Source organism: Lactuca saligna, chromosome 4 (genome assembly GCF_052625555.1).
Source record: "Lactuca saligna cultivar CGN05327 chromosome 4, ASM5262555v1, whole genome shotgun sequence".
NCBI classification, from domain to species: Eukaryota; Viridiplantae; Streptophyta; class Magnoliopsida; order Asterales; family Asteraceae; genus Lactuca; species Lactuca saligna.
The window spans coordinates 1,358,943-1,431,031 of NC_136420.1; the positions used below are offsets into that span (position 1 = coordinate 1,358,943).

Genomic DNA, 72,089 nt, shown 5'->3' on the forward strand with positions numbered 1-72,089 from the left:
GAGCCTAAGGAATCCCTCAAAGGCACCGAGGCAAGGTCTTTCCGATGCGCGCTAAGACAAGGTCTGAACATTGTCCCACTTCTCTCATCGGGTTCCTCTATGTTCATCATGGGGTTGTTAGGGGAAAAGACATTGAGGCTCCTTATGCTTTCCTTTCAATTCGAATGTCAAAATCAGGTAAGGTAGCTTATGTCATAGGAACATCAGGTCGGGAAACACTAAGATGCTCTTAATGAACTCCTTGAAGCTTTAAACACCCAAAATGGATGAAGCATTGTAACATCCTGAAATATCAAGAGTAGAGTTGAAGGGCTAAAAGAGTAAATTGGTAAAGAGTGACTCGGCGAGTCCATGTGCGGACTCGGCGAGTAAAGTCGCGACTTGGTCGCGTGTTAAGTGGCCGACTCGGCGAGTCAGTGTAATGGACTCGGCGAGTAGGCACTGAGTGGAGAAAACCCTAATTCTCGGGGTTGAGCCTTATATAAAGATCATTATGCTTTCCTCCCAGCCTCTTTATCACCCCTTGAGCCCCAGAAAACCCTAAATCGCGGAGAAGCACCATTGTTGAGTGGATTGGAGCTTGGAGAAGTAATTGTTGAAGGAATTTTGGGAGATTGAAGGCTTGGATCAAGGGGCTTTGCTTGGATTCGAAATACATTGCAGTTGGGGCATCACTTAGAGGTAATATCTCGTTATTGAGCTGTTGTTATGTTGTTTCTTCATTTTGGGGTTTGTGAGAATTTGTCTATGGATGAAATGGGAAGTCTAGAGGTTAGATCTAAGGTTGCTACCTCAGATCTGGAAGGGAGAAGAATCAGAGAGCATGAAAGTCCCTGTGTTGGAGTGTTTAGTGAAGCTTACATGTCCCAAACCCTAGCCCAATGTGCAAACGGCTTAGATCTCTTTGGATTCACGTAAAGTTTGCCACTTTACGTGATGGATGAGTGGTAGGAGACTAGATCTATGTTTTGGAGCAGTTGCACGGCCTGGAATGCTTCTGAATGGATTCAGAGCGGTGATACTCGGCGAGTCACATGGGTGTATTTGACGAGTTGCTTGAAGATGAGCTGGGACTCGATGAGTTGGAAGAACAACTCGGCGAGTAGGTTGATGATAGCCTTAGACTCGGCGAGTCTGTTCTTGGACTCGGCGAGTCTGTTCTTGGACTCGGCGAGTCTTGTCGAAGGGTCCCGATATTCACTGGTTGAGTCGAGAATCGGTGAGTCGTGTGGGAGTGGACTCAGAGTTGTTGGACTCGGCGAGTCTCGGGGTGACTCGGCGAGTTAGGTGGCGGATCGAGTGAAGTTCTGATTATGGGAACTCGACGAGCACAGGGTTGACTCGGCGAGTAGGGTCAGTCAGGGGTTGACTTAGACTGAGGACTTTGATTTTGACCAAGGGTTGGCCGTTGACTTTTAGGGTTTGGTTAGCGATGTGGCCTTTGGGCCAAGAGAGGGGTAAAATAGTCTTTTACCCTTAAGAGGGTGTCATGAGAGGATTGATTCTAGTCTCGAGAGTTATATTCATGAGAGTATTTGCCTTACGTGTTAGGCGGTGGCGAATTCGAGATTTAAGTGTGGGGATATCTGCTTTCTGCCTGCCAGGTGAGTCTTCTCACTATACTTTACCTCGAGTAGGTAACCACAGTTATGTGATCAGAGTATTTGTATGCTATATGTACGTGATGTGTTGTACTGCATTACTTCTATGTGATTTATGCTGTGCATGCTTATAGAGTTGGAACCGGAAGGTTCCCAGAGTTAGAACCTGAGGGTTCACAGAGTTTGGGTGCACGGACCCATAGAGTTATAGCCTCGAGTGGCTAATATGTGTTATGTGTGGTATTTTGGGGAACTCACTAAGCTTATGCTTACAGTGTTTTGTGTGATGTTTTCAGGTTTCTTTCAGTATCACGGGACGACACCGGCTTGATTGTACACACCAGAGAAAGAGTCATATTTTGGAGGATCCTGGTTTTCTATGCAAATAAAAATGGAGTTATGTTTTGTAATTCAACTATGAATGAGATTTTGAATAAGTGCTTCTAAGAATAAAATGATTATTTTAAATGAAAAATTTGTCTTGAAATTTACGGTGTTACAAGTTGGTATCAGAGCCTTGGTTTGAGGGATTCGGATGCGCCTTCGGGTAAATCTAGACTCAAACTGAGGAAGTAAGAAAAGATTTTAAGGAAATAATTTCTAAAAATGAATAAGAGTTCAAAGAGAAAGCAAGAAAGAGGCAAAGAGCAGTGTGTACAATCAGCCAGAGCCCGAACGGTGATTTCCCAAAATACCCTTATTTTTTTTTTGTGTTATGAGATATTTATGATGGACTTTATGAGATATTATTGCATGCTAGAGACAGGCTAGGTATTTCATATGTTAGGACTAGAGTGGCCTGATTTGTGATTCCTTAGTCTAGGACTCGTTGTTATATGTGTTATGCTTTTGAGTATGTGATGAGTGAGAGTATCCAGTTAGAACCCATGAGGGGTAGAGTTACAGAGTTCGGTGGTACTTTCAAGGATGAGCCGAGAAGGTGGAGTTATCACAGAGAGGGAGTCCTATGTATTCTTCGATGCTTGAATGCTGCTTGCTTTGTGCTTTGTGGAACTCTCGATGATGGGAGTCAGCTACCAAGTGAATATGATGATATTCAGGAGGTAGATGGCTGGCATCATTAGGAGCTTTTCAGCAGCTGATAGCAAAGAAGGGGGAGGACAACGGAAGAGCCTAGGGAGTAACCCTAGCCAGATGAGTGCGCTTGCAGAGTAGAGAATTTCGCTGGGGAGCGAGCACGCGCGATGGGATTAGTGAAAGGGCAGGTCGAGCAGCTACTTAGAAGCTCTGGGATGGTCCGTGTGGAAAGTATGGGTAGATTTGGCAGGTAGTATGGGCCCGTACTACTGAAAGCAGAGGACCCATACTTGATACAGGGAGTATTCTGAAGGTTCTAAGGAGCGGATTGAGGAGTGATGTTATGGTTCGGGTACCATACATCAGAGCAGATTGAGGAGTGATGTTATGGTTCGGGTACCATACATCGGAGCGGATTGAGGAGTGATGTTATGGTTCGGGTACCATACATCAGAGCAGATTGAGGAGTGATGTTATGGTTTGAGTACCATACATCGGAGCGGATTGAGGAGTGATGTTATTGACCGGGTACCATACATCAGAGCGGATTGGGGAGTGATGTTATGGTTAGGGTACCATACACCGGGGCATATTGAGAAGAGATGTCATGGAATGAGTACCATGGTTCATAGTGAATGATGTTTGTGGTTCTCCGGTTATTCGGTCATGAGTAAGTTCGAAGAGGCGCCCCTTGAGAGGGAGATCGAGAGCCCCTCAGAGTATTTTAGTAAGGAGTCAGTGAGAAGGGAGAATTTCGATCTGAGTTGAGCGATCAGTCGATAAAGGAGATGTCACCTCCTATGAGCTGGGAGGTACTGATTATGTACGTGTGAAAATATGAGAAGCATGATGTTTTGGTTTTGGGTTTAAGGGAAAACCCTGCAGGTCGTCATTGATGATGATTTCCCACCAGAGTATCAGGTAGCATGTGTGCCGTGAGGCAGTGATTTATCATGAGCAGATAGTCAGTTGGGACTGAGATAGTTGAGGGCCACGCTACACCTATTTGAGTATAGTCGGGTGTACGGTAGTGGTATCAGTGGGGAGTTTAGTCGAGTTTAGCGGTGCAGAGAGTTTTCTATCCATGGGGTGTTGAATATGGGAGTGGGTCCCTGTTCTTGGGATGATCCTGGTGTCGGAGTGTTGGTTGATGAGTTGAGGTGAGGGGTACGATGATTTTATGGTTCAGTCTATGAGCCAGGGATATTATTGAGTAGTTGAGTTGTTTGGTACTAGATTGGTACGAGATTTGGAATGACTAGAGGCAGACGTGACGAGAAGTTCTTGAGGAGTTCACCAGAGGTTCAGAGTATATGAGGTCGATTCATTTCCTTAAGGGGGATTATCAAGAGTGGTGTAGCACTTTCCGGGGGCAGGTGCGCTTTTGTTGGAGAAAATAGTCATGGTTGGTTGTGTGCTATTTGGTGATGGTTCGAACCCTAAGTGGGGGAGAACCGGGTGTCGTATGTAAGAAAGCAGAGAATTGTCAAGAGCAGTTATAAGTGGAGTATAGAGATATGCGGTAAGAAATCATGAGACCAGAGATGTCGGTGACCGAGGAAAGGGGTCAGAGTGAGTTAATGCAAGAAGTACTTGTTTGAGAAGGATGAATGTCTCCACGACATGTGTTTATTGGTCAGGAATCTGGCATTGGTTAGTGTTGGGGCAAGTAGATAGAGAATGTTTAGGCAGCCAACTCCCGGGTCAGTATGCGCATCTTTGTTTGCATTTTGAGCGGCGGGAAAAAGGGTTTCGTAGAATTATCAGCGTATTTCGTAACGTTAGCGTTTCTTCGTATTGCAATTGAGAAATTGGATACACCAAAGTTGCAACTTGGGAAAAATGAAGATCTAGTTATGGGGTTCAGAGGGAATGTATTATTGCATCTATATGGTGCTTGGGGCAGGAGATCAGTGGTTGTGGCAGGATCTTGTGATGTTCGGTGGGGGTGTTCCGAGGTACCCGGGTATTGAAATCTTTATTTTGAAGTTATTCGTGAATCTTGAGTTGAGACGACTTGTGGTATATCAGGTATCTATGGATCTAGTGAGAGCCCTTCGAGTATGGGCATCTAGGGAGATTATTTGAGAGAATGGATCTTCGCAAGGGTGGGCATCTGTTATGTCGATTGCCTCCAGAGTCTGTGATGAATATTCAAGACGAGTATGGGTAGCCGCCTATGATAGTCTGTGGAGCACGAGCTAGTGGGGTCAGAGGGTGTTGTGATACTTCGGGGAGCCGTAGTACTCACTAGTCAGAGGGTGTTGTGATACTGCAGCGAGCCGTAGTACTCACTAGTCAGAGGATGTTGTGATACTGCGGGGAGCCGTAGTACTCACTAGTCAAAGGGTGTTGTGATACTGCGGGGAGCCGTAGTACTCACTAGTCAGAGGGTGTTGTGATACTGCAGGGAGCCGTAGTACTCACTAGTCAGAGGGTGTTGTGATACTGCGGGGAGCCGTAGTACTCACTAGTCAGAGGGTGTTGTGATACTGCGGGGAGCCGTAGTACTCACTAGTCAAAGGGTGTTGTGATACCGCGGGGAGCCGTCGTACTCACTAGATAGCAAGGTAGTGTGATGATGGAATGTTCTCCGATCAGTGTATGATGTGGAAGAGTTTTGGGCTTGAGTAGCCCTAGTATTGAGTTTTTGGAGCCTGGATGTTGGACCGGGGGCGAGACTGGGGTCCCCGTCTCTGTCGAGAAATGTGGTGAGATGCGCAAGGGATATGCGCAGCAGAAACCAGAGATCAGAATGGAGACGATCCTCGGTTGGATTGTATTTTCTCGCATAAGGAAAAGAGAATTCCGTGACTTGCGTGTCACGGGGCCGGGATAGTGGTCACGGGGAGGAAGTTAGTGGGATATTTGGATCATGATATGGGTGACCTTTGGAGGCTCAGTTGTGGAGTCAAAAGCTGACCTGGTGCTCAATCTCGAATAGGGATATGGGATGAGCTAGAGCTTATCATGATGATGTCTGAGGACACCTCAGAGGGAGCGAACGATTCAGACGCTCAAATACATGCTTCGGGCATGTGTATTAGATTTCGGAGGGAGTTGCGGCACGTAATTATCCTTGGTTGAGTTATCTTATATCAATAGCCATCATTAGTGCATTGGTATGCCGCCCTTTGAGCTATTGTATGGGAGGAGGTGTCAGACCCTCATTTGCTGGGGAAAGTGTTGATTCGCGGAAGTGGAAGTAGTAGTGAGAATGGATGATTTGGAGTATGGTGGTCGAACACTGTGTCTGTGACAGTGGTATGGAATGACATCATGATGGGATGTCTGATGAGGACGCGGAAGGGATTCCGCGGGTGTAGAGCCAAGAGTCTCAGGATGGATGCAGGGATGGATTCTGGGACTCCCAGCTTGATTCTGATCAAGGACTGTGTGCGTAGTGGTGGTTTCTCCTGGGGATGTTGGATATGTCGTCAGTGTGACGGGTTTTCCTAACCCGAGAGTGCGAAGGTTGGTGCGATATGGGTGTGTGATTGCAAGAAGAGGACTCATGGGAGTTACCCTGGGATTGAAGAGTGGGTCTTTCCGTCGTCACGGATTGGATAGAATGGGATTCGGATCGGGGATCTGATGGTTCATGGCTTCTAACCCTTATGGGTCGAGTGATTGTTGAGATTTGGGACAGTGATGTTTCATGGGTAATTCTCGGATCGTTGAGTGTGGTTATCAGAGGGTACATCCGGTGCTCGGTTCGAGACAGCGGTCAGGACACCGTAAGGAAAAGGAAAGTGTGTTCGAGTTTCGATGAGTATGCCTTGTGAGACCTGGTCCGATTAAGGCCAGGTGGCACGTTGTGGGAGTATTTCTGGAGTTGAGTTGCTGTAGGCTTCGAGGACGAAGCCTAATTTAAGTGGGGGAGAATTGTAACATCCCGAAATATCAAGAGTAGAGTTGAAGGGCTAAAAGAGTAAATTGGGAAAGAGTGACTCGGCGAGTCCATGTGCGGACTCGGCGAGTAGAGTCGCGACTTGGTCGCGTGTTAAGTGGCCGACTCGGCAAGTCAGTGTAATGGACTCGGCGAGTAGGCGCTGAGTGGAGAAAACTCTAATTCTTGGGGTTGAGCCTTATATAAAGATCATTATGCTTTCCTCCTAGCCTCTTTATCACCCCTTGAGCCCTAGAAAACCCTAAATCACGGAGAAGCACCATTGTTGAGTGGATTGGAGCTTGGAGAAGTAATTGTTGAAGGAATTTTAGGAGATTGAAGGCTTGGAGCAAGGGGCTTTGCTTGGATTCAAATTACATTGCAGTTGGGGCATCACTTAGAGGTAATATCTCGTTATTGAGCTGTTGTTATGTTGTTTCTTCATTTTGGGGTTTGTGAGAATTTGTCTATGGATGAAATGGGAAGTCTAGAGGTTAGATCTGAGGTTGCTACCTCAGATCTGGAAGGGAGAAGAATCAGAGAGCATGAAAGTCCCTGTGTTGGAGTGTTTAGTGAAGCTTACATGTCCTAAACCCTAGCCCAATGTGCAAACGGCTTAGATCTCTTTGGATTCACGTAAAGTTTGCCACTTTACGTGATGGATGAGTGGTAGGAGACTAGATCTATGTTTTGGAGCAGTTGCATGGCCTGGAATGCTTCTGAATGGATTCAGAGCAGTGGTACTTGGCGAGTCACATGGGTGTACTCGACAAGTTGCTTGAAGATGAGTTGGGACTCAGCGAGTTGGAAGAACAACTCGGCGAGTAGGTTGATGATAGCCTTAGACTCGGCGAGTCTGTTCTTGGACTCGGCGAGTCTTGTCGAAGGGTCCCGATATTCTCTGGTTGAGTCGAGAATCGGTGAGTCGAGGGATGTCTCGGTGAGTCGTGTGCGAGTGGACTCAGAGTTGTTGGACTCGGCGAGTCTCGGGGTGACTCGGCAAGTTAGGTCGCGGATCGAGTGAAGTTCTGATTATGGGAACTCGACGAGTCACAAGGTTGACTCGACGAGTAGGGTCAGTCAGGGGTTGACTTAGACTGAGGACTTTGATTTTGACTAAGGGTTGGCCGTTGACTTTTAGGGTTTGGTCAGCGATGTGGCCTTTGGGCCAAGAGAGGGGTAAAATAGTCTTTTACCCTTAAGAGGGTGTCATGAGAGGATTGATTCTAGTCTCGAGAGTTATATTCATGAGAGTATTTGCCTTACGTGTTAGGCGGTGGCGAATTCGAGATTTAAGTGTGGGGATATCTGCTTTCTGCCTGCCAGGTGAGTCTTCTCACTATACTTTACCTCGAGTAGGTAACCACAGTTATGTGATCAGAGTATTTGTATGCTATATGTACGTGATGTGTTGTACTGCATTACTTCTATGTGATTTATGCTGTGCATGCTTATAGAGTTGGAACCGGAAGGTTTCCAGAGTTAGAACCTAAAGGTTCACAGAGTTTGGGTGCATGGACCCATAGAGTTATAGCCTCGAGTGGCTAATATGTGTTATGTGTGGTATTTTGGGGAACTCACTAAGCTTCGTGCTTACAGTGTTTTGTGTGATGTTTTCAGGTTTCTTTCAGTATCACGGGACGACACCGGCTTGATTGTACACACCAGAGAAAGAGTCATATTTTGGAGGATCCTGGTTTTCTATGCAAATAAAAATGGAGTTATGTTTTGTAAATGTACTATGAATGAGATTTTGAATAAGTGCTTCTAAGAATAAAATGATTATTTTAAATGAAAAATTTATCTTGAAATTTACGGTGTTACAAGCATAGTTTGTATTTTTGTGAGCCATGTAAAGTGTATATTCTTCATAAATTCAAAATAATATTGTTAACCATATGTGAGCCGTTACAACCATACTTGATGTGACTGAATGCCTGTCATGACGTTGTTCAGGCGTCAGTTTCGATAAGATATTTGTCACCCTAGACTGGCTCGTCTAGCTGTAGCGGACAACTCAGGTATGGCGGGGTCAACCCCGTATAGATCTATATACAATTACCTCGCTCTCCCTCTAGGAGACTCTGGTTGTAACTAAAGGAGTTACGATGTACGCTAGGTAGGTACGGTGAAGGAGCGTCTCACAAGAGCCTTAACAGAATCTACGCGAGTTTATCGAGTAACGCACATGATGTTTTTAGTGTAAACTTATGACTACAGTTTTATGACATCCGTTTTACAGCTTTATGACATACAGCTTACCCCTTGTATTTTTAAAAGCTTATAGTGGAAAAATTATGACACGTGGATATCTCTTTCGTAAAACTCTGTTTTGCATACCGGTTTTATGAGATTATTTATAACGATATTTATAAATAATTACTAATGGTTTGTCAACTTGTAATATGTGTTGTAAATATAACATAATACTCTAGGTTTTAAACCTTTGAAATTGAAACATCATATTACGATTATTTTACTAATAAAAATTATTTTTAATAAAATATTCAAGTTTTATGGTAGATTTGTAACACACCAAAATTTGTTGAGTGTTTAGAATTACAAAAATATTCAATTTTTGTTGTGACTAGAACATGTCACAATTTCCACAAGATTTCATAAAATCCTTGATATTTGTAATATTTCAATATTTGCACAAGTATTAGTGGTAAAAATATATATGTCCAAAAATGTAACCATTTGGAGTGTAACTCTCATATTTTCACCATCTCTCAAGTGTTTAAAACCAAGCATGTTATAAGATCTTCTTGGATATTATTATTATTATTATTATTATTATTATTATTATTATTATTATTATTATTATTATTATTATTTTCTTTTTAAACACACACGAAAACCCATTTTTCACTTAGTAACTTATTTCGTCATCAACATATAACCACGATATGTGAAGTTGTACAAAAACAACATTATTTACCATGTGAGATTTGAAAAATCTCGAGTTTCATGGGGTTTTAGCATGAAGTAATCCAAATTTCAACATACATAGACATATAAATATACATGTGCATGCAAATATCCAATGATTTAAACAAGAATTGACTTGTACCCCCTCCCCCCCCCCCTAAAAAAAGGATGAAAACTCAAAAATAGTGGGGTATGAAGCTCACCTTGGTTGTTTTTGTGGATGATTTGAAATGATGTGAAGAGTTTGTGAGCCTAAACACTAAGATACTCTTGATGAACTCCTTGAAGCTTTAAACACCCTAAAAAGGTTAACACACAAATTTTATGTGTGAAGAGGATGAAATTTACATATTAAGATGTAAAAACACTAGGAGTTGTTGAAACTACTTACAAAAAATCTAAGGACCACTTAGATGTTGAAGAACCTAACTTGTTCTTGAAGGAATGTTGAAACTTGAAGCTGGAAGTGAAAAGGATATTGGAAAAAAAATGGATGAAATTTGATGGTGAGTAAATGGAACGTGTTCTTTGGACGTGATTACATGGAATGAGTGAGCATGGATATTTGATGGTTATTTGAATGTTGCATGGTTTGTACTGGGTTTAATGGTGTAAAGCTGAATTCTTTTCCCCAAGTAAATCTTCGTCGTACAACGAATCAAAAAAATATATCACTGGAACTACTTTAATTTGGATGAACACCCTTGAATTTCTTTTGCTTGACCGAATTCATCCCCATCCTTAAGGGGAATTCGATCCTTAGTGGGCCTACCATGAAGTTTTATGGTCCATTTTCTTAACTAATAAGATGTGTTCGGTCATGGGGTTCCCATGGCTAGAAACCTTAATGTAAACACTATTTAATTCATGTTTTAAGTATATTTGATTTATCTTGACCCTTGACTATGTGTTGCGAATTTGTCTCTCAGTGTTTGCTGATAGGTGTATTCAAAATGTGTTCATCTTTGCTTTACCACAATCTATTTCAACCAAGTTACATAAATGAAGTGTTTGTATGAATACAATCTCGACTTAAATTTTGCTAGTTGTGACATAAACTCCTAGATCTGGTCCAAATGAATGTCTTAATGGATAGAGTCTCTGACTTTATCCTTTTGCATGGCCAAGATGAACACACAACCAAACTCTAAGTCCGAGATGTCACCTTTTGCTCATGAACTCATGCATGAATGGATTAGAATGCCCAAACTCTCATTTTTATGACTCTATAACCTTAAAACATCCGAAGGAGGCATTCTAATGGTCTGTAGTAACCCGTCCTCACAAGGGGCTAAGATTATGGGACAAAAAGCATAACAACCCACAAATTAATTGATCTAACAAAAGAAACATCTAGATGCAAGCTTTATACCTTCTAAAGATTGGTGATGAAGTGAAAAGTTTGGATATACAAAGCTTAGTGCTCACACTTGCTTCTCGAATGGAATCCTTCTTCAAGAATACACACAAAAATCATACTAATGTTCCCAAACTCACAATTAGTGGATAGGGTTTCAAAGGAATGATATGAGGTGATGAACGTTGGTTATGGGAAGGTTTCCAAGAAGCAAGAGCCTTTCAATAAGGCTCAAAACCATAGGATTAGGGTCTTGGTCAGCGGCTAGTAAGTTATGCCAAGTGTAGCTTGTTAAAAACGTGATTAACATTCAGCAAGCTACGCCCTGCGTAGGGCAAAACCCAAACTTCCAATTCAACTTCAAACAACCATAGCTTATTCTTTTCAACTTTGTTTCGGTGTTCTTTATATATACGGAAAGGTATCAAAGAGACTCATAATTCTATCTAGTTACTTTTGGCTTAACACATGTTCAATTAAAATCATAATTTATGCAAGAAGCCCGACATATAAATTTTCCCATTTTACCCATGGTTCCAACACACGAATCAAGGGCTTAGATCTCATAACCAATATTATCAACCTTCAATAATGTCTAAACTTTACTTCCTCAAATCCCCAAAACCATTACATTATCGAATTACAGTCTAGACCTCAATTAATAAACATTTAGAAACATGGTGTTACAATATTTATGTAAAACCGATTTAAACCCTAAAATAATATTTCACATATCAAACAAAAATGATCATTAAATCATATATTAGTAGACGAAGATGCCTTGTCATGTTTAACTACATAAAAATAAAAAATAGAATTGAATATTTAATGTGACAATTCAAAGCAAAATTAGGTTATAAATGTGATTATAGTATAGTTTTTGTACCTTGTTTTTCAAATCGACAAATTTCAACTGTTTTTTTTTTTTTTTTTTTGAAGATTTTGAACAAGTGAACAAGGTCGGAGAAGATTGTTGTTTCTGTTTTGCAGAACATAAGGTGCCAGATGATTGCTATTTTTTCCTTTTGACGTTATTTCTAATTCGTATTTTGTAATCAGATGTGTGTACATTTGCCTTTTTGTGTACTCTATCATATAACCAACAGTTCATTTTTTGATCTAATGGTTGTCATTTAGTTTGCAAGTTCTCATGATTTTATTGGTTGTCACAATAACCCCCCGCCCCCTCTCTATTTCTCTCTCTCACTCTCTCTCTCTCTCTATATATATATATATATATATATATATATATATATATATATATATATATAGGGTTATGATCAAATGTGAATCACAAGTACTGTATAAATGTATGACCAAATTATGACCACTAGATTTAAAAAAATGAATAGATGTAAGCTTAGAGTACATGTTATTAACATGGACTATCAATTATCATATAACTACATTAATTAATTATAAGGTCAAAATTGTAAAATATGCTAATAATATATATAGAATTTTCGGATTAGAAGCACAATGATTAACACTTCTCCCATTTGTTTTGGAAAAACGGATATATGAAAATAATAAAATTTATGTTTAAAATTTTAAATGATTTTCAGATTTTCATCTCTTCACAATATCCATGTAATCAATTCTTAAAGAATAACAAAATATAGCAGTACTTATTGAATTCTTAAAGAATGAAGTATTTTTTATGAGTTATTAATCAAAATACAATATACTATTCTTAAAGAATATTCTAATGTAGAAATATTTACTTAATTTTCAAAGAATGCATTGTTCTTTTTCTTTGCAATTAGATTTTATATATATTAAAAATGCATTTACAGATAAATCTTTTCGAATCACCGAACCACTATTATCATAAGAATGATAAAAATGAAAAATAAAGAATACATAAAATATAGATTCTAGTATTCTCGTAAGAATGAAAATAAATTACAATTGTAAATGCGTAGAATGACCATATGATACATGTAGAAATATGAAATTCTCTTGAGAATGAAATAACTAAAAGAAAAAAAAAACATAAATTACAAGTACAATTATGATTTTTTTTATGAGAATATATGTTGTTGATGTATATTTTAAGAATATGTTATAGAAAAATTCTTAAAGAATTTGTCATGGATGCATTCTTTAAGAATAATATGCTTCATCCTAAAGTGATTTGTGATGCATGCGACCGGCAAATATATAATTCTTGGTAGAATTGACTTGATCTTGAAAGGTCATTTGTCTTGAAATCATGCTTCATTCTTTTAATCAACAACTCTTATATCAACTATCAAATTCTCTAAGAGAATGAGACAAAAAAATATATCAATAAAAATATACAAAGATAGGTAAATATTTGAAATATTAGATGAGTTACAGTTACAAAATAATACTTCTCAAAATGGTCGTTACAGAAGATAGTAATACACAAAAAAATGTCGACATTTTCAAATTCGTTCATATTACTTGGAAATCTATGACATTAAGTAAAAAAAATAGCAATTTCAAAACTAGGATTTTAATCAAAAGATTCGGAAGCAAAATAGAGTAAAATTGTGAATTAATGCCGAAATCAAATCAAAGAATTAAATAGTAAATTGATTAACGCATTAAATAGAAAAGTATGGTTCTTGTACCTTCAAAGTAAGAAAACTACATCAGTAGGTGCTATGTGCCCTATGATTCCAATGCACCACTAAGACATTACTTTGGAAGAGTTGTAACACTATCAGCAAACAATGATGAACAACAGATTTACAACCCTTAATAAATAAACATTATTTTGGAAGATTTTTAACACTTTCGGCAATGAAATCAAAAAAAAAGTCGGCAGTTGAATAAAATAAATCTTCACAACATCTTTTTTTTTTGTCAAACCTAATATTAGAATAGGATATCGAGAAAAGAGAAACAATTAGAGAACCGATGAAATAAATGGGAAAGATGGAAAGATGGAGACATCCTTTTGTGATGAAGATGACGATCCTATGTTAGATATAAGAATGTGAAACTGATATGTATATTTTAAATGATAATTGATTTGATTTTTTTTATCATAATTAATGATGGGTTTTGGTCATAAGAACATCCTATGTGCTCATACAAAACCCTAATGCTTGGATCTAGGTTTCTCTATTGTACATGCAAGTTATCCAAGACTATAAACCCTAATTCTAGCATACAAGTAATCATATTAACATAAGAATGGGTTTAAGACATTACATTGATTGTTATGTAGCAATAACAATCCAATTCCTCCTTGTATTGACTTTAGAAAGCTTAGAGTCACAAATGTCACTCCTCTAATGGTTCACAAACACCAAGAGCAAGAGGATGAAGAGGACAGATGATGGAGGCTGCCTAAAAACGTGTGAAACCCTAGAAGCATGCTTAGCCACGTTTTTGGGTTATAAGGGATGTATATATAGTTAGACTATTAGGGTTATCTAACAAGGAAACCCTAAATTGGATGCTTAAGCCCTAAGCAACCCATAGATTCCTTTCCTTAAGGCCTTGGACGATTTCCTCATGGGCTTTCCCATAGAATTCGTCCACTCCTTAATATAAGGCAATCCATAGCCCAAATTGCAATTATCTTATAATTACAGTTCCAGTCCCTTAAGTTTAATTAATCTCTTTTAGTCACAAAACTAATTACCAATTAATTCTTGACTAATATTAATTAAACAATATGATTTCTCCTTTAATATATTATTCTCATAATATATTAATAAATCATATTTAATCCTTTCTCTCCATAATTCATCCTATCAAGTTGCTTTGGTGAAGGCAACCCAAAAGGACCATGCACCATCGGGTCAAGTACATACCAAAATAGTTATGGACTTAGACATTAATCCAACAGTCTCCCACTTGGATAAGTCTAATAACTATTCCGCGTATGACTTCAGATCCTCATCTTCAATCGTAGCTTTCTAAAGCCGCTGTCAACTCTAATCCTATCAGATATGCGTGTCCTTTAGATAAGGGATCATATATTCCTCCATTCTAGATATCGTATGAGATATGATTTCAAATCATTCTTTATGTACTATTTCTCGACTTCCGATTTATGATGACTGACTAATTGAACAAATCAAATTAGCCCTAGCCCGACCGAGCATTTATGTTTGTCATCACTAAACCATCGAAGGGCCCAAAGATATCGTTTTTATCCTACTTGGGATAAAAGGAACGAATAAACTTTGATTCAATGCTCGCTTGCACTTACTCACCGAATCACACACAACAATATGTTTTATGACACCAAGTTACTGGTGTGTTTACATATTATCAATGTGCAATCGATAAGCAAGATACAACTCACACATCTCGGTTTCAAGAATATAAGATGTTATCGTCTCGCCAATCACTCGTGATACAATCTATGGAGTGATCCAAGTGAGCGTGGGTTTGATCCAATGCTCAAATTCATATTCATAAGCACTCATGAACGTTGCAGCAAACATTTGCTTATGTCTAATACTCTTTTAGAGAATCCACACACCAATTGACGACAGTCTTCATTCATACCTACTTCCAACATATGAACGACTGTGGCCCGTTCGAATAATTTGACTGTTCTTAATCAATTAAATTATTCAGGAAGTCAAAACATGCAAAGTGAAACACAAGAATAATACTAATCCCATATGGCCTCAAACCTTTGAGTATAAATAAAACACCTTTTATTTATCACCATATTGATTACTCATTATTTGTCGCTTCGGGTAATCAACTTCTTACTTGAATTATTACACTTGTCCCATGCTCTTAGCATGCACACAATGTTTACCTATGGTTCTTACTTTGTGAAATAGATCAAATTGAACACATTTCCAATCATTCTCATTTCACAACCCCTAATCCATTTTATAAATGTAAGAATATCAATTCTTGCCACTTATAGAATATGCTAGATTCTAACATTTTATGCAACGATCCTTTTGTAATATCACTGCACCAAAGTCACAAAGACTATTGCCAATGAAATTACAAAGTCCTCTATCGGAGATTGTTACAAGACAATTCCATAGATGTGATGTCTCTCACTCAAAGTACATTCATTTGAACATCGTTTTGCATAAAAGTTTCTAATCTAGACATAGATTTTCAATATTCAATTTCCAATATGGACACGTTTCCATATTTTCCATATGACAACTCATTCTTAATAGAATCTTATCTATTCATAATAATGTCGATATGGTCCATCCGATATGGAAACATTTCCATATTTTCCAATACTATACTTCCAACTACTCACAAGCGATCAATCCTCGGCGAACTTTGAATTGTCCTTTTGATAGTTGTTTAATTATTTTGGTCAAAAACGGATTCTAGTCCTTTTTCCCTCTAAATGCGCTAAACATTTGGAAAATTTTAGAATGGTCAAATATGATAGCATTTGCAATCGATCCTGTACCCGAAGCGTATGGGACATGATGCAAAATGTCTTACATAAAGATTTGATACTTTATCAATCTTTTGCCATAATGTTTTATTTGCTATGTTCTCAAAATTCGAATTGTGAAAAGGAATGTCATAATCATAATCAAAATTTTAAGAACACACTATGTATTTTTGACTAAATGTATTAACATTCCACAACCTAATCCTTTAGATTTGAAATGAAGCATAATATTCTCTCCCTTAATTATAGCAAAACAACTATTCCATCCTTACAACTTTGCAAAGAATGAATCTTGTTTTCTATAATTAATATTGCCAACTTGCAATACCTTTCTTAATAATCATACAATCATAACATTTATGCTCCCACTATGATGATTATTATAAAACATAACACTTATGCTCCCACTAGCTTCGACATGTATTTATAAACATCTTAACTTTCAGAAAAACAATGCCTATTGAATTTCTTAAGTCCATGTTTCTAATACTTAGTGCTTTGATAATATTTTATCAAAGCTTCTTGAACTTATACAACTTTACCTTAGATAGTTCATATGTGTGTCTAAACAACTAAGACTAATTGCCAAACCTTACAACTCAAATCATGGAAAGGGATACCGTAACCATAATCGAATCTGAGAATGCAATTTTACAATCACTATCCTTTTAAAATCTTTCTTAGTGAAAGAATTTCCTCACAATCATTTTCATGAAGGAGGAAATCTTATGACACTTAGATTTAAACGTTGTATGTGTTCCTATCCATGTGAATTTGTTAAAACCAAAGTTTACGACAAATTTAAACTCATATGGACCGAACTTTCTTAATCTTGATTTCTTGCCTTATGGTAGCACAGCTACCCACCATGTCTTCCAAGTAGTTAAGCAGTTCACCTTTGCCTATCAAAGTACTTTCCATTGATCAAAGTCCTTGCCTTTTATGCATTCAAACGAGAACTCATAGGACTCATATGCACAATTAACTCAATTGGAATGGCATAGAAAACAAAATAGTGCCAACACGATAGGTTGTAAACCTCAACTCGTGTGCTAGTGATGATCGGTAAGGTTTATTTGATTTGTTCTTGAAACCTTTCAAGACCATTAAGACTCCCACTGACTCCTTGACGTATAAGATTCTCTTGTCAATAAACATTTCTTGACAACCAAATATTCAAGAGTTAGTGTAGTTTTTATCAAAACATAACACTTCATAAAATGGTCCTAGTTGGTATTTGTCTTATCCAAGACATCACAACTTTCCACATTTGATGAACGTTAAAAACCTTCTTAATACTTGTCACTTATTGCTACAATCTTAACTTTAAGACTTGTTATTGGAACGAAGTATGATTGACTTTTTGATTTAACCATTTCTTCAATTCTTGATTCCTCTTCTTAGACATACAATTGTACTAAGACTCACTTAGAGGATCGATTGAGATATGGTTCTTAATCATTAAGACCTATCATAAAGCATAAAAGGTACTCTCCCTTCTTCTTAGAATGGAGAAACTTTTATCTTTCTGCCTACTTGATTCTTCTTATTCGTTCTGCTATTGTTTTAAACCTTTTTCAATCAATCCAGAATTACACTTAATCTGGTAAGTATAATCACATTTACTAAACCTTTAGTAAATTATGATGAATATCTTTGTTACTTATATGGTGGACTTGATCAACACACAACTTTGTGTACTCGATCTCGTAGTCCTTCACTTGACACTTTGTCAATGAATTAGTCTAATTTCCAAATATGAAATTTCTCATTCTTCGTTCAACCAAGTTGCATGATTCCAAATTTCTATCCAATTGAAACTTGGACGATTAGAAACTCTCCCTATTTGGTAAATTCTCGACTTTTCCATAAACACCATAAATAAGAGTCATATCCATTTTGTTGTAGATATATACAAACACCAATTTTCATAACGATTTCATTGCAAGGAAATAAACAAATAAATAAATAAGTCAAACGAAAGTTTATTTTATTTATAAAAGCAGCGGAAAACATTTGTCCTTACAATGCAAAATCCATTGAAAACTATGTATTTCAAAAGGAAAATTTCTAACAACTCTATCATAACTATCTAAGCTCAAAATCTAATCTTCAAGTCCATGCGATCAAGATCCATTCCTTGTGATTAGATTCATCTTGATCTTTCACCAAGCTTCCTCTCTTTTCACCGATCCTGCAAAACATTCAAATGCAATCTTATCACTTCATGTATTAAGAATCAATGAATAGGAACTTAACGGAGTTAGATAGTGGATTTTACCTGAAGCGCAGCCATACACTTTGACTCTCCCATCTTCTGGACTGTTCAGGCTCTTTGGGTAGACTTGTATCTAACGCCCTTTCTTTTGGCAGCAAACGCAGGTCGGTTCTCCTAAAACGTCCTCAGAAGCAAGGTCGGTTGACTTTCCCAACAAATACGCTCCATTGCTTCGCCAAATCATTTCTGATTCAACAACAATGAGCATGCAAGTTAGGTCAATGAGGTTGTCGTCATGATCCATCATATAATACTTTCTTTTGAACTCATTATATGATTCAGGAAGTGACTGCAAAACCCAATTCACAGCCAACTCATCCAGGAATGAAACACCCAACATTATCAGCCTATCAATGTGTGATTTCATTCCTAGAACGTAGGCACACACGGGTTTACCATCTTCATGTTTCATTTCCAATAGGGCTTTAGTGATATTGAACCTTTCAATTCTTTGATCTTGTGGGTTAGGGAGAACAATTGGAGGAGGTGGAGGAAGTGAAGCATGATTTATTGTTCCTCGATCGAATCGTGGAATACCATCTTCATGTGGAATGCTTGTTCCACGGGATTTGGGAAGACCATAGTTGTCGAACTTAGACATCTACAAAACGGGAGAAACAAATTCAAGTTAGTTGATTGATTGAGTCCTTAGTAAATCACCCAAATGAGATACTAAGGCTAGGACCCAACACAATATTCTACAACTCAGGAGAGGGATGCCGTAACCCAAATTGCAGAACATTTCAAGGTAAGTGAATGACGATTCACTAATTTCCACCTTGAAAAACGAAAAAAAATTAAGTTTTGAATCTATGAAAACTCCTAGATCCTTTGAGATTTATTGAACATTTCAATGGCATGTTTTAATCTCGATATGCCCCTCTTGTTTGTGACTGGTATGCCGAGGATCACAAAGCGGGTGTGAATAACCATGCAAACTTACATGGTGGCCTCACATGTTATAGTTACCTATTCGATGTCCCGGTAAACCACACACGCTCCACCGAACTATGACAAACATTGACTCACTGTTTGCTACCTTTTCTTAGAACCATTTAGTGTGCCGGTAAACCACACACGCTCCACTAACGTCTTCGCAAGGGCACAAAGTGTAATTTCATGGAATTGCATCAATTTACTTTGCCTAAGTAACTAAGATTGAGAATTTGTAAAACATTTAGTTACTTTTGTATTTCATTATACTTATAATGGAAGGTTTCATCCTATCCTACCCGTTCGGCTAACGACCCTCCACTAGTCAAGAGTGCGGTGGGTAAGAGTGGATACCCATTCAATCGCCATTTTATAGGCAATTTCCTTAAACACCTCTTATAGACCAGCTTCGTGAATGAGATCTACTAATGGTAAGACTAACTTTTACTCATACATATATATAATGTTAGACCTTTAATGTTATGTATAGTATAGGGTGTATTTTACACTTTGAAAATACTATGTGGTCAAATTTAATAATTATACCTTTAATTCTATTAAATTTTAAACCAAAACTATTGTGGATTTATTAAACCTCTTGTAATTATACTCCTTAATTAATTAATAAAACCATAAGGGTGTAATTTGAACTTTTTCAAAACAATACTAGGGTCTTAGAATTTAACATTCCTAATTAAACTTTTAATCAACTTTTAAATTCCAAAACTTGAGGGCAAGTTTTGAAACATTTCAAAACATTAGGGTTTAGAATTTAAATATACATCAAAATTAAACTATTAATCAAAATTTAAATTCCAAAACTTGAGGGCAAGTTTTGAAACCTTTTTTTCAAAACATTAGGGTTTCAACTATTTGAATTTCAAAACAACAAAACTTTTGGGTTCAAATTTAAACTATAAAACCTAAAGGGGAAAATATGAAACTTTTCATAACAAGGATCAAATAACAAATAATCTTAATTAACATTTAATCACATAATTATCCATATTTGATTTATTTAATGATTTCTTGCAAAACAATTTATCAATTTAATCAAAATAATTAATCAATTATCACATAAGGAAACAAATATTTTATTAATTGATAAATATCTTTAATTAGATCAAGAATATAGTCAAATATATCATAAAATCGGATTTATATTGATCTAATATGATAAGGCAACTATCCTTAACCAAAAACAGCAAGAAATCCTGGTTTTCCCTCCATCTGACCAGCCGACTCGCCGAGTTAGGTATGGACTCGGCGAGTTCATCTATGGACTCGGTGAGTCCAGCCCCAAGAAACACAAAAATTGAATTTTTCAATCATACAAAGCATCAATACAATAGAAACCAATCTAGGCTTTGATACCACTGATGGTTTTTGGTTATAAGAACATCCTATGTGCTCATACAATCCCTAATGCTTAGATCTAGATTTCTCTATTGTACATGCAAGTTATCCAAGACTATAAACCCTAATTCTAGCATACAAGTAATCATATTAACATAAGAATGGGTTTAAGACATTACATTGATTGTTATGTAGCAATAACAATCCAATTCCTCCTTGTATTGACTTTAGAAAGCTTAGAGTCACAAATGTCGACACTCCTCTAATGGTTCACAAACACCAAGAGCAAGAGGATGAAGAGGAGAGAGGATGGAGGCTGCCCAAAAACGTGTGAAACCCTAGAAGGATGCTTAGCCACGTTTTTGGGTCATAAAGGATGTATATATAGTTAGACTATTAGGGTTATCTAACAAGGAAACCCTAAATTGGTTGCTTAAGCCCTAAGCAACCCATAGATTCCATTCCTTAAGGCCTTGGATGATTTCCTCATGGGCTTTCCCATAGAATTCGTCCACTCCTTAATATAAGGCAATCCATAGCCCAAATTGCAATTATCTTATAATTACAATTCCAGTCCCTTAAGTTTAATTATTCTCTTTTAGTCACAAAACTAATTACCAATTAATTCTTGACTAATATTAATTAAACAATATGATTTCTCCTTTAATATATTATTCTCATAATATATTAATAAATCATATTTAATCCTTTCTCTCCATAATTCATCCTATCAAGTTGCTTTGGTGAAGGCAACCCAAAAGGACCATGCACCATCGGGTCAAGTACATACCAAAATAGTTATGGACTTAGATACTAATCCAACAATTAGTTATATCAAAAATTACTTTAATACCTTTATTAAGTGATTGGAATAATTGCTTATACATTCAAACAATACTTAATGGTTATATATGATCCAAAGTCTTTCTCTCTCTCTCTCTCTCTCTCTATATATATATATATATATATATATATATATATATATATATATATATATATATATATATATATATATATATATATATAGAGAGAGAGAGAGAGAGAGAGAGGAAGGATCATTTGAGAACATATAATTTCCCAAGAACCTGAGAACCAAATAAGCGCCGTTAGAACAAAATAATAGAAGGTCAAGATGATTTTTGGCATTTTTATAAATAATTGGAAATTTAAACACAGGGGTATGGTGCTGAAATTAATTGAAGGGCATTTATGGTACTAAATTCATATCATCATCTCCCCTCAATCAATCGATGTCGTCTTTCTCCCTAATTCTTCAATCATTTGATCATCCCTCTTTCTCACACATACACATACACACATACATACACATATTCATTCTTCACTCTCCGTCATCAGACTCTGCCTTTACTGTCGTTGTTGATTCATCGATTACCGGATCTGCGTCCTCAATTGATCCCCTAAGAAGTTGAAGTCAGAACAAAGCCCTTGATTGCGGCAATAGAGACGATGTCCAACTCGATTATGTGAAAAATGAATTAAAAGCATACACAAAGCCCTCGATTATGTGAAAAACGAATTAAAAGCATTCACAATGCCCTCGATTGCGATGGTGTCGAACTCAATCTATAATACACTACGATTTCACATGTATACATAATCCCATACATATTACAGTTTCCCCATTTTTGTATTCCACCTATAAATTGTATCTGTCATCGTGTGATTATTACTGGATGTCTATTTTTGAGCGGAAAATTTACCTGTTACAAATCGATAACTCGTCGTTCTAGTTTGTACATACTTTTCACTATTTTGTTCTGAGTTCAGATTGTGCACATAACTTGCTTGATGAATTGTCACTCAATCAAAATCTTGGCTAGTTCATTCGTATCTAGAACAAAGCATTCCAGTAGAACTCACACACACACATCTGAGAACTGTATCCTGTGTATTTTTTCAGAGAATTAGCTACAAAGGGTTGTAGATTTGGAATTTTACCCGACTTATGGGATGTTGTTGAAGTATGAGTTCCTAAATTTGCATCTTCCTACCAAGTTTTTCTACCCCACATGTCCATATGTTAGAGAAATAAAGAAGAAGGTAATAAAATTATCAATTTATCATACACAATCATGTAATATTGTAACACGTTGTTTTTCCTTTTCCTTGTAGTTAAATGCATCTTTTTTCTTCCCACAGGTCAAGATCAAAAGAAAGCAATGTTTGATTAAAAAGGAGATTGAACCCATCATCACCCAAGATGACATGAAGAATGCACCGAAAACATATCAATGTATTTATATGCTTCACAATTTGAGTAAATTGATGCACTTTTCTTTTTTTAACTTTAATTTATGGTGTTATTTGTCTCTTGCATCCCAGATTGTGGTCACAACAAGGCTGCATACATCCAATTTCAAACAAGGTCAACTGATGAACCCATGACAATAAACTTCATATGTGAGAAATGTGGTAAAATGCTGGCGTGAGGACTAACATTCAGACCAAGGGAAACCAACATTTTTTTGCCTCAAATATTGAACCAAAGTGTTTCTATTATACTTTTGTTACTAATGAAATAAAGGTATGACTTTTTTTCATCTGTTTTACATTTTTGCTTATAATTAACTACCTATAGCTAACTCATGTATCTTTGAATAACAAACCAAAGGAAACCTCCATTCAGCTAGGAAGAAACCTTATTTATAGTTAAGTTAAAAAGATCATCTTCACGAGAGCCCTAGTAGTTTATTAGATTATCAGAAGAGATGGTAAAATGTATGGTTGACGCATACCTATCAGAAGAGATGGTAAAATGTATGGTTGATGCCAACTTGATTCGAAAACAATGCTCAAGAGGTGTTATTTCTTTTTTTTCTTCTTCTTCCACAACTTCAATGACAATATCAAACTCGTCTTAATTTGTTTTTTTAATTGTTCTTAATAACTTTTCTATTCAGGTTCTATCAAGTTGTAGTTGTGAGAGCTTACTACAATTTGTAACGCCCGGTTTCCCATGTACATTAATTAATATTATAATTTGAATTGTGTTGAGGTGACTCGACGAGTTGGTGCTTAGAATCGTCGTGTCAGGTCGCGAATGGGTGACGTGGAAAATGATTAGACTCGACGAGTCATGGGAATGCACTCGCCGAGTCAGAGTTGGCGAAAGAAACCCTAATTTCTAGGGTTTGGGACCTATTTAAGGACCCTTATAAGCACCATTTGCGGCTACCAGACCCTTGAGAGAAACCCTAAGAGTGCTTGAGCGTTTGTGAGAGGAAAGAAGCCATTATTTGATCTTTGTGGGTTGGTTTTGCAAGAAGAAGGTGGTTCCAGCTTAGAGGAGGCCAAGAAGGTTGCATATCTATGGATCTCAAGCAAAGAGCATCATCCTTGAGGTAGCATATCGATCCTTTTTCTATTTTGTTGAAGAATCCATAGATCTAGGGTTTTGTATACCCTTTATTGGAATGATTGTTGGATTTATGGTCCTTTATCATGTTTAGACTTCGAATATGGACCCATAATGGTCCAGAGAGCTTTATCCATCTTGCTTTATGATGAGTTATGGAAAAAATGGACTTACGATGTTGTATTTGGGGCAAATGCTTCAAGTAGAGTTATTTGGACGATGCATGAGTATCAAGTTTGAACCTTTATGTGTTTATTGAGCTTGGGAAGTTCAAATCTATGGATTAGAGGAACATATCTGACCTCAGAAGGCCATTTGAGTTCGAGCATGGAATAAACTCGTCGAGTCGATGAGTAGACTCGACGAGTCGGACCGGGTTGTCCCGTGACTCACACAGTTGGTGACTCGCTGAGTTGGGGGAGTGACTCAGTGAGTCAGAGAGGGGATTTAGGAGACTTCCGTTCACATCTGAACTCGCAGAATCAGTGCCTGACTCAACGAGTTAGGTCAAAGGAGTGACCATTGACCAACGTTGACCAGAGTTGACTTGTGTTGACTTAAGGGCATTAGTCAAATTAAGTCAGGAAGGTATTAATTAGAGATGTATTTATGCTATAGGAGGAAGCTAGGTCGGAGAATTGAGCGCGAGTGATTATCCAACATCTTCGAGGTGAGTCATCTCACTATGTCGTACCCGATGGGGTGAATATGTGTGACTAGAAGGTCTTATGTGTATGATAAAAATGTGATGCATGTTGTATATGTAATATGATATGATATGAATATGATGATATGGACTGGAAGGTCAACAAAGTATGGACCGGACGGTCAACAGAGTTATGGGATGGAAATCCCCTGAGACACTTGGATCGGAAGATCCCATAGAGCTATGGCTTGGAAAGGCATATGTGTTGTGCGTGGTATTTTGGGGAACTCAGTAAGCATTATTGCTTACCGTTTTTGGGTTATGTGTTTCAGGTACCAGTGATGATCGCGGGAAGGCGTCGGCATGATCAGTACACACTTATGGTGGAGATGTTTTGAGATTTTGGGGTTTTTGATTTGTACTTATGTTATGTAAAAACAATTGATACACGTTTTTGAGAATTGTTATTTGGGGAATTTTTATTAAATTAAAATGAAAATTTGTTTTGAAATTTCATGGTATTACACAATTGCAAATTTCTTGGATTTCAGGTAATTCTCACATAATATCAAAAAGTTTATATAGAAAATTGATGATGAATACAAAGATTTACATGTGAATCACTTGTGATTCACATGTGAATCATTTGTGATTTACATGTGAATCACATGTAATTCATATTAATTATTTATTTTTTCTAACCACATAATTTATTTTAATTGCTTCTATATTGAGCTTCATGAATCACTTGTAATTTACATGTGAATCAGTTGTGACATATGTGAATCATTTGTGATTTGCATGTGAATCACATATAAATCATCTTAACTATTTCTTTTTTCTAACCATATAGTTTATTTTAATTTGTTTCATTTTACCAATATATCACAAGTGAATCACATATGAATTACATGTGATTAACATGTAATTCACAAGTAAATCACACGTGATTCATATATGAATTACATGTGATTCATATGTAATTCTCATGTACATCACAAGTGAATCACATATGAGTTACATGTGATACATATGTAATTTACATATAAATCACATGTAATTCCCATATGAATTACATGTAATTCACAAGCGAATAACATGTGATTCACAAGCGAATAACATGTGATTCACCTTTAATTCGCATGTAAACCACATATAACTCACAAGTAAATTTCATATGAATTACGTTTATATACAAACATGTATTTTTGTGAGTTTTCTTACATTAGTCATTTTTTTTCTTGTAGATTTAGAAGAATTTGTGGAAAAGATTGAAGAGATGAAAAATGATAAATTAAATAAAATATGGAACACCAAGACATGAAAACGCTTTGAAATTTTGTAGTATTATTTGTTTTTTTATATTATATTTTGTATCGAATAATATACTTGTAATATTATGTTTATAGATTATTAAATAAAAATGGATTTTTTTATATGATTACTTACGAATATCATAGTATAAGAAAGATGCATATATGTACTTGAAAAATATACATATATGCACCTGAAACGTTGATTTTTTTTTTTATTAAAAAAATTAGAGTTTTTTTTTTTTTTTAATATTCTAGTTTTTTTTTTTTTTTTAAATATATTGATTTTTAAAAATTTAATTTTTTTCAAAAAAATATAGTTTTATAAAAAAAAATTGCAACTTTTTTGAAAAAATGCAGTTTTGTTTTAAATACAATTTTTTTTGAAAAAATTACAGTTTTTTATTAAAAAAAATGCACTTTTTTTAAAATGCAGTTTTAAAAATAATTAATTAAGGCCATCAAAATAATCGTGGGTTATTATAAATTGATATGTACATGTATATGTACATATACGTTTTGCACAATTGCACATTTAGATTTTAATTCTTTGTGAACAAAATTTTCCGAGGCTAATTAAGTTTTTATGGTACTTTGCGTGTACCTTTGTTTTAAGAGACGTAACAGGTATGTATTAATCTACAGCAGGTTAAATTGTTAGGAGGTGAGGTGGGGTAATTATTTAACTTGACTCAATTCAAACAAAACATAAGTAGACAACGTTGTTGGGGGATGATTAACTACTTGTTTATAAAAAGAAGGAAATTTAGAAGGCGTTGCACGCAAGAGTAAAAAAAAGACTACTCTAAATAGCAATTAAATTAAAGTTGTTTTTGTTTGTTTGTTTGTTGAGTGTATGAATTTACGATCCCACTTGTACTGTACGTACCGGGTTCAGTGGTTCTCAACAAAGTATATCAGTGCTTCGCATATAAATACTTCCATAACATAAGACATCTTTCCTCGGGTTCTCATTAATTAATTATTAGAGTGGACGTGATCCGGGCAGGAGTCGTCAAACAACATTCGATTCGACTGACTCTAACCTTAATTAGACCTTGTACGTACGTAATGGAGCTTTTGAATGTTCACCACCCTCTTGTTTTTATTTTTGGCCTTTTAGGTAACGTCCGATTATCATATCGATCTTTTGTACAAATTCACTTACTTTACTTTTATCTACTTTCTCCAAGTTTATCTTATTATTAATTATACTATTATTGCGTGTAACATGTTACAGGTAACATTATTTCCACCGGGGTCTACTTTGCTCCGATGTAAGTCCACAATATTAATGGATTGTACCAAATTAATTGTAAGTATATGCATGCATGTGTGTTTACTAATTATGGATTTATTTTGATCAGGCCAACAATTATTGAAATATGCAAGAGAAAATCGACAATGGGGTTCCAGTCACTGCCATACGTTGTCTCCCTCTTTAGCGCATTGCTATGGTTGTACTACGCCTTCATCAAAGGAGGCGGCACGTTCCTTCTAATCTCCATTAACACTCTCGGTACCTTTATTGAATCCGTTTACATCATCATTTTCCTCGTATATGCTACACCAGACACCAAGGTACTTCAACTTGACGTTTCTATATGTCGACATATATACATAGAAACCTTACGCGTGTCTAATTACACCATGGTTGTTGCTCTATGTAGAAGCAAACGTTTAAGGGTCTGGCTGCTACCATGGTGTTATGCCTTGTGATTTCTTTGGTCACACTCTTGTCGTTCCATGGATCAACAAGGGTCCTAGTTGTTGGATGGATTTGTGTTGGGATATCCATATGTGTTTTTGCAGCACCTCTCACTATCGTGGTGAGTCACTCATATAACTCATAACTCATAATTAAGTAGCTTGTAAAATTGAGATGCCTCCCGAAAGAGGAAAAAAAACTAACCCCTCATATAATTTTGGTGTGAATTTGAACAGTTTCAAGTTGTGAGAACAAAAAGTGTTGAATTCATGCCATTGTCCCTATCGTGTTTCCTGACACTAAGTGCGATGATGTGGTTCGCTTATGGGGTGTCCCTCAAGGATATATGCGTTACGGTAAGTAAGAACTCTTTGCGTATTTAATTAAAATGCCTGCAAACCTCTTTTAATTCCACTTATAAATAAAACGTGCTCCAAAATTCTAAACCTTAATTTACTTCTTGTAAAATATTACTAGAAGTTATGTATAGTTAATTTATTAAAACAGTAAGGTCTGGAAGTATTTAGTTTTCCTATACAATTAATGAAGCTACTTTTTGTATTAGTAGTGGATGTGATTTAAACATAAGAATTATAATGAGGACATGTATATCTTTGGGATGCATGGTTAAAAGGAAAATAATGAATTATGTTTGGTTATATAATTTGTAGGTGCCAAACATATTGGGATTCCTATTGGGAGTAGTTCAAATGGGACTGTATGCATATTACCGAAACGCAAGCAAGGAGACAAGCATCGCACCGGAGAAGAAGCCCAAAGAACACATCATAAACATAAACTTATCCATGTTATCAAACTCAGAGGTGCATCCAGTGGATTCAGGGCGAAGTAGTGAAGCAGACGAAAAGGATCAGAAAAAAAGACCCGATGATGATCAGAAGGAAGAGGAAGCATGTGGAATTGAAGTGGTGAAGTTGGATACGGGTGTAATTGTGGTATGTGCCAGCCTAATTAATTAATTAACCAATCCGATTTAGAATTAGTAGTTGTGGATCGAGATGTCCGGTTTGTTTATTTATTGTTGCTGAGACTAGTGGTGTCGTGTAGGGTAGGATTGTTTTAAGTTTAGGTATATTTTGATCAGACAACAACACACACTATCTCTCTCTATCTATCTCTCTTTCTCTCTCCGTAACAGAAATCCATCCGAAAAAAGCTAAAACAAACTCCATTTGCATTTGCTTTTTCTGATGCAAATTCGACATATACCGATACCTACATAACAACACTGCATGCCAATTATAGCAACTCTACTCCTTAGATATACACATATAAAATAAGATATTTTCAATTCATTCAACACCAAAGTTCCAAACTTGCCATCGAACGTATTATTTGTGTATTTTACACCGAATCATCCAAAAATAACAAAACTATCCCTTACTTCAATATGTTTTGTGGGAGAGAGTGAGTGACAAGGATGGCGACACATGGGGCTAGGAGCTGGGGGCCGAATGGGGATGATATTGGCTAAGGGTAGGTGGGTGAAGGGTTAACTTGTATTTGTTTATCTCTTTAACTTATATTAATGATGAGTTCCGCTTTCTAAGTGATTGTATCCTTTAGTTTATTTGTTTGAATGGAAAAAAGTGTTATTTGGTATAATCATGCTTTCTCGTTAAACAAACAAGGTAAACATATATACACATGTTGGGTTAATTAGCCTATTTAATTAGTTAATATGGTGTCCGAACGAGATGTTTCTAACAAGGAAGTTATGACTTGAATCTCATATATATATATATATATATATATATATATATATATATATATATATATATATATATATATATATATATATATATATATATATATATATATTAATTCGCTTTTCAAAAAAAAAAAAAAAACATTCCTGTATACATCATACAAGGCTAACACAAAGAGAGTGAACCATGACCCAAGAGACCCAAAGACACTAAATACAACATATAAATACATACAAACAATATAAAATCAAATATATACTAACATCCTCCTCGACCATAACGGGAGGAGTAGCCGATATGTTATGCGTATTGAGACGACGAGGGAACATGTAGAACCTGAATATGACCAAGAGCTACTTTGTCCAGGACAAAATGAAAGTCGATCTCAATATGTTTGATGTGTTGGTGTTGTTCTGGATTCATAGATAGGTACATAACACTATTATTGTCACAATAGATAGTTGTCGCTTTCGATGGAGTAAAGTGCAGCTCACGAAGAAGATTATGTAAACAAGATGTCTCACCAACAACATTGACTATGCTTCAGCACTATGCATCTTTACTAAAACAAGAAATGGTGTCTTGTTGTTTGGACAACCAATGGATGATGTTGTTGCCAAGAGATATGCACCAGCTAGATGTGGAACTTTGTGTGGAGAGAAATCCCCCAACCTACATCAGAGTATGCAATGAGATCCTTGGAAGGATATACATGCAACTATATGCCATAATCAACTGTGCCACACAAATCACATAAGATGTGCTTATGTGTATATCGACATATTTGTTGAACAACAAATGTAGTATCATGACCAGTAAATGTTAGGTGTTGAAGGATATATGTTAGAGTACCATATAAAGTAGGATCGATGACTAGAAGACCTGCCAAATGAAGAATGACTTAGTATTAGAAAGTGTTAGAAACAAATTACAAGCTGTCATGTTGGCTCGATCTAGAGTATCAAGGGTCCCGAAATCAGTCAAAAGAGATTTGTGATGAGAGAGGAGATGAATTATTATAAGAGAGCTATAAAAAAAAGTGATAAGGATAATATCATCAACATTGAACATAACATAAGCCATAGACTACCCATCACATAAGATGAATAGTGAAGATTCGTAAAAACCGTGTGACAACTGGCAAACTTGGAGATAAGCCAAGTCAAAAGATTTATTATGTATAAGTGAAAGCCACATTGTAACTTTGTACATTAAATCTGTTGGATTTGGTGTCTAAGCTTATAACTATAATTGGGATGTGCTTGACCCAATTGTAGCATGGTCCTTTTTGGTTGTCTTCACCAGTGCAATTTGATAGGATGAACTTTTGAGAATAAGGTTATTTATTATTTATTAATATATTACAAGTATAATATATTAATATGAAATCATATTATTTAATTAGTATTGATCAAGAATTAATTTGGAATTAATTTTGTGATCAAAATAGACTACTTAAATATGTGGGGATTGATCGTGTAAATGAATGATTCTTATAGTATGGACTAATGATCCATGGTTATTTAGGATGGGCTAAACCAATGAGATAGTTCATGGATGGTCCATAGAGGTTTGACCCATGGAGCCTAAGTAATATGAAAGGTCATTAAGGTTTACAAGGTGTAACCCTAACATTTGCTACACTATAAAAGCACACCCCTAGAACCAAAATTGGTTACACCATCATTCTAAGAAGTTTGATATTGATTTTTTGTTAAGTAACTTATTCTCTCAATCCTCCTCTTGGATATTGGTGTTTATGAACCATTAGAGGCATCACACTTGAGGGGCTCAAGCTTTCAAAGGTCAAGAACTACAAGTCCTTCTAAGAGGTAAGTCATCTAACTAGTTGTATTGCTTAAATGTCAATTTGTATGCTAGTTAGGATGTATGCTTTGGAAAAATTGAAAATATGCATGTATAATTAGAGAAAACATAGATCCAAAGCATCTAGGGTTGCATGTGCACCATAGGAGTGTTATAGTGCTCAAAACCCAACAGTGGTATCAGAGCCTAGGATGGAAACTCTTGTTGAGCCAATTGATGAATTCGCACCTCTGAGGTGTTCCAGTAGAGTTAGTGTTCCACCTGAGTTATATGGTTTTCATATAACATCTGAATGTGATACATTTATTATTGATAGCACACTGGTAAATCTGGATGAACCTAATAACTACAAGGAAGCCATGGCAGGCCCCAAGTCTGCAAAATGGAAAGAGGCTATGGATAGCGAGACTCAATCTATGTATAACAATCAAGTTTGAAACTTGGTTGACAATGTATCGGGTCGTAAGACAGTCGGGTGCAAATGGATCTTCAAGAAGAAGACCGGTGTGGATGAGAAAGTACACACATATAAGGCGCGACTGGTTGCGAAGGGTTTTACTCAAACTCATGGAGTTGACTATGATGAGACCTTCTCACCAGTAGCGGAGATTAAATCTATAAGGGTTATGCTAGCCATAGCTACATTTCATGACTATGAAATATGGCAAATGGATGTCAAAATCGTTTTCCTTAATCGAAAGTTGGTTGAAGATGTTTACATGAGTCAGCCAGAGGGTTTTTTCAATGCAAAGTACCCTAATAGAGTTTGTAAGCTTGAGAAATCCATTTATGGATTAAAACAAGCATCTCGCAGATGAAATCTTTGTTTTGAGAAGAAAGTCAAAGAGTTTGGATTTTCGAGAAGCGAGGATGAGTCCTGTGTATATGTCAAAGCTAGTGGAAATATAGTGAGCTTTCTGGTATTGTATGTAGATGATATACTGCTCATAAGAAATGATATCCCAACCTTACAGGAGGTTAAGTCCTGGTTTGGGAAGTGTTTCGCTATGAAGGACCTTGGGGGAAGCTGCTTACATCCTAGGGATAAAGATATTGAGAAACATGAGTAAAAGACTAATAGGACTTAGTCAAAGTACCTACTTGGACAAGGTGTTGAAGCGTTTCAACATGGAGAACTCCAAGAAAGGTGACTTATCCATCCAAGGCAATACCAAACTAAGTAAGACTCAGAGTCCGAGTACAGAGGTTGAGATAGGAGAGATGAGTCAAATACCATATGTTTCCGAATTTGGCTCGATCATATATGATATGACTTGTATTCACCCTGATGTGGCCTTTGCTTTAATCATGGTCAACAGATATCAAGGGAATCCTAGTAAAGCTCATTGGACTACGGTTAAGAACATTCTTAAGTACCTGCGGAGGACTAAAGACTGGGTCCTTACCCTTGGTAGGAGTGATGATTTGAGAGTGACAGGGTATAGCGACGCCAACTTTCAAACCGATAGAGATAATTTTCGCTCTCAGTCGGGCTGGGTGTTTACCCTGAATGGAGGAGCAGTAACATGGAAAAGTTCCAAGAAGGAGACTGTACTTGATTCAACATGCGAATCAGGGTACATAGCAGCAAGAGAATCATTGAATGAGGCGATATGGTTGAAAAACTTCATCAGAGACCTTGGAATCATACCATCCATAAAGGAGCATGTGGAGATTTTCTACGATAATGAAGGGGCGGTTACCTTAACCAATGAACCGAGATATCATGGTATATCCAGTAATATCGACAGAAAGTAGCACTTCATAATACATCAAGTAGAAGAAGGACACCTCATGGTAAAGGGGATCTCGTCAGAGGACAACCCAATAGATCCCCTTACAAAGGGACTGACTATGGTTAAATACTTGCAGCATACAAGGGACATTGGGCTAATGGACGATATTAGTTTTAGTAGTTAGATAAATAGAAACTTGTAATAGCTAAATGATAATTGACATTTGATTATTAAGTTAAAGGAGTTTTATTTATAAGTAAAGTTATTGTCTTGTGTCAATTATTTACTATTTTTTCACTTTGCATGTTTTGACTTCCAAAATAATAAGATTATTCAAACCATCCACAACCAATCATACTTTGGAAGAAGGTAATGAGACTATATTCTCATGAGTTGGCTTGTAGATTGTGTAAGGCGTTAGACATAACAAAAGTTTGCTACACCATTCATGATTACTCCTAAAATAACATTTGAGTATTGGATTCAACCCACGCTCACCTGAATTACTCCATGGAATTTATCACAAGTAGTTGTGAGACGATAATATCATAGAATCTTCAAAACAAGATATATGAGTTGTTGACTATGAGTTGGTTGTGAATTGATGGCATGAAAACGCATCAGTAACTTGATGTTATAAAATGTGTCATTGTGCATGATTTGATGATTAGTTAGTACAAGCATATAATGTCAAAGTTTATATGTTCCTTTTATCCTAAGAGGATTAAAAGCGATATCTTGGGCCCCTCGATGATTCTGTTTTTACTATGTGACGGGCCCGATCAGAACTAAATTGATGTGTTCAGTTATGTTCTATGTTAGACAAATTGGAAATCGGGAAACAAATTGCAGGACAATAAGTATGACTATGTTCCATGTATTTTTGTGCATAGATATCTTGAGAACAGAGGAATATATGATCCCTTATCTGAAGGACGCATCACTAACTAGGTCAGAGTTTGACAGCGGCTTTTGAAAGCTACGATTGCTAAATCGGATCCTGAAGTCGCATTGGTAGCTATAGTTATTAGACTTATCTAAGTAAGATACGGTTGGATTTGGTGTCTAATCCCATAACTATAATTGGCATGTACTTGACCCAACTTTAGCATGGTCCTTTTGGGTTACCTTCACCAGTGTAATTTGATATGATGGACTTTTGATAATAAGGTTATTTATAGTTTATTAATATATTACAAGTATAATATATTAATAGAGATGTCATTAGTGTAACATGCAAGGTTGTTAAATCCACCCCCCCCCCCATCCGGCCAGTTGTCACATTAAAAAAAAATTAATGTCATGGTTGAACTGTGTAACATCCATAAAATTCATAAAAATTAAAAACTTTTTCAAGAATTCAAAATCTAATATTTATTACAAAATGTTTTCAAAATAGTTTCATATCAGAGTTTCCCAGAAATCAAAATCATAAAATGCGAGGAGGTGCACGATCAAGCATTTGCCTTCCCGCGATCATCTGAAGTACCTAAAGCAAAATCAAAAACTGTAAGCCCGAAGCTTAGTGAGTTCCCCAAAAATATAAACGTCATAAAGACCATAACCATATCATAACAAACAAACAGCATGCATATAGACTCTTCAATATGACTGGACCGCCCTAACCGGGCCTTCCGTCTATTTGTCCACTCTCAGAACCTTCAACGTGTCTGGTACGCCCTCCCGGGCCTTCAGCATGTCTGGACCGTTCTCCGGGATTTTGCCCTGAGTGGTACGCCCTAATGGGTCTTCAGTCTATCCGGACCACCTTGGGTTTGTTGGCCTAGAGCACAAAGTAGGACCATCTCAACCCACCCGCGATCAAACAATCAATTACATAAATATCATACGCTAACTAGCATGCACAAACAGTCAAACCGATCTAACATATCACTAATCATAGCATCATCCTAAATTCTAGGATACCGACCTAACATGTCACTAATATAACATTATCATATATACTAGGATACTGACCTAATAGGTCACTAAGCATATCATCATGCAATAACCAATATAACAACCTAGAAAGGGCCGACATTAGTGCCTTCGACCTTGTTAGTATAGTGAGGACAACTTACCTCACAAGTGGTGATGAACAGATAAAGTCAAATCCCAACACACAACTCCCAAACTCAACTACCTGTAATCACCATATAACTGATTCCATTAAAATCCTAAATTACCAAAATACCTCTAGAAGTCAAACTTGGTCAAAGTCAACAATCAAGGTCAACAGTCCATGTTGAACCAACTCGTCGAGTTCATCTACTGACTCGTCGAGTTCCTTTAGAACTTGGAAACTGAAAACTTGATTCGACTTGCTGGGTTGCCTAAGTAACTCGTCGAGCTCTTCAGTGTCCAAAAGACCGAGAAAACTCCCCTCAACTCACCGAGTCACCTCACCCACTCTCCGGGTTCACTCATAATCTAGAAGGCAGGCAAACCCCATGCAACTCGTCGAGTTCCTTCATCCCTTTAATCATTCAGACACTTTTAAGCGAAACCAAGGCTCCAAACTGTAGATCTAGCTTCCTAGGGCTTAGATACCATGTAAAGTTGATAAATTTATGTGCATGCAAGACCTTAAAGGGATTAAAACACTAGTACTAAGCTTAACAAGAGTTTTAGGGCATGCAGAAAGGCCAAAGCTTGCTAAATTCGAGAACTTAATGTCCATACGGGCCTATAGGAGTCCATATTTGAACTCCTTACTTTAAAACGTGCTCAATACCAAAAATGCCTCAAGAATAAGCTATAAATGACCCTAAACTCTTGAGTGGCGAGATCTAACAAGAGAATGATCAAGGTAATGACTTTTGACATTCAAATGAATGCCAAAATGAAGTGGATGTTGGATCTACAAGCTCATTATCGTTCCAAGCTTCTCATTCTTCAAGTCACTTCAAGGAATGCACCAAACACACACTCTTTAGCCTCGCACACACTTAAAATAGGAGGTTAGCTCGATTAGGGTTTCTCTCTGGATGTGAAGGTGGTAAGGGAGGCTGGAAGGAGGACTTAAGGTCCTTTAAAAAGGGTGCAAATCGTAAAAATTAGGGTTTTCATGCACAACCTCAACTCGTCGAGTTGGGGTCCTCCAACTCGTCGAGTAGGTCCTAAAGTTTACGTGGCCTGATCAGTTTCTACACGACGAGTTGCGGCAACCAACTCGTTGAGTAGGTCTAAAAAGGTGAATATAAGAGCTTCAAATTAATACCTGCGAGTCGGGATGTTAAGATTCTCCCCCACTTGAGCTAGATATCCTCATCGAAGTCTGCTGCGGTTAACAACCCCGGATAATGCTCCCGCATCTTAGCCTCCGGCTCCCAAGTCCACTCGGATCCCCTCTGATGCTCCCAATATACCTTTACCAGAGGTACCTATTTGTTCCGTTGAACCTTCACTTTCCTTTCCAAAACTGCAACAGACCTCCCTACGTAATTCAGGCGCTCATCGACCTAAATATCATCTAATGACACCAGTGTCTCCTCATCTATATGCACTTCCGCAACAGGGAGATGTGAAAAAGTGTTGTGAATCTGACTGAGCTCCTCCGGGAGATCCAGTCTATATGCCACCTTGCCAACCCTAGCACTAACCCGAAAGGGTCTAATGTATTGAGGACCCAACTTTCCCTCTTCCTGAAGCAGATCACACCCTTCCAGGGTAACACCTTCTGCAATACCATATCGCCGACCTGGAACTCCAACTCGAATCGGCGTCGGTCGACATAACTCTTCTGCTGACTCTAAGCAATCTGCAACCGCTACCTAATCTGCTGAATCTTCTCAATAGTCTGCAGAACTACCTCTAGCCGACCCATCACTCTATGGAAGACTTCACCCCAACAGACTGGGATGTGACATCTCCGCCCACACAACAACTCAAATGGTGGAGCACCAATACTGGTGTTTCAATGATTAATTATTCAAAAACTAAATCAATTTAGTTCTAAATATTCCAAACTTTGTATTTTAATTCTAACTGAAGTCAAAGATCCCAATATAAATTTTCTTGAATTTTCTATTTGTCTAACTATTTATCACCATTTTAATTTCTTGAATGATCATAAAATCATGAACAATACTAAAAAAAATTAATAAAAATCACCAAACTTCGGATTTTAGTTCTATTAGCATTAAAAGGTTTCCAAATAAGTTATTTTAATTCTCTAAATAGATATAAATTCATGAAAATTTTCAATTAGTTAATACAATTCCCCAAACTTTGTGCACCACTTATATAAAACGTATATAATCTAGAAAAAAAAATAATATGTATTTTCAAACAGTTTAACACGATTTTTCATATCATGTGCATTTAATCTATCAAAATACAGATAAAAAGAAAACAATTTCAAGCATTCCCCAAAAAAATTTCTCCATTGTTATTACACATATGAAAGCTAGTAAAAATATTCAAGTTGGTTTCCAAACATTTTAACAATTTTTCTTTATTTTATTCATTTAATTAATCATTAATTCGTGAAAAATTATTGAACAGTAGATAAAATTCACTAAACTTTCTATTTATGATTTAAATGTAATATAAGATATTCTGATGAAGCTGCATAATTTTTGTATAAGTGTAGCTATTTTTCATCAATTTAATCCCTTAAACATTCATTAAATCGGGAAAAATAAAAAATTATCTTGGAAAAACTTGGACAATTTTTCATGGGATCTTTATGATGTCTAGAAGATGCGAAAATTTTGAAGTATGACTTTGGATATTCATAGCTATATTTTAGAATTTATATCTCTTCAACAAAAACAAATTTGAAATCAATAGAAAACAATCATAGAAATGCATGAGACTTCATGAAATGTCTTTAATCAGTGCATAGGTCATATCAAAAATTTACCAGAATTTAGTGACAATAAAAAGTATTTTATGTGAATCATTGCTCTATTTTCTTACAAAAATTACAATACATCGAGAAAAATGATTTATTTTCTGAAAATATCTAGATCATCTTATTTTGATGTTCAGATTCTGGGAAAAATTGTATTTGAACAGAAAAGAAGTTTTAGATATTTATTTATGAATAAATCATTTATAAGCATTCTTAATAATGTACTTTGATAATCAAGCCTTTATGCTTGATGTTCATCACATGCATTATGATTTGAAGACCATGTATGAACTTATTTTCTTCAAAATGATGTTTATAAATGAAAAACTTGAATGCATGTGGTTTTGGATCTTTAAAACTTGTAAAACTCAAGTTGATGGATTTGGTTTAAGTTTTGATCATTGGATTTCACCTTCTAACAACATGCATGTTGTTTTTGGGTGAAATCATACCACCATCATCATCAAATTTGACATGCATGTGAATAATCTCAAAGAAAAGTGTTTATGGAGAAAAAATACAAGAAAACTTGACATTTTTGTAAAAAAAGTGAACAAAATGTATGGAAAATGATTTTACCTTGAAGATCAACTTTAAATGATGAATATTCTTGAGTAAAATGAGGGATATTTGCTGTAAATTTTGTGGGTTTTGAAGCTAATCCATAAAAGTAAAAAGTGGGGGTTTTAGAGAGAAGAAAAGAGAGAAAAGAGAGATTCTATCTCTCTGGATAGCTAATCTCTCTCGTCATCTCTTACGAGTTATACTCCACCAAAATCGTCCACCAAAATACTGAGATGCTTATGAACTCATGAAGAATTGAATGACAAAATCTCTTCCGGTAATTCTGCTTCTAAGTTCCGATTTTCTAGAGTGAAGTGAGAGAGACGTTTTTAGAGACAAAAGTAAAGAGGCGGAGTAAGGGAATGAGTAAAATAATTAGGGTTAGGGAAGATGTGACTTGGGGGGAAGAGATATAAACATGATTTTGAAGAGAGAAAGAGTATTTCCCATCACTCATTTTTTATTTGTATAATTTATAAGGTTTGGGGGTTATGTTTATAAAATATAAAATATTGTATTGGATTTTATGACATTTTGGCTCCTATGCTCATAAATAAGCTAATGTTTATAAATTATTATGACATCTCCATTTTCACAGCCAGAAAAGACCGATTTTGTTTATACTTGTTTGAAAATCAGAGTAATATTTTTCATAAAAGTGTTGCGGAATTTGTTCCCAAAATAAAAATATGATAAAGATTTATCAAAGCATTTTCGTAGAAATGTATTTCATTAAAAAGACTGGGGATGTCATGTTCGATACAGATCAAAAGCATAAATGGTACAATATAAGCCTTACTACATTATTTCATATCTACAGGCCTATATCCGTAATCCATCATCCAAAACATCACATCTATGCTCGAGCGCCACTACCTGTAATACATGAAACTGAGTGGATCAGGATTGGGAGTCTGATGAGTACATAGGGTTTTCAACCCACAATAAATAAGTTTATTAATTTCATCAACCAACAATAACCCGATTACCCATTCCCATTATCCTCACATTACGTGCCTAAAACACCTATCATAATGGACCCAGACTAAGGATCAATCATCGGGATGGACACTAATGCTAAGGGGATTCCTCGGCAATAAATGTCCTTAAGGCAACCATGTAGGGGATGGAGTACACCGGTGAACACATCGTTCACAAACACCTACAGGTTGCGAGCCTGCTAGCGTTCCACTAGACTGTCTAGAAAAGTCCATGGTCGTCATCCATACTCCGCTAGATGATAGAATCAACAACAACAACATCGAGGTCTCTCATCATTATATCACACATCGTCTATTACATCTACCCATGTTTTACCCCAACATTTGTGTAGATATAAAATACATATACAGTTTAAATCATTTAAAACATGTATAAAAATCTTTCATCAGCATAGACAACAAGTATTTAGACAATATGCACACATAGCATGTAGTTTATATTAAATACATCATATATATATATATATATATATATATATATATATATATATATATATATGTGTGTGTAAGATGAAAGTAACTATGCACTAACCTATCAAGGTGGTGATTCCGAACTTAGACAACTCTTCCTTACTCTTGAAACAATTTCCTTCGTTAAAACCTACTATCCTTACCACTAGGGTTTAGTCTATCATTCATCGAGACTAATTAATAGTCTAGCTATTATTACTATTATATAAGCGTTAAACAATACTTATATAACCCATAATAATAGCTCAAGTACTTATTATAAGTTCCTAATAACGTTACTATAATTAAATAAAGCTATATTAAAAATAGCGTAGGCATAGCTCACTTACAACGGGTAGTATAGAAAACCGGATTTCACTTGGAGCAACGTTTCCGAACCGAAAGACCCTTTTTCTCGGGACTTCAGGAGCCTTGGGGCTTCCTTCGAGTGCTAGGGGGTTCCCTAGGGTTTAGGGGGGTTAAAATAGGCTAGAGAGAGAAAGTATTTAGAGAGAGAGAGAGAGAGTGAAGAAAGGTGTGATTTCCTCGGAACATCTCACACCCTTTTATAGGGTCAGACTTCGGTGGTACATTGGGCGTACCGAAATGCTACGTTGGGCGTAGCTTCAGATAATGCTTCCAGCTGTCTTCGCATGTGGACTGATCTCGGAGTGGATAAGAACGGAAGTACGCTGGGCATACTCAGCCTCGGACGCGGGGCATAGGCGAGGCGATGTGTCTTCATCCGATGTGAGGCTTGATCAGCGATGGACGGTCTAGATCGCACCACGTCATCCATATCGCACCAAGTTTCGCATTTTCGAGTTCCATCTTCAAAAATTCTCATCTTCCTCATACGAGCTCCGTTTTCGACATTCTTTATATCCACGCATAGGCGGGCACGTACTCTACAACTTTCGTTTAGACTCCGTCGGCTAATTCTGACTTTATTTTAAATTTTATATTTTTAACAGACCATGACAGGATTGGTCTGTTAAAAATTCATTTAGACTTCATCCGACGTCCATTTTCGCCTATCTTTTTATTGTTACGCTACTATTAATGAGATCTTTGATTCTCATTTAGGTGGTGTCGGCTAAATACTGTTCGTTCTAATATTCAAACTCCGTGCTGTACACTGTTAAGCCGAAACTTTGAAAAATCATAATTTCCTCATACGAAGTCAGCTTTGGGCATTATTTTTATGGACGTTCTCGGTTTAACGTATAATACAACTTTTGTTTAGATCACTAAGGCTAAAAAGTCATCTATCGTAAATTCACTATTTACATCTTCTCGGTGTCGTGCCGGTTCTGTCGCGAAACTGAGACGGGTCATAACTTCTTCATTATAACTCGGATTTCGGTGTTCTTTATATCCCCGGAATCCTTTTTTCGACCACTACAACTTTATGTAAAGATATTGGACTTATCTCACACTTTAATTTTGACACTTATTTTTATTCTCTATTTATTATACATTGATAAATAAGTAACAAGCACATAATTCATGTAATACTCAAGTAATTCATTCTTATTACTTCAATAAGAGTTACAATAGTTGACCTAAACTATTACATCATCTAAAATGCTTAGCCCTGAAACCTGGGTGTTACAATTATTATCCATAATATAATTTAAATCTGATGATATATGTAAATAATTAAAGATGTAATATATATAATATATTATTTTGGGGGAAGTTTAAATTTTATAAAACTTGCATTTATTTTATAAAATTTTGACACTTGTTATAAAGTTTAGGCATTTTGGAATATCACAATGGATGTAGAATATCTTGGATTGTTTTGAACCAAATAAAATTTTGTTAACACCATAATGAATTAAGTTTTATATTTGAAAAAAATCAAATTTCTCAAAATAAATAATGTTACATAGTTTGATTGAAATCGGACTATTGGCATTCTATGTAGTGATTCTGAGATTCAAGCGAAATTGAGGAATCAAGTATACTAGTCCTAGTTTTCAACTTTGACTTAAGTTTTTAAGAGACTTTGACCTAATTTCTACTTCTAGGTCCAGTGCATGATGTGTCTACATGATCCATGCAAAGATTTTCAATTCAAGGAATGACCCGAATATAGATAGTCATTATAGTTAAGTAGTTGTAGAATTCACATACCAATGTGAAATCTAAGTACACTATTCTTCAATTCTACGTGTTTCCAAGTTTCAAGTAGGTTATAACTTAGCTTCTAGTTACAAAGTCTAGTATGTGTCGTGCCTATACGTGCAACTAAGTTTATTCAAATTTAGATTTGTCTTGAATTTTGACGGTTGTCACATTCCTCTTCTTGATCATATCTTTGATGGTAGCAGTAGTGAAGGTAGGAACTCTCAAAATAAGGTAGAAGGTGTGGAGAATCCAGAGTACCCAGTGAAAGTGCATGATTCACACGATGATGATGTGGATAGGCGCACTCCATCTGTTACTACCATCCCTTTTACCATTTCCAGAGATGAGTTGAAGGTGAGAGTGGAGAGCAACCCTTGGTTTGTCTCAAAAGGAATAGGGATTCCATCGCTTCTACAGCTCTAGCAGGTATCTTAACTTGGGGTGAGAGTGGTATCGGTAGAGTTGTGAAGAGATTTCATTCATTAGATTCGGGTGCTTTTCAATCTTTTGCTAATAGTCTTGGTCTAGGTCGACCTTCCTCTTACATTACTCGATTGAGAGAAGAAATCCCTCCTCATAATGCTAGTGTTCCCTATCCCTCTGGTTCTATCTTTGCTCCATCTTGGGAATATAGATAGGGGAAAAGTTTAATGCAGCCTAAGGTTTCCTTGTCATTTTTTGAGAATTTTGCTTCTCCTGGTACTAGTTTAAGTGTGAGTGGAGGTCGTAGGGAACATTCATGTGATATTTTCAATACTAAACTTGTGGAGAACATGGTTCTAGTTCAAGAGATCATGTCATGGCTTCATAAAAACTAGATACTTCATTTGGAAAATCATGGTTTACGATATGATTGTAAGAGGGTGTATGAGCTTATAAATCCATAGGCGACTTTATCTAGTAGCGTTTCTCACAATGTGTAGAATTTTGTGATCAACATGTGAGTCTTGTGGAGAAGGTTACTAAATTGAATAAGGTTTCCCCCAGTATTGGTATGGTCCCTCAAGTTGAGGTAGACAAGATAAAGAATGATTTATTTGTGTTGCAGAATGAAAAGGTTGTCCTTGAGAGCAAGTTGGCTAGTTACCGGTATGTTGAAGAGGAAGTTATGATGTTGAAGGTTATGGTGGCATATCTTGAGTTAGAGAAAGTTGGGTTTTGGATAAATTTGTAATGTTGGAGCATGGCGTTCAAAATTTGAAAGGTGATTTGAATGAATTTTCTCTGAGAAACACATGTTTGCAAGTTGGTGTGGTTGGGTTAAAGAACTATGTGAATAAGGCCGAGGAGGATTTGTCGTGGGATTTATAGAGTGGGATTACCAAGTTAGTAGATAAGCTTATTATTGATTCCTCTTTTTATGACACTAACCGAGATCTTTAAACTATTTTCATCGGTTATGGTAAAAGGAAAGGTTATGAGATGATGAATGCTAAACATAACTTATGATTATCTACAACCGATACATCACTTTATGATCCTACTCATTTCCAAAAATGGAATAAGCACTTTCTGCTTTATTTTGTGGTGATTATTTCTCCAAGATCGACTTTCTTTTAACTAATGTAGGATAATTGCGAAGTCTGGTGGGTTCCCATGGCGATGGTAGGGAGCCTACAAGTGGTGGAGGTGGTTCTGAGGCTTGAACATTGGATCTTTAAAGGATGTATGGCACTTTGCTATGTTATGTATGTATGGTTGAACTTATTTTGTGGATGTCATTTGGTCATGAACTCTTCTTTTGTTTTGTGTTTTATCAGGATATCGTGTTTTGTACGAAATGTTGGTAGTATTTCCATGATTCTCTTATAATGTTGGTTTGCCTCATGATGTATGATCCATCCTTTTAGTTCGCTTAGATGGGCTTCGAATGGAATGATTTTGTGGGCTATGCTTGTTGCTTGACTTTGTGGGTGAAGTGTAGGTTTGTGGTGGGGATCAAAAACCACAATTACAGGATAATTTTAAATAGCCTCTAGAAAAAAAGGTTGTTCCAAACTCCTCGAGATCATGATCATATTATCTTCTTCTCCAAGTCAACAATGATCCAAGAAGGCCACAAATCACTAAGGGTGTAACACCTGGATCTTGAGGTGCCCTTTTTATACTTTTTAATTGTGGCATCTTTGGGTTGCCACGGCGTGGTAGAGGCACCACGACATGGCAATGATGGATTTTTCACATGCTTCATTAAATTCGCCACATCGTGGCAACATATGGCCACGGTGTGGAAGCTGGCATATGGAAATCCATAACTTTCCATGTATTTAAAGGAAAGTAGGAGGCGAGGGTTGCTCGTCTTCAACCTCCATTACTCTCAAAATCGAAAAAAAAACCCTAACCCTAATCCTCCTTGGTGCTCTTGTGTAGATTTTAGAAAACTTGTGGTGGTTTTGAAGAGCTAGCATCTTGCAACAAGCAATCCTTTCCTCTATTTGTGTACATCTTCCTGACTCTTTGTAAGTCCTCAAACTTCAACATTTTTGTGTTCTTCATCGTAGATCTTGGTTTTGGAGCATTTGGTCCTTTTGGAGGGGTTTGCATGGTTAGAAGAGATAAAGGTTGCAACTTTATGGTTCCTCTGTGTCCCTTGAATATCATAGCATATAGATCTAGATTTTGTGGTAAGATGGGAGCCATGCATGGATTTTGGGTCACATTTCCCCCTTTTGACATAGTTTGAAGAAGGACATGCGTAGGTCATGCATGTCTATAAATTTTGGATTTTTATGGAGCATTAGGGGTCCTAAAAGCATTCTGCAGAAGGTGGACTAAGGACCTTCTAGATTAAGTGCTTAATGGTTGAGTCTTTGCCACTTTTTAGCCTTATGAAACCTAGGGTTTGAGATTTTGTCCTTTTGGTTGGTCTTAATGGATAAAGTTGGAAACTTTATCCTTCTAAACCACACTTTAGACAAGATATGAGCTTTGGAGCTCTTGGAGTCGAAGGAAACAACTTGACCCATTAAGCTGTTTTGAACCCAGTGCCCACGATGTTGCATTAAGTCACCACGCCGTGGTGACTGGGGTTGGATCAATTGTTCTGTCCTGATCTGATGTCACGACATGGCCATTTGTTGAAGCTACTTTGACCTTTGACCGTTGAACTTGAGGGTTGACTTTTGACTTGCCGGCTTTGGTCAAATGTCTAGTTTTATAAAGGTGGACTAAGCGTCTTCCTTGCGTGTATATCTAGGTGGCGTTTAGCATCATTTTGGGATTTTGTGAGCTTGTTGATTTAGAGTTGCGTTTTGAGGTGAGCCTCTTCACTATATTCATGGGTCGAAGGCACCAATATCGGCCCACTGGATGATTCTTATATGATGCTAGTTATCTAAGTGATCCTTGCATGTTTTGTATGTTAGGCAGGGCCCATTATGTGAGTTAGGACGAGGCATGTTATACTCATTGGGTAGGGCCTGTTGTTTGTATGATATGTGATATTTTTAAGAACTCACTAAACTTTGTGCTTACAGTTTATGTTTGAAATGTTTTTCAGGTACTTTAGGTTCGAATGGGAAGGGTCCGACGTGATTGCACAACATTCACCTGCGTTTTGTGATTTTAGGATTGTATTTTGATAACTATTTCTACATTGTTGTAATTTGATGGTTTTGAAATAAATTATTGATGATTTTGGTTGACTTAAAAATAAAAATTTTACTTAGTATTTTTGAGACTGTTACAAAGGGAATGAGAGCTAGAGTTTCGCTGAGATATAAGAGTGTTGGAAGCTGGTAATGAACCCTAGAAATGGATTAGATTGGTTTAAATATGAAGTAAACCCTAAAAGAATTATGGGTTTGGGCTAGAACGATTGTCATGTCGTGGAAATCCTTGACCATGCTGCAGCAGCCAGAACAATCTAATCATTGCGACATCGTGGGCATCTTTGCACCACGTCGTGGCATGGGGTTTCATTTGGGCTTTGTATTCCTGCTTTCATTCGAACCAACCTAACACTAACAGCACCTTCGGGCTTGATTTTCCATTACCATTAGACTTGGTAAAAGCTACGAATTGTGACGAACAAACTTAAACCACATAAAATTCCCCTGATAAATAATAAATAAGTTGACAATAATCCCTATATCTTTAATTGCCACAGAAACAACCACGCAATGACAAGATTCTATTGTTTAGTTTTACATTTTGATGAATGCATTAACCGTTTAGCAACGAAATTCCAAAAATAGTAGTTCTAAAACCCTTTCACTCATTATTAATCGGGTATAAATTGGAAAATTTTATGCGCTACGCCATTTATACACAAGAAAAAAAAAACAAAGACAACCATAATTGTTTTGTACTGCCGTTAAGAAAATGAAGAAATCCATGACAATCCAACCTAATTTTAGTTTGAATTCTGTTTCTTGTATTTTTGTCCAGGAATTCCGGTCCGGCACTCATTGTTGTGATCACTAAATTATACAATATTACTGCAAATGTGTGGGAATGACAGGATGGAATATGAGGTTTTTAAAAAAAGTATATAGCAGTTTGTAGTAGTACATATAAAGATACTACGAGTGCTACTAGGCAATAATAGGCATTGTTGTCAATTGTTGGCATCAAAGGCATGTTGAGCAGTTTGCCTTCTTTTTTCGACCCACATCTTTGCTTCTGCAACAGCCCTTTCTCTATTCAGCATCTTTGCAGATTCCTTGGGAGATTCTTCTTTCTCTGATCCGACATCCAAAGCCAAATCCCATCTGCTACGCCCTGAGGCTCCAGCCTGTTGTTCTTCAGTGTTACTTGATAAAATCCTTGCATTTGTTTCAGGTTTAGGCCTGGGTTGATCATAGCCCTGGTGTTGGTTTGCAAGATAAGATAAGGCAGTGACAACATCTCCAATAAGAGGGCGAGCAGCAGCCTGTTCTTGAATGCACATGGATGCCACCGCAAGAGCCTGATACAGCCCCCTCATCGGGTATCGACCCTCCAGCCGCGGGTCCACCAATGATGTGAACTTTCTTCTGTCATTGAACAAAGGACGTGCCTGCCGGTGCCCACACAAAATTCATATATTATTATTATTATTGATAAAATTTATTATTATTATTATACCCATGTGACGAGGTTCTGTTGTCCGTGTGGTTGAGTGCTGTCGATGGCCTTGCGACCGGTGATGAGCTCTAAAAAGACGACGCCGAAACTGTAGACGTCGGATTTGACGGTGAGCTGACCGGTCATGGCATACTCTGGAGCACAATAACCGTATGTGCCCATGACCCGCGTGGAGACATGAGATTTGTCTCCGGTGGGGCCCAGTTTGGCCAGCCCAAAATCAGACAGCTTCGGCTGAAATCCCTGGTCCAGCAAAATGTTGGACGACTTGAAGTCCCTGTAAATCACCGGAGGGTTCGCTTTGTCATGAAGAAACTCCAAACCTTTCGCTGCTCCGGCAGCTATCTTCATTCGCGTGTTCCAATCCAATGCCTCTCTATCAGCCGGAACATCTGTCAACATACATATAAACCAACTTACTTACTTACTTATATGTATATGTATATATATATATTCCTATTTTCTAATCATGCACATGGATTTCTATGTAATTTTATTACCATGAAGGTGATCTTCTAATGACCCCAACGCCATGAATTCATAAACAAGAAGTCTCTGGTCACCATCCGCACAGTAACCAATCAAATTCACCAGATTCGGATGATGTAAAAGGCTCAGCATAAGAACTTCCACCAGAAATTCCCGGTTACCTTGAACTCCATTTCTATCCAGCTGTTTAACAGCTACAACCTGCCATTCTCAAAATTCAAAAACTACGCCTTTCAACCTATGATAATATAATCATTTATGTTTATCAACACACAAACACGCACATACATGGAAATAATATAAAGATATAATCCAGTCCCATTAACGAACTAGATTTATTCTGCTGGATACGTGATGCTATATATGCGTTCTTTAATTACACGTGTTTTCTCAAAGCTTATTAAATCATTCTCAATAATGCTGATGGATACTATTGGATAAGCAACCAGGTTAATCAAATATCCATACCTGACCACTACCCTGAAGATGCCCTCTATATACACAGCCAAAGCCTCCCTCCCCTAAGAAGCAATCCGGCCTGAAATTGTTTGTTGCAGCTGCAAGTTCACGGAAAGTGAAGGTTTGAGCAGCAATTTGAGCATCTGGTGAATCTTTAGGCCCTGATGACTCCCTCCGTAAGCTTACATTATTGTTTCTAGACTTGAGTCTATCAACCCCTGCCAACTCAATTTTATAGCATTTCAAAATCACTTCCCCATATCCATATATATATTATCTATTACACAATTCCATCCAAATACATAACATCTATGTGTCTGTGTCTCTCCCTGTACAGTTTCACTACAATTACTTATAAATTCTTGTGTTTCATCACTTGACTACGCCAATTTATACAGCCATCAATCACAAAAGTAGCAATTCATTGGATTGATGATGGGAAAATGAAGAAAGACATCATATAGTTCAATCATGAGAAACTTATATCATGATTAGATGGGGTCTAATTACAAGGAGAAAATCAGTATAAACAAATCTGAAGCAATAATTAATCATAATCACCTAACAAAATAGAGGGATCAGATCAAACAAGTAGAATTTCTATCACAAACACACTTACCGGAAGATAATCTGGATATGTTTGTAGGCGCAGATGGGTGGACTTCATGACGATCAGCCCTAACTTTCTGAGGATTCAGTTTCTCCTCTTCCCTCGAATCAAAACAAGGAAAGCAACCCATTAATCTTTTACAATAACTGTTCCCTTTTTCCCCAAAAATAAAAGTGAAAAGGGGACTTTTTCAATCAAATCGTTAAGTTCGAGATACAAAATGCATAACAAGTCAGCTTAATCTAACAACACAAATAAAATCAAAACCCCATATCAAAAAAATCTAGTTCTTAATAAAAATCATCAAAATTGGATAAAATCAAGGAATGAAGATAGCATAACAGGGTGAGGTAGAAACGAAACGCTATTTTGTAGGGAGAAACTATAAAATATTTGTTCAAGACCAAAGAGATAACTGATAGATAGCGTGTGTTTAGAAAGAAAGCCGGCTTTGTGAGTCTTCCTGTGAGATTCCAGCTTTTAGTTTACACTATTTTTTCAAACTTTTATTTTTTAATTTCAAATTCTTAAACCTTCCAATAAAATTTGTAAAATATATATGAAATTGGTGGAAAAAAAGTACCGAAAAATCTTAACCTAATCACCGTTGATTATATTCATTTTGACTGTTTTATAGGTAAACGGTAAAATGATCATCAAGAGAACATGAATTTTCACAATTAAATCCAAAAATATAAGGATTATTTAAAATATATATTATTTTAATTTTTCTAATATTATCTTATTATTTTTGTATATATTTTTTTGTTTAACAGATTTTATTATTATACATTAATCTTATTGTATTTTTTTTATTTGAATAATATATAGTAATATATATTATAAAATAGTTCTTTTCTTTTCAAAATAATCATTTTTATAATACTTTGGTCTAAAAAATTGTATTATTTTGCAATAATTGATGATATTTTTTTCTTTTAAAAATAATCATTTTTTATAATATTTATGTTTAATAGACCGGTATCTTATATTAATTTTATTGTATTTTCATTATATATATATATATATATATATATATATATATATATATATATATATATATATATATATATATTGAAATGGTTTTTCCCTTCTATAAATAACCGTTTTTATAAGATTAATATATATATATATATATATATATATATATATATATATATATCAAATAAATAATATATATCATAAGATTAATATAAGATGATAAAATTCATTATATAGAAATATAATAAAGACAGTTATTGTTAGAAGACAAAAAAATACTTTCACAATAAATGTAAGCAAAAAACTTAGTGAGTTCCCCCAAACTACCACATACCATACAATAACATATAAACACATACTGGGCCTTACCCACTGCATCGGACCGAAGTCCGGAACTAACCAGGGCCTTGCCCTCTGCATCGAATAGAATTCCGGAAACTGCATCGGACCGTAGTCCGGAACTGACTGGGACCTTGTCCCCTGCATCGCACCGAAGTCCGGAAACTAAGCATAACATAGCATGGCATAAACATATCAACTAGCATGAACACATAACACATAAATCCTCTCTGAGCCACGAAGGCATCAAACATACTAAAAATTGCATCAGACCGAAATCCGGAAACTACTACTAGCTAAACGGACCGGTATTGTGGCCGTAGACCCGTTCCTACTGGAAGGAAACTCACCTCGTAAACTGGCTGGTAAATGAACTGCTTTGGAAACTGTCTGTTGCTGCTCCGGTATCTCCCCGGCTACAATTTTCATAACACACTGAATCAAATACTGATAACTATACTGGGGGTAAAATGACTATTTTACCCCTGGTCAAAGTCAATCATATTGGTCAAAGTCAACATACAATTGACCTGACTCGTCGAGTTGGGTCACCAACTCGTCGAGTCCTCACCCTCACTTCCTTGCTTCTGCTCGCTACTACTCGTCAAGTTTGGCATAGACTCGACGAGTTCCTCTTCAATGCTAACACTTAGTCAATCTACATCCGACTCGCTGAGTTGTATGAACAACTCGTCGAGTCCTCCTTCAACGTATGAACACTCTGGATGTGACTCACCAAGTTGTATGAACAACTCGTCGAGTCTGATTTAGAGGTATGAAGACTATCTTGGACTCGCGACTCGACTCGCCGAGTTCGAAGAATGACTCGTCGAGTCGCATGCATGCAATAACTATTCAGATGATTCTGCTCAAAACCAACGCATCCAATTTGATAGATCTGGGCTCCTAAGGCTTGGTTTGCACATAAATGTTCCATTTTTACGTGCATAAATACTCCTAAAGAGGTTTATGGGCTTAAAATGCATGAATAAGGTTAGATATAGGGCTTATATGCAACAAGGTTCAATAAAGGTATTAGATCTAGGTTTTGGGACAGAAATATGATTAGATCTAAAAGCTATACCACTACACAAGCTCCCTTACTAGATTAAGCTCATAAATGGGCAAAAAGGTAACCTAAATTAGATTTCTAAAGAGAAGCAACCAAGGAACAGAAAGAGTCCAATTAATACCTCAAATGCCTCTGAAATGGATGCAAGAACTTGATTCCCTTCTTCTCCTTTGGATCTAGCCTTCCTCTTCTCTTCCAATCTTCACTCTTTACACAAAATGCCCAAAAACACTCAAGATAGGTTAAGGTGTTGCTATGAAACGTTATGAGGGTGAGGGAGGCCAGATTGGGTGCATAAGGGGGATTATATAGGGTGAAAAACCCGTGGATCTAGGGTTTCTTCCAGACTGACGGACTCACCGAGTCCAGGATATGGACTCGTCGAGTCGCCCACTTTCACGTGCTCGAAATCCCGTCTCTACTCGACGAGTCGGGCAACAGACTTGTCAAGTCCCTCTTGAATACTTAGAAAAATAAACATTTAAATAACATACCAGAAATGGGGACGTTACACAACCAAATATCATAATTGTTTACATTGTAGTTTTCAAAATCTGTTTAACATCAGAGTTTTCTCAAAATCACAAAACACAACATGAGGAAGTACACGATGAAGCATTTGTCTTCCCAGGATCATCCGAGGTACCTGAAACATAACTCAAAACTATAAACCCAAAGCTTGGAGAGTTCCCTTAAAATACCAATACACAAACAAATAACACAAATATAATAACAGCATGAAATAGGTCCACAACTAACAAAATGGATTACCCATGAGCCCACATCATATGTCTGGCTTGCCCCTATTGGCCCACAACTTACGTCTAGCTTGCTACCTGGCCTGATCAGTCCTCGGATTGAATACCACTAATCCCTCGGTACGAGTCTGGCATGCCCTACCCGACCCTCAGCTCGTATCAGGAATTCTCATGAGCCCTCAATATGAGTCTAGCCTTCCCTCCCTGGTCGTCAGCTCAAATCTGGTTTGCTCCAGGGTTTATTGGCTACAACACGGAGCAGTACAACCTCAACCCAACCCACATAATATACCGACATATAATAGATACTATCATATACAGATAAACAAACAATATTACAGGTAGTCTTATAGATCTACCTGACTAGCATATCAAAACTAACATGCATATCTTTTCCATGCTTAGCATATCAACAATATCAGGTTATCAAACCAATGAGTTGGCCTTCGTGCCTTCGACCCGAAAGTACAGTGAGGAAAACTCACCTCACAAGCTACACAGAACTGATAAGGCCCGACTCCGAATCTCGGCTCTCAACTCAAATGCCTATAATCACTAAGTGACCAGTTCCATCAAAATCCCAACAATACCCAAAATACCCTCAGAAGTCAAACTTGGTTAAACATGGTCAAACTCCATAAATCCACTGACTCAACCCAGCCGAGTCATCCCAACCGAGTTAACTCAAAATTGGATGTTCAATGTGAGTCCACGGGGCGTACTCCGAAGGTACGCTGAGTGCACGCAAGCCTCGTATTGACTGATTACGGGGGAGTTGACCGAGTACGCAGGGTGTACCCTTGCAACTACATTTTATTTATTAAGTGCTTAATGGCTTCAATACTAAAGCTCATACTTCATATCTAAGGTCCAGATGCATAATAGGGTCATAAAGTTCCCAACTTTATAACTTTCCATGTCCAAAAACTCCTTGATGCAAGGTCTTAATCCATTAAGACCTTCTACAAGAAGCATGGATCCAAACTAGCTAAAGGGACCTCATTTTTATGGCTTAGAACCCTTCTTAGGGTTTAAAAGGACAGCTCAAAACGTCCAACACCAAACATGCATAGAAATGGGAGTTTTGGGACAAGAAAAACACATAAAGCTACCAAAAATGAGATCCAAGTAAACAAAACATCAAGGTGAAGACTTTTTACCTTATAAAGCTTCCCAAGAAGGTGATGATCCAAGATCCACAATCTTGCTTCAACTTCTAAGCTCCTTGATGCAACTCCTTCTTCCTCAAGCACACAATAGACAGACTTTTAGCTTAAAATGCACTCTTACGGGGTTAGGGTTAGCCAAAATGACTCATGGAGGCTGGAAATGTGGGGGTAAATGAGCTATAAAGGTTCTTAAATACCCCACAAACCCTTAAAATTAGGGTTTCACTCCTACATGAGTACGCCCAATGTACATATGTGTACACCCAGCGTACTAGGGTACACTCTAGTACGCTTAGTGTACTCCTCCCACCTCCAAATTACAAATTTTCCATTAGGGCTTCCCATGGCCACTTCCTTCCAATTCCAAGGACCAAAATTGCCATACTTAAATCCAAGGGATGAATTTGAAAATACCTAAAAGTCGGGGTGTTACAACTCTCCCCCACTTGAACTAGACTTCATCCTTGAAGTCTGTTGTAGAGAACAAATCTAGATAATGCTCCTGCATCTCAGCCTCCGGCTCCCAGGTCCACTCGTGTAACGATCCAAAAATTAAGGGTAAAAATTTCATTTTTCATTACAGTCAAAACACATATATCTTTTAAATCCAAGATTTCCAGAAACATTGCTAATTAAAAACATTTATCAGAGTTCGTCCCAAAATCAAATATTATGGAAAACACGGTTGGGTGCACTGCGATCAAGTCGGGCCCTTCCTTTCCAAGTCGTTGATACCTGAAACCATAAATAAAACTTTAAGCACGAAGCTTAGTGAGTTCCCCAGAGCATCCCCCATATAATCACATAAACCATATCAATTGCACAAACCATGCATATACATATATTAGGATGCCATGGAAACCATCCATGGTCTTATACACATAATCACATATATTGTATCAATTGCATAAACCATGTATATACACATATAAGGATGACTTGGAAACCATCGAAGGTCTTATACACATAATTACATATATCATATCAACTACACAAGTCATGCATATAAACATATAGGGATGCCATGGAAACCATCCAAGGTCTTACACCAAGTGCCACTGGAAACCCCCACGTGGTCTTAACTACCTGCCATGGGAACCCCTACATGGTTTTCACCAATTGCCACAGGAAACACCCCCCCCCCTACATAGTCTTCACTAACAGCCATGGAAACCCCTACATGGTCTTATCTAACCAAGGAAATATCATGCAAACTAAACATACAAGCATACTAGAATACCATGGAAACCATCCAAGGTCTTAAACCGAGTGCCACTGGAACCCCCACGTGGTCTCAACCAATTCCATGGGAACCCCTCACATGGTCTTAGACTGGAATGCCATGGGAACCCCTAATGGTCTGACATCCAATTGCCTTGGGAACCCCCCGGGTCTTCCACCGCAAGTATCACAAAAACCGCTATCATATCATATTTCACATAATAAACAACAACACACATATCATAAAATAGGCCATGGGAACCCCCACATGATCTTCACATAAATACATAACATATTGACAACACATTCCCAAATATCCACTACATTCAAGAGTCAAGAAGACAATTGGCATACTTCAGATAACTAATTGCCATGGGAACCCCCGGGTGGTCTTCACATAAATACATAATGTATCAATAGCATATTCATAATAATTATCACAACTAGGTAAATAGTTCGGCCATGGTGCCTCCGACCCATTGGTATGGTGAGGAGACTCACCTCACACTGTTGAAATAAAACTCTAGCTGCTGGTTGACAAATTCCCGAGCTATCAACATCAAACCAATACCCAATTAATAGTTGGGTTCCAATACACAACCATAAGTCCATGCATGAGGTAAAAAAGACTAATTTACCCTAAGCTAGCTTAATCCATGCCTAAGGCCCAAACACACACTTTGAAGGCCTAAAAACCAATCAATGAATCAAGGCCCAATATATGGCCCAAATTTCCAAATTTGGCCCAAACCCATACATGGTCTTATCTTAAGGCCTAATCATCTATTGTTATCCAAACACTTGGCATTCCAATGGCCCAATATTTCATAATCATCAAGGTCCAATTATGGCCCATCTATGGCCTAATTTTCCAAATTGGACCCAAGCCTTTCCAATGAGCCTTATCCTAAAGCCCCATCTAAATATTCTAGTCCATATACTTGTTCTTGGATGGCCCATCAATAGTCTAATCACCAAAGCCCAATAGGAAGACCCAACTCAAGGCCCAACCAAAATTAGGTTTCTCACATTAAATAATGAGTAGGGTTAAGTGTTCTTACTTAACCCATTAGATCCAATATTACGTTAAGATAATTATTAGGACATTATCATGTATTATTTAGAAATTTAATTAACAGCTTCAATGCGGGTCCTGACAATCCAAAACTAACCTCTATAAAATTAGGGTTTCATGATCTTAGGGATTTCTAAACCCTAATTAGGGTTTCCAACCCAAATACTAGCCAATTAGGACCAAAGATTAAGATTTAGGCAGATTAGGGTTTCACCAAGTCGGGCACCACCCACTGCCACCTCGGGTAATGGTGGTCAACGGTGGTTCATGGCAACATCCACCACCTCGTGGTAGTGGTGGTTATGATTCTAAATTAAAACACATCAACAAAAAATCCCAAAAAGCGGTCTAATCATACACAAGAGCACATAGTCACCCATAATGGCGGCTAGTGGCGGCAGCATGGCGGCATGACGTGGCAGCCACCACCTTACGATGGTGGTGGGGGTTTTCTTCAAATTTTCCGGCCATAAATACATTTTTGCAACGTCACACTACTATACATACTTAACAACATCATAATACACACGCACAGTTACCTCCACACAGCGGCTCGTGGTGGAAGAACAGAAATAGTGGCGGTAACCACTATGGTTGGCAGCCATGGCGGTTTTCTCGGGATTTTTCTGGCCAAACGAGCATCTACAATCGTAAAGCAGCCAAAACATGCTCACATGCATGAGAAGAAAACACATCGAGCTATTGCATTTGATCCATTGAGGTGGTCGATGGTGGAGTGACGACGAATGGCGAGCAACAACAACGGCTAACGACGAAAGATGGGGTTGGGGCGTAGAAATAGGAGAGACGGGGGAAGGGAACGGGCAAAACCATAGCGAACACAGCAGAATCCATGAACCATGAAGCTCTAATTTGCTCGACTGACCCACGTCGGGATTACGACTCATCTTCTTCTTCGATAGCAGAATAGCAACAATGACACTCGCTTGGTGATTCTCCAACGACGACGAGGAGTACTCGACTCGGTGGTTTTCCAGCTCCAACAACGGTGGCGGTGGCTGAGAGTGGAGGAAAGAGGTTGGCGGTTGAAGGACCTTATTAGGGTTAGGGTTTCTTGACACGCATCCATCTAACGGGTAGGGAGGGTATCGGGTTTAAATCCCGTCTCCATGCTCCTAAACTTCATACGAAAATTAACGCAACTAGGGCCCTTATATAATCTTTTCAACACAAGCCCAAAAGTTACCATTCAGCCCTCAGCATTCCAAAATCCTTTCTTTTAAAGTCTAGTAATTACCAAATTCCCCCTGCCTTCATAAATCTTTTTCAAATTACAACCATAATTTACTAAACAAACCTTAAGCTTCAAAATTACTTACAAACTAATCCAGAAATTACATTTTAACCCCAAACTCTCTGATGCGACCTGGCACCGAACCACCTGAGCTATGAATAAACGGCGTCTGGTTGGAACTTGAGAGGTCACAAAGAAAAGAAAGGTGCCATTCGCTCTCTGGGAGGAGGTCCCGGAAAGACGCTCTGACATTCAATTTAGTGAGGTGAATATGGAGTATGAAGGTGAGTGATCGACGTTAAATAACTTACCTCCCAAGGCAGAACGATCAGCCTTACTGAAGATCTTCCTCGGTCTATACAAGGGACCAAGACTATGGTTCCGTCAGGATCTACTGCTTTTATTGGAGGATCATGCTCTACGTTTGTGTTCGTCCTAAAGATTGGTCCATACGATAATGCTTTGGTCTTGTCCTTTGTTGCCTGGAGCCGTTATCCTTGGACTGTAGCTGAAGGATAATATCTTGGCGAGGGCAGACTTCCTGCACGATCGCCTCGTGGGAGTCCTAGGTCGTTGAGGTAGTCGAGTCGCTGGCCCAACCTCTCGTTGTGCGCATCTTGCCAGGGGCTCAACTTCTTCTAGCTCGCTCTGAGGGGCACGTCATCAATTCCCCTAGTTCAGTAGTCACAACGTATGCTAGCTAGGTATGTGACATCCCCAAAATCTCGGCCAGAAAAGACCGATTTTCATTTATGCTTTTAAAATGATTTCAGAGTAAATCCATTTGATTTGAAAGAATTGCGGAATTTGTTCCCAAAAACAAAACATGATAAAACAATGTTTACCAAAGCATTTCATAAAAGAAATGTATTTTTCATTATATAATCAAAACTCGGGGTGTCATGTTCCGATATAGACCAATAAGCATAAACGATAATATTACAAGTCATTCAACAAATATATACATATACAGACTTGTAAACCAAAACAACTTGATGGTTCATCCATCTTACGCCCTTGCGCCACTTCCTGTAATACAAATAAAACTGAGTGGGTCAGGCTTGGGAGCCTGGTGAGCATATAGGGTTTTCAATCCACAATAAATAATTAAAATTAATTATTTTCAACCAACAATAACCCAGTTACCCATTCCCGTTATTCTCACTTTACGTCCCTAAAATAACTAACACAAGGGACCTAATCTAAGAATATTTTCATCTGGGTGACAACACATGCTGCGGGGTTTCCTCAGCAATATAAGTCAAATAAGTCAACCATGAGGGGGATGGAATACAACAAATGAACACCCAAGTTCATTAACACCTACAGGTTATGAGCCTGATAGCGTTCCACTGGACTGTCTAGAAAAGTCCGTGGTCGTCATATAAATTCCGCTAGATGACTGGATCAAAACAACAACGAGGCCTCTCATCTGTTTATTACACACCAACTATCTACCCATGTTCTACCCAACATATTAGTAGATAAAAACATACATTTTTATACATATTTTCAAAACCTGTATAGCATGCTTGATCAATACATTTTCCATATAACAGATGAGGCACACACACATAACACGTATTTCATATAGAAATAATCAGATCTGTAAGACAGAAGAAAGTGAATATACATTCACACACATAACAACAAAATATACACATAACACGTATCTCGTATAAAATACTTCATAGTTATACGTTGGAAGAAAGTAACAACGCATCCACACGTATAAACGACAATAAACTTAATACACTCAAACCATACTTGTATTATTATTGCGTTTATGAAAGGTAGTATACACTCACTTGATCAGAAGATGATCGGACAGCACTACGGCTTGCAGAAGTCGTAATCCTCAGCAGATCTGGAAGATCTCTACAAAAATCGAACGTCTCGCGGGCAGAGCTTCGGCTCGGAAACCGCACTTCTCGGGATCTTTGGGATCTCGGGACTCGCTTCGGGACTCGGGAATATTACCGGGGCTTCAGGATGGCTTCGGGGGTAAAAACATAGAGCTTCGGCACAAAAACGAGAGGAAATTAGCAAATAAACCCGGACCCCTCGCATCCTATTTATAGGAGGCTGGAAGCCTCTTGTACGCGGGGCGTACGTGCCTCAGAAACGTAAGCGCATGCGTCATCCGAAGTGTCGACACTCTTCGGAGTACGCGGGGCGTACTCACTTACGCGGCGCTCGGATCAGACCTGTGACTCGCATTCGGATAATGCTTCCGAATTTTGATTTAAAAATAAATACAAATTAATTAATAAACTTCGGAAATTCATATCTTCTTCATACGAACTCCGTTTTCGACGTTCTTTATATCCACGGAAAGGTGAGACTACGCTCTACAACTTTTGTTTAGACTCCGTCGGCTAATTTTGAATTTATTTTTATTATTTATTTTTAATAGGCCGGGACAGAAAATTTCGTTATAAATTCATAACTTCTTCGTTTGACGTCCGTTATCGCCTAACTTTTTATCGCTTTGATACTAACAACGAGATCTTCGATTCTTGTTTAGATCACTAAGGATAAATATCGCTTTAACGTAAATTTCACTTTTTACGTTATTCAGCGTTGCCGGTTCTGTCGCGAAACTTCGACAGGTCATAACTTCCTCGTTATAACTCGGATTTCGGCATTCTTTATATCTTCGGAAACCTTGTTTCAACCACTACAACATTATCTAAAGATATCAAGTTTATTTTACACTTAAATTTTGACGCTTATTTTTATTCTTAATTAATCAAACCACATAATTAAGCAATTAAGCACAAAACACATAATACTCAAATAATACAATCTTATTATTTCAAAACGGGTTACAAAGGTTAACCTAGACCATTACATTGCTAAAAATGGAAAGCTTGGAAACACAGGCGTTACAAGGTATGATGTTCTGGACTTTAATTGTCGGTGCACGTGTCGGACCTTTACTCGATCGTCATTTCGTTTCTGATAATGTGACGTTACGACGTGTGTGTGGCGGTTACATCAGTCGTGTTAGGGATTTTCATAAACCCTGTTTTCTTTTCCTTTTATTGCTCTCGAGCAGTTTTCTTTTTCAATTCCTACCCTGTCTTTTTATTCCCTCTTTTCTTCTCTACTCCTTGTTCTTTGCCATGACGTCTGTTCAAGGTTTAATCCTCAATTCCTCTGAGTTTGATACCCTTCAAGAAGCTTACGGCCTCACTCCGGCTAATGGGGTGTAGTTTCCAGTCTCTGGTTCTTTGATCACTCGACCTCCACCTGGGAAGGTAGGTGTTTATCTGAAAACTTTTGATGCCGGTCTTCGCCTTCCGTTAAGTGACTTTCAAGAAGAGATACTCCGGCGTAATGGTTTCAGTGTTCAGATGCTGACCCCCGGTGTTGTTCATAAGGTAGTGGCCTTCAAGATGATTTGTCGAGCTAACAGCATTGTTTTCTGACTACTTCGTCTTTAAGTTCGTCTTTCGGTTTGCCGCCAACAACGACAAGTATACTTTCTCTACCCTCCAACAACGACTATGCTTTCCGACACCATCCCTAAACTGTTTCCCCACAACCAGACGACTACAGATCTCTTGCGCACTCTCCAGGTAGACGTTGATGTGATGTTGGAGGGTATACTTGTCGGTGTTGGTATGAGTCCTAGTTGGCGCTCTTGGGGAGAGATATCTCTGTTTTACACTATATCTAACGGTGAGTCACTCTTGCTTTTTGTTTCTCTTTTCTTCTTCTTCTTCTCCCCTTCCTCTCTTTTGTTTTTTTTTTTTTTTTTGTAAAAATAGACCTTGTTCACGTTTGCTTTCTCACGGTCGTCTTCTCTATTTTTTGGGCAGGTGTTGAATGCTCTGTCTCTATGGATTCCGTGTTGCGGGGTCGTTACCAGGGCAAGCTGGAGCATTGTGTAGTGCCTTTGTACGAGACTTTGCCTCCTCCCTGTCGCTTGACTGCTTCTGCTCGTGTGCCCCCACAACTCATGGGGAGTTCTACCACATCGGAAAGTCACCCGGGTTCCCATACCGTCATGACCCCTCCGACTGCTTCCCGTACTTCTACTGGGTTGGCGACTGACGGTGTGGTGGACAACAATGTTGGGATTGTGGCTGGTGATCATCGGGTTGCAGAAAAAAGGAAAGTTGTGCAGGAGATGAGTGGTTCGGCTCTCGGGGGTGGTGTCAGGACTCATCGGGCGGCGTGTGATGCAACGTCGTGGTCTTATGCGCCTATTGTCATTTGCATTGTTAGGATCGAGGTATGTGTTAGTGATACTCGATGTTGACGTGAAACAGTCTGAGGGTGTCGAAGGGGCGCCTCATCAGCCCATTGTATCGGTTTCTTTAGGTGATGGCGTCAGCCCTCAGTCTTCGAGGGGTAGCCCTGAGCGGTTGTTCCAGAGGCCCTCTATGGTGGAAGTGTTGCGCAGTGCGCCTATGTTTGTTCCAGGGTGGAGCTTATGTTCTGATTCTCGTTTGTCTGTTCGTTCCGTTGCTTTGGATTTTACTCGTCATGCTCTTCCTCCTGCCATCGTGGATGATATGGATTCGATGAGCAATGTTGTCTTGTCTCATAATCTTGCATATGTCGTTGCGCATGCCATGACATATTTGGCTGCTAGATCCTTCCGTGTGCAGCATTTTGATGAGTTGGAGCATGTACATTCTTCCCTTGTTGAGAGTGAAGCTGTTCTGAGGGTGAAGGTGACCGAATTAAGCACTATCGTTGGTCGGTTAGAGGAAGAGAACAAATCTTTGGCATTAGAGAAATTGGTATTAGAGGATATGTATAGTGTTTTGGAGGGTCAGGTGGAATCTTTGACCCAAGCAAATGAAGGTTTGATGATTTAGAATGAAATCCTGGAGTAGGACCTTGCTGATTGCGAGAGTGAACTAGAGGTGATGAGGGTGGACCGTAGTTGGCTCCTACAGGTTGGTTTTGTAGATGTGATGGACAAGCTTCTTGAGCATCCTGAGTTCACTGGTGGTATTAGCCGTATTCACCATGCTTCCTTTGTTGTTGGGGAGGAGTTGGGTTGGGCCAGCTTGAAAGCTCAGGTCGACGCTGGGACTTGCGATCCTTCGGCTAGTGATTCGTGGTCCAATCACACGTCAGCCTTGGATGATGCTTTGTTGGCTTTCACGACAATAGACTTTGCTGGTTTGCTTGGGCTGGGTCACTTGGATGTGGATGGGGTAAGAGTGTTGTGCGCGTTTGATGAGGATGTTGAGATGTTGGGTATGGGTGGTGCGGGGGCAGGTAGTGCTGGAGTGAGTGTTGGGGCTAGTGGAGTTGGTGGTGGTGGTGAAATTGGTGATGGCGATGGTTTCGTTGGTGGCAGCGGTGTTGGTGGAAATGGTGCTAGTGGTGTTGTATGAAGTTGTTCAGAGCTACCCTTCTGGGGTGTGAAAAAATCATGTTGAAGCTTTTGTCTTGTTATCTTTTAATCGTTTTACGGCCTCCGAGGCCTTTATTCGGATGTTCTTAGCTTGTGGCCTCTAAGGCTTTCATGTGTAAACAAACAATGGTTTATCTTTAGTTGCTGAACTGTTATGCTTTTTATAAATTGTATTGAACCTTCTATGTAGGTTGATCATCTGTTAGGCTCTTTTCTAAATTATTTTCCATTTTTATGTACATTTCATCTTGGATTCACTCATTATCCTCTATGCTATACTTGTTAAAGTGCTAGATATGCTCGTTGCATTTCATGCTAAAGACAACGCATGTTCTTTTATTTATGTAATTCTGATACATGGTTGTTTCATACAATAATTTCCTATTGGACTTCTCTGAGAGTCCATCTGTTGGTCCTGGTGATCAGTCCGGCCCTGAGATGTTTTCCTTGTTTTCCCTACTGTTTGTGGGTTTACGAATTTGATTGAAGGTTGTGTGCCTTCATCTTCCCTTCTGCATAGGGTCCTTTCGTTCCTCATACGTGGAACTTCCTTAAGTTCCTCGTTTTCCATGTCCTGGGTAATTGTTTCCCCTCCAGGGTCTCGAGAGTGTACGATCTATTGCGGTGCGCCTCAACCACTTTGTATGGTCCTTCCCATGTCTGGCTTAATTTCCCGCGGGGTTATGCTTGGCTGACCTCATTTTTCTGCAAGACGATTCTCCCACTCAGAATGCTTTGTTCTTGACACGTTGATTGTAGTATCTTTCCATTGTCTTTTTGTAGACTGCTTGGCGCATGCTTGAACGCTCGCATCACTCTTCCAGGAGGTCTAGGTTTTCTCTTAGACTTTCACTGTTTCCTTGCTCCTGATAGTACTCTATTCGTATTGATCCTATCATCATTTCTGCCGGTAGCATTGCTTCGGCTCCATAGGCTAAACAGAATGGAGTCTCTTTTGTGCTGGTCCACGGTGTGGTCCGATATGACCAAAGGACTTCAGGTAGCTCGTCTACCTAATTGCCTTTTGCTTTGCCTATCTGTTTCTTGATCCCTTGTACCAACGTCCTGTTAGACACCTCTGTTTGTCCATTGGCTTGGGGTGAGCCAATATACAAATTCAAGCTTGTAATGGAGTTTTACTCCTAAGTAGAGTCTTATACTTGCAAAAGTTGGAAGCTTTGTGGACTTAGGGACCCAAGAGAGCTCAGATCTGAAGTTGCAACTTCAGATCTTATCTCATACACAAGAAATCTTCCTAATATGCTAGAAAAGCCCTAAACTTCACCCAATGAGATCAATAAGGAAAATGAGTTCAAGATAACGACTTGATACCTTCACTTGATGCCAAATGAGGTAGATTTATGATTCCCACACGTTCCTTGCTTCCAGCCACTTGTTCTCCAAGCTCTTCTCACCAAGAATCCTCTTCCAAAGCCTAAAACACACAAATAGAGCACACATTCACGAATTAGGGTTTTGCTGAGATCTCAAGGGACTACAAGAAGGCTAAAGGAGTCTAATGATCACTTGAATAGGGTGCAAAACCCTGGAAATTAGGGTTTCATCCACCAGCTCCTACTTATCGAGTCCCTTCTTGGACTCGGCGAGTAGGTAACTTAAACACGTGGACCAACCCACTGCTACTCGACGAGTCAGAGCAATCAACTGAGTAGACCTTGAACTCATGAAAATTTATAAACATACTTCAATACCTGAGAATCGGGGTGTTATAATTCTCCCCCACTTGAACTAGACTTCGCCCTCAAAGTCTGTCGCGGTGAACAACTCCGGATGGTGCTCCTGCATCTCTATCTCTGGCTCCCACGTCTACTCAGACCCCCTTCGGTGCTCCCACTGTACATTTACCAAAGGTATCTCCTAGTCCATAATGCACTTTCATAATTGCGAAACGTGGAAAGTGTTGTGGATTCGACTAAGCTCCTCCAGTAGCTCTAGCCTGTATGCCACCTTGCCAACCCTGGCAAAAATCCTGAACGGCCCAATGAATCGGGGACCCAATTTCCCCCTTTTTCCTGAAGCGGATCACACCCTTCCAGGACGAGACTTTCAGGAGTAACATGTTACCGACTTGGAACTCTAACTCAGATCGGCATCTGTCGGTGTAATTCTTCTGCTGACTCTGAGTGGTCTGCAGTCACTGCCTAAGCTGATGAATAATCTCGGTGGTCTGCAAGACTACCTCCATCCATCCCATCACCCTATGTCCGACCTCATCCCAACAAATTGGGGTGCGACATCTCCACCCATACAATAGCTCGAAAGGCGGGGCGCCAATGCTGGAATGATAGTTGTTGTTGTAGGAGAACTCTGCAAGGGGTATGTGGGAATCCCAGCTCCCACCGAAGTCAATGACACACGCCCTCAACATATCCTCGAGGGTCTGAATGGTCCGCTTTTACTGACCGTCGGTCTGCGGATGAAATGTTGTGCTAAAGTGTAGTTGCGTGCCCAGTACCTCGTGGAACTTCTACTAGAAACGGGAAGTAAATTTAATATCTCGGTCGGAAACAATGGAAACCAGAACCCCATGGTGAGCGACGATCTCGCGAACAAACACGTCGGCCAACTTCTCGGCGAAGAACTCTCCCGTATAGCCAAGAAATGGGCACTCTTGGTCAATCGATCTACGATGACCCATATAGCATCAAACCCCTTCGCCGTCCTCGACAGTTTGGTAATGAAATCCATCGTGATTTGTTCCCATATCCACATGGGAATCTCTAGGGGCTGCAGCATACCATGCGGCCTTTGATGCTCGGTCTTGACCATCCTACAGGTCAAGCACCTCTTGACATACCAAGTGATTTCTCGCTTCATACATGGCCACTAATAACGCAAACTCGGGTCTTTGTACATCTTGGTGGGCCCCGGGTGAATAGAGAAATGAGACTTATGAGCCTCCTCCATGAATGTCTGTCTGACCCTGCTAGACATCGGAACCCATACCCGACCACATCGGGTCAATAATCCTCGGCTATCCTGCACAAACTGAGTGTTCTCACCACTGATCCTCTTCAGCTTCCAGTTCTCTGGTCGTATGCCCTCAAACTGAGCATATCTGATCAAACTCACAAGCGGAGAATCCATCGCTATCCTCATACATATCGCTAGGGTGGAAGACCCAGCTGACTTGCGGCTCCGGGCATCCGCCACCACATTCACTTTACTGGGTTGGTAAAGGATCTCACAATCATAGTCCTTAACTACATCCAGCCACATGTACTGCCTTATGTTCAGCTTCGGCTGATCCATGATATGTCTCAAGCTCTTATGATCCGTGTAGATGGTACAATGGACCCCATATAGGTAATGTCTCCATATCTTGAGAGCGAAAACCACCTCTCCTAGCTCTAAATCATGCGTAGGCTATCTTGTTTTCATGCGGCTTCAACTGCCGTGATGCGTAGGCTATCACATGTCCTCTTTGCATGAGGACCGCCCCCAACCCTGTGATGGATGCATCACAAAACACCACAAAATCCTCAACTCCCTCCGAGAGTGTCAAAACTAGAGCATCACACAATCGCTAACGGAGGGCCTCAAACGCCCCCAACTGATCAGGGCCCCACCGGAAATCTACCCCCTTCCTCGTCAGATGAGTGAGGGGTACTGCAATCTTGGAGAAATCCTGAATAAATCTCCAATAGTACCCTGCTAATCCCAGAAAACTCCTGATATCAGAGGGAGATCTCAGCATCTCCCACTGCATGACTGCCTCGATCTTGGTTGGGTCGACCAAAATCCTATCCTGGTTAACGAGATGCCCGAGAAACTGGACCTCGAGAATTTAGCATACAGTCGTTCTCGTCTCAGAACTCCCAATAACTCCCTGAGGTGCTCTTCGTGCTGTTCTCGAGTCTTGGAATATACCAAGATATCATCAATAAACACGATGACCGAGCAATCAAGCATCGATCTGTAGACCCGATTCATCAGGTCCATAAATATAGTTGGCACGTTGGTGAGCCCAAATGCCATCACCACAAAATCGTAATGACCATAACGAGTCTGAAATGCTATCTTCTCCACGTCCTCCTCTCTGACCTAGACCTAACGATACCCCGACCTCAAATCTATCTTGGAGAACCAAGATGCACCTTGTAACTGATCAAAGAGATCATTTATCCTCAGGAGTGGATAACGGTTCTCCATTGTCAACTTGTTTAACTCCTTATAATCAATGCACATCCGGTGCGAACCGTCCTTCTTTATGATGAAGTGGATCGGTGATCCCCATGGAGAACTGTTAGGTCGAATGAACTGCTTGCCCAGCAGTTCCTGCAGCTGCGATGACAGATACTGCATCTCGGGTGACGTCACTCGGTACGGCGCCTTGGTGATAGGGGCCGCACCCGAAACCAGGTCGATTTGAAACTCGAGCTGCCTCTCCAGAGGTATCCCCAGCAACTCTTTCGGAAACACATCAGCAAACTCCCTAACTACTGAAATGTCTAAAACTGAAATCTGATCCCTAGCCCGCGTATCCACCACATACACCAGATAACCCGCATACCCGTGCTGAATATACTGTCGAGCCCTGGCAGCTGAACAGAACCCTGATCCCACTCTGGTGCCCTCGCCATATACAATCAGATCTCCCCCACTTGGGGTTTGAACTACCACTCGCTGGCGCTTGCAATCTATCATGGAACCAAATCGACTAAGCCAGTCCATCCCCACAATCACGCATACTTCCCCCATGGGAATCGGAATCAAATCTATCGGAAAGGAAACCCCGAAAATCTCCAACTCGCATCCTCGGTAGACCGAAGAAGCAGAAACTCCGTGTTCATTGGCGATAGAGACTCGCAATGGACACTCAAGCTCGACTACTGGCATACCGAACTCTCTACTAAATGTTTGAGATACGAAAGACCGACTTGCCCCTGAGTTAAATAAAACAAAAGCAGGCAAGGAGTTCACTAAAAACGTACCTAAACACAGGTAAAATACATAAGCATAACAGACATATAATAAATGAGATAAAGGATAGAAACATACCAGCAACCACATCTGGTGTTGCTCTGGCCTCCTCGACCGTAAGTTGGAAGGCACACCCCTGAGCCTTTAGAGGCTCTTCCTTAACTAGCCTCCCATCTGTAATCCTCAATGTAGCCGATGCAGAAACTTGCGCCAGCTTAGCGGCAAGCAACGGACAGGTGGCCTTCAAGTGGCCAACCTGATCATAGTGATAACATAACCTCATACTCAGAACCGGGGCGGGCTGATGACAGTCCTTCGTATAATGCCCCTCCTTGCACCTGTGGCACCCACTACCAAATCAACAAACTCCAGAACATCTTTTGCCGCACTTTCCACAAGTGCGGATCTTCTAACCCCCGGTCCTGGACTCAGAGGTCTTAGACCGCTTTGGCGATGGCTGTGATTGTGTCGGGGCCAGCCGCTGCTCCCTTAACTGTAGCTCAATCTCCAACTCACGCCGCCTCGCATCCTCCTCTAACTCCAGAAGAGTCTCACACCGTTGAGTAGACACAAACTATTGGATGTCAGTCTTAAGCATGCTCAGATAATGGGTCATCTAAGCCTGCTTGGAAGCAAACTTTAGGTAGAACATCACCCTCTCTATGAACATACGGGTGATCTCCATCACCGACTGCCCATCCTGTCTCAAACTCAAAAACTCTTGTGCTAATCGCTCCCGCTCAACCCATGAAATGTATCGGGCGCGAAACATATCCCTGAACTGCTCCCAAGTAACATCAGTTATCTAATCATCAGTGTACGACCATGTCGTCAATCTCCACTAGTCCTTGGCTCCACACCTAAGTAGGTTTATAGCACACCTGACCTTCTGGTCAGTAGGACACGAGCAAGTAAAGAAACACCCCTCCACATCGGAAACCCACCTCATAGCCTTGATGGGATCCTGAGTTCCATCAAACATAGGGGGATTCGTGTTATCGAAGTCCCTATACTGGAATCCCCAACTGGCTCCTACTCCTCCTCCTGTTTTTGTTACAGCCGAAGCGGCTGCAGCGGCAGTTGTCTCCGCAATGGCTGCAGTGGCAGTTGTCTCCGCAACGGCTGTATAACGCTCCTCGAAATACTCGACCATTGCGGTCTTAATAGACCCAAACATCTCTGGCAGTTGTGCCCGGAACAAAGTGGCAACCTCATCATGCAGGATCTCTTGAATCCTGGCATCTAGCTTATTTGTCCCTGCCTACACCATAATCTCAGGCGCTACTGGTCCCTCCAGGCCTCCGTCTCCTGATCCTGCTTCTGACCCAGATCCAGTCACGAAGCGTCTCGTCATCACCATTCTGAAAACATACAAAAGATATCAGATAATCCATATAGATAACGGGGAGCCAACTCCCGACAAAACCCTAGGGGTTGTGACTTCCTCTCTACGTGTATGGGTCTTGTGCTTTCAATAGTATCGGCCCATACTACCTTCCACACCTACCCATATTTGTCTCAAGTATCATCACAATGCCCTAACAATATACATGATCATAACGAGCACTCAATCCTTACTCTTAGAGGAATACTAAATATCTCATTACTGGCCTTCCGGCCTTTCACAACCCATCCATGAAACTTCCACCAATCCTGCAGCACTCGTGTATGCTAGCCATACATAACGTTGGACCCTATAGACTTTCGAATATCTGATCCTACCCTAATCCCCCAATCAGACAAGAACAGAACATAAGGCCAAACCAAACATTCTCAGGTTATAAGATCTTAATTATGTATAGCCGTGATGCATACACTAAGCAACTATAGTAATGATGTCAATCTCATATAAAGGAAACCTTAGGCTAGCAGGCATCATGTAATCAGGCAAATCTATCATGCAATTCCTGAAGATCCCTAGCCTAGTACTAGCATGTTGTTCTAACATATCACATAATTAAATAACTTTATGGTATTTTGGGGTCTACTTACTAGCTCCGACTGATCGTACACCATGCATCCTCCTTTAATTATTTTGAAAACCATTTAGAAATCATTTTGAAAATCTTTCCTTGATTTGAGACTGGATTCACACGAATGTTCCTCTAATTCACTCAAACCAAGGCTCTAATACCAACTTGTAACACCCATAAAAATCATAACAAATTTGAACTTTTAAAAACATTAAAAACCATTAACCATTACAATCTTGTTTTCAAAATAGTCTAATATCAAAGTTTTCACAGAAACATAAAGAAAACATGAGGAGCTGTACGATCACCTCTTTGCCTTTCCGTGATCCCCTGATGATCCTGAAACAATAAACTGAAAACTGTAAACCCGAAGCTTAGTGATGTAACATACACGTTCTGAAATTGTGTATTGTTATTATTAAAAGTGAATAAAATTGAGTGTTGAATTCTAACAGCTAGTTTTTACTAGAAATGAAGTAAAACTATGTTTAGAATCACTCATAAAATATTGGAAGTCTTATGAGATTCCAATTAATAGCCAAATAGTGAAATTTAGTGAAAATATAAAATTTGAAATAAGTAAAATTTTATTATTTAATGTTGTAAATCATCTCGTTAGAAACTTGTAGGCGACAACCTCGTCGAAATCCGAGTTATAACGAAGAAGTTATGACCAACCGAAGATCCGCGACAAAACCGACACTGCGCCGAATGACATAAAAAGTGAGTTTTTAATAAACTACTTTTTAGCCTTAGTAATCTAAATGAAAGTTTTAGTATTCGTTAAACCGATAAATTCGATACAAAGAACGCCAAAATCTGACTTCGTATGAGGAAGTTATGATTTTTCGAAGTTTCAACTTAGCAGTAGACAGCTAAAAAAACTCGAATTTTAGATCGAGCGATATTTTACCGATACATCCTAAACGAGAATCAAAGGTCTCTTCATATGTAGTACAACGGTAAAAAGTCTGACAAAAACGGATGTCGGATGAAGAAGTTATGAATTTTTAACGGATTTTCCTGTCCCGGTCTGTTAAAAATAATAATATTAAAAATAAAGTCAAAATTAGCCGATGAAGTTGAAACGAAAGTTGTAGAGCGTAATTTTAGCTACGCGTGCATATATAGAACGTCAAAAACGGAGCTCGTATGCGAAAGTTATGGATTTTTGAAGTTCGGGGCTCAATTTCCGAAGAATTCGCATGGATGAGAAGCAGCCACGTCACCTCGCCTCGCGTACTGGAGCTGCTTAGTCACCGGTGTGCTGTCCGAAGCATGGCCCAATGGGGTTCCAATGTGCCTTTCGGCGTCCTAGGATACGTCTAAGATGCCTTGTAAGACGCCTCGCATATGGCCCTCGCACGAAGAAGCCACGTCCGAACCATCAAGCAGCTTCGTCACCCCCCACGTCCGAACTTCGTGGCCTTCGCTCCAGCAGCCACGTGCTCGCTTCTCAACCACAGGATCCGAGCCTCTCGCCTATAAATAGGAGGCCTGAGAGCCTTCTCGGGTAATTTGGAGAAATTGCCATTTTTGGCCCCTTTTTCCATATTTTCACTATTTTGACTTTTCCCGAAGCCCCGGTATCAATTTTAGCACCCGAAACACGTCCCGAGACCCCCGAGAAGCCCGGAAATTTTATCTTTTTGGTTTTGAAGCCCTACCTTTGCAGAGCCCGGTTTTCAATTAATCTCCCGGTTTTCAACATAGAAAGACATATTTAAAGCTGAAATGCTGTCCAAATTACTATTTTAACCCCGGTTAATTTAAGGTGAGTTCAATATATAGGAACAACTGTATGTTATGTGTTATATGTGCTATGGGCTTCTCAGTGTTATTATTATGATTTATTCTCCCGTGTTATTTTATTCGCCATGTTTATAGCAATTATAATACCTTTGACCATGTGATCAGTGAAAGGACTTAGATTCACATTGGTACTGGTACGTAACCTCTGGCCATATAGAGCATGTCTCCGTAAGAGAATGACTTCTATTCTATGGCATTGGCATAAGGTTTGATAGGAATGGTATGTAGCCTCTAACCATGTAGAACATGACTCCGTAAGAGAATGAACTCTATTCTATGGTATTGGCAAATGGTTAGACAGGGCTATAAGCCTGAAATCTACCAAAATGGTAATCAGAAATTATATGTCTTCTGTGCCAATTGGGCCAAAGCTTTATTGATGCATATCAAGTATTGAAATCGTTATGTCTCATTGAAAAGTATATCTTTGAATAAAGTTTTTGATTGATATGAACGTTTGTCACATGATTTCACATATGTCTTCTTGTTCCCTTCTGCTTCTGTCATATTGGTATATGTAAGGCATAAGATTATATTGTATATATCTATTGAATTCACTAAGCGTTATCGCTTATTCCTCTCAATATTTAACAATTGCAGGTCATGAGTATTCCAATATAACTTTATACTGCTGAAAGATTTAGAATAGTTAATAGTATTTCTCTATATTTTTAATGTTCATGTATGTATATGAATAGTAGATTCCTGGGTAGACATGAAATTGTAATAAAACTTAGTCGGTTTATATCCAATCCTTGGTAATCACTTTATCAATATAAAATATTGTTTTATAAATATGCATGTAGCATGTTTTGAGGAAGTAACTTAAGAAATCTTTTGAAATAGTATGAAAGTTTGGGTCTTTCATAAATACGAAAGTTGGGGTCTTTCAATCATGGTATCAGAGCAATGGTTTAAGTGAACTAAATATCACGGATTGGTATTTAGACTTAAACTGTTGGAAGCTCAATATATGAGCTGATTCATAATAAGTATATGGATACAAACCATAGGAAATATTTAAGTGGGGGATTGGGTAGTGATAAACCCTAGTATTCTAAGATATTAAGTTACTTCAGAATTTTAAGAAAATTAGTTTAAGTGAACTAGAATTTAAAGAATTTCTAAACTTAAACAAGAATTATTAAGTAAAGATGATACGATATATTTTAGGTTGAATACCTAATGGAGGCAAGTACTAGAATATTAAGAGGAGATATGCCTTATATTCTATTATGTGCTAAATGATAAATGAATATAGAGAAGAGATATACCTTATATTCTATTATGTGCTAAATGATAAATGAATATAGAGAAGAGATATGCCTTATATTGTATTATGTGCTAAATGATAAATGAATATAGAGAAGAGATATG

General features: G+C 38.4%; 3 protein-coding genes across 3 annotated transcripts; 2 read left to right on the forward strand and 1 right to left on the reverse strand.

Annotated features, from left to right (window-relative positions):
* The first annotated feature begins 22,731 nt into the window (after positions 1-22,731).
* On the forward strand, positions 22,732-23,210 carry LOC145038883 (uncharacterized). The gene is made up of 3 exons (XM_078987102.1): positions 22,732-22,821; positions 22,921-23,038; positions 23,104-23,210. Exons 1-3 carry the CDS (start codon positions 22,732-22,734, stop codon positions 23,208-23,210), a joined length of 315 nt encoding a protein of 104 aa, XP_078843228.1.
* Positions 23,211-27,073: 3,863 nt separating this feature from the next.
* LOC145044278 (bidirectional sugar transporter N3-like) lies at positions 27,074-29,410 on the forward strand. The gene is made up of 6 exons (XM_078993156.1): positions 27,074-27,218; positions 27,336-27,372; positions 27,463-27,676; positions 27,766-27,924; positions 28,040-28,159; positions 28,475-29,410. Exons 1-6 carry the CDS (start codon positions 27,167-27,169, stop codon positions 28,781-28,783), a joined length of 891 nt encoding a protein of 296 aa, XP_078849282.1. The 5' UTR covers positions 27,074-27,166; the 3' UTR covers positions 28,784-29,410.
* A 16,983-nt stretch (positions 29,411-46,393) lies between these two features.
* On the reverse strand, positions 46,394-49,220 carry LOC145041021 (serine/threonine-protein kinase PBS1-like). Its single transcript, XM_078988910.1, has 5 exons — positions 48,740-49,220; positions 48,130-48,338; positions 47,673-47,862; positions 47,173-47,564; positions 46,394-47,104 (listed from the first exon to the last, which is right to left on the reverse strand). The coding sequence occupies exons 1-5, from the start codon at positions 48,858-48,860 to the stop codon at positions 46,664-46,666; spliced, it is 1,353 nt and encodes a 450-aa protein (XP_078845036.1). The 5' UTR covers positions 48,861-49,220; the 3' UTR covers positions 46,394-46,663.
* Between the last annotated feature and the right edge of the window lie 22,869 nt (positions 49,221-72,089).

Bases quoted from the DNA above. Each gene is read 5' to 3' on its own strand.
- LOC145041021 (XM_078988910.1), bottom strand. From the start codon at position 48,860: ATGGGTTGCTTTCCTTGTTTTGATTCGAGGGAAGAGGAGAAACTGAAT. The intron at 48,339-48,739 runs GTAAGTGTGTTT...TTGAGTTGGCAG, and splicing joins CATATCCAGATTATCTTCCG to GGGTTGATAGACTCAAGTCT. The intron at 47,565-47,672 runs GTAATAAAATTA...GTATGTTGACAG, and splicing joins ATTAGAAGATCACCTTCATG to ATGTTCCGGCTGATAGAGAG.
- LOC145044278 (XM_078993156.1), top strand. From the start codon at position 27,167: ATGGAGCTTTTGAATGTTCACCACCCTCTTGTTTTTATTTTTGGCCTT. The intron at 27,677-27,765 runs GTACTTCAACTT...TGCTCTATGTAG, and splicing joins ATGCTACACCAGACACCAAG to AAGCAAACGTTTAAGGGTCT. The intron at 27,925-28,039 runs GTGAGTCACTCA...GAATTTGAACAG, and splicing joins CAGCACCTCTCACTATCGTG to TTTCAAGTTGTGAGAACAAA.
- LOC145038883 (XM_078987102.1), top strand. From the start codon at position 22,732: ATGTTGTTGAAGTATGAGTTCCTAAATTTGCATCTTCCTACCAAGTTT. The intron at 22,822-22,920 runs GTAATAAAATTA...TTCTTCCCACAG, and splicing joins TTAGAGAAATAAAGAAGAAG to GTCAAGATCAAAAGAAAGCA. The intron at 23,039-23,103 runs GTAAATTGATGC...CTTGCATCCCAG, and splicing joins TTATATGCTTCACAATTTGA to ATTGTGGTCACAACAAGGCT.